Genomic DNA, 66,906 nt, shown 5'->3' with positions numbered 1-66,906 from the left:
AATATTAGTGGCACAAGTGCGATGTTTTATGTCAGCCTCTGGTCTGTTTTTAATTGTTGTGTGTTTTATGTGACGTCTGTTAAGAAGAGCAATTTTTTCATTCTTTGTTCACCACGTTGGACATTTTTTTATTGAAGACCAGGGAAGCTATTAAAAAGAATATTAAATCAATGAATAAACAAGCACTGTATTCAGCTCCGGAGACCATAGGAGCCATATTGGGCCAGATAAACTTGTCCGACTAACTTGGCTGAGATATTCAGTGACATGGCTATACAGCTGAATACTTCCAACTATCTAATGCTTTAGTTAGTGAAATAAGTTTATTTGTTTAACTCTAGACTATCTGGATAGCAGGTCTAATTTATCTAGTTAATTTATCAGATAAAGCTGATTACATCCAGCTATCTAATGCTTTAGTTAGTGAAATAAGTTTATTTGTTTTACTCTAGACTATCTGGATAGCAGGTCTAATTTATGCAGATAATTTATCAGATAAATCTGAATTCATCCAGCTATCTAATGCTTTACTTAATGAAATAAGTTTATTTATTTTACTCTAGACTATCTGGATAGCAGGTCTAATTTATGCAGATAATATATCAGATAAATCTGAATTCATCCAGCTATCTAATGCTTCAGTTAGTGAATAAGTTTATTTGTTTAACTCTAGACTATCTGGATAGCAGGTCTAATTTATGCAGATAATTGATCAGATAAAGCTGAATTCATCCAGCTATCTAATGCTTTAGTTTGTGAAATAAGTGTATTTATTTTACTCCAGACTATCTGGATAGCAGGTCTAATTTATGCAGATAATTTATCACATACAGCTGAATTCATCCAGCTATCTAATGCTTTAGTTAGTGAATAAGTTTATTTGTTTTACTCTAGACTGTCTGGATAGCAGGTCTAATATATGCAGATAATTTATCAGATACAGCTGAATTCATCCAGCTATCTAATGCTTTAGTTAGTGAATAAGTTTATTTGTTTAACTCTAGACTGTCTGGATAGCAGGTCTAATGTATGCAGATAATTTATCAGATAAAGCTGAACTTTGTGTTACAGTTCTGGCCGCGAGCACCGCAGCAAGAACTTTACCTCCAAGCTCCCGTACCTGCTCCCGCTTCCGAAGGCCTGGTTTGCGGCCTGTTTGGCGGCGTCCCCGCTGGAGTTGCGCCGCTGCGAGGTCTCCCAAGAATGCCCTGCTCCTAGGCGCGCGCGAGCGCCGCTTGGGCGCTCTTCTAGGCCATTTCCCGCCAGTGGTGACTCCGCCCAATTCCTGACGTCAGACGCCACGGCCTTGATAAGCCGGCAGCGGCCATCCAGTCTTTGCCTTGCAATGGCTTAGCCTCCTGATGCCTGCTTGCGCTGTGCCCCGGAGTGACTCGCCTTGCTTCGTCGATCCATTCCTGCCTGCCAGAGTACCTGCTTGGTTCCTGCTAGCCTGCCACAGTACCTGCTACAGTTCCTGCCTGGTTCCAGTACCCGAGTTCTGCTACAGTTCCTGCCTGGCTGAAGAACCCGAGCCCAGTTACAGTGTCTCTACTGTTCTAGTATGGTTCCAGTTACCTGTCCTGATCCACAACCCGCCTAAGTCCCAGCGGCCGGGCCCCTACGGGCTCCTCCCGGGTGAGCTCCAGCTTCCAGGGTGAAGAGTATCTACGTCCTGCCCGAACATCTGCGTCACGGCCTGATACTCACTAGAGACATTGTCCATCTTTCCCAGTCTCCAGCAGGTTGGCCCAAGGGTCCACTAAAACTGAGAATCCCATAACACTTTGGGTTTTATCCAGCTAAGGCCTGGATTTTCCATTCTGGCAGAGAATGGTGAATCCCAGCGGTAACGGGGGGAGGGGGGGTGAAAGGGGGGGATAGCATACAAAAGCCTGCAGCGATTGCACCACCGCGGTGTTATCACTGCCGGATTTCGCACCCAATTGCACCACTGTGAAAGGTGATTACGTGGCTTAACATATCACTGCCAGCAAAGATACTGCCATGTCCGCCTCATCCCAACCCCACCCAGACTCCGCCCCCCCCCCCCCCCCCCCCCCGGGCTTGCTATCGCACGCAATACGGATATAAAATAACCCCCTAAGTTAGCCCGATAAGTATCTGTCTCACAACATGCCTGTCCCACCCTTCACTTATGCAGATAGCTTTTATCCAGATCAAAAGTTATCCGTATATGCGGCAGCCACTTAATGCAGCCAAATATTGAAACAGCACCATTTGGTGTTGATTTCTTGGTTTTCCACCTGTGTTGAATTCTTGAGCCCTCCTGTTGTGGTATAATGTGATATGACTTCTTCAAATGATTCCACAATCACAACCAAGTTCCACTGTGTTATGTTTTGGTATGGAAGTGAACTCTGGGCCGAGGTGAGAGATGACTCCACCCAAAGAGAGGAGCCCTGTGGGCCTCAACGTCAGTAGACGCGGTCTCAGAGGCTTAGGACACAACTGTAAAGAGACTTTATTATAGGAGAGAAAAGGCGGAACCCGAGGAGCGGGAACTGCAGTAGAGAGCAGTAGAGAGCAGGGTATGCCAGACAACCTTCTCAGTAGTGGAGCAATTACTTCTGATGTGCAGATCCGGTAGTGGCCTGCAAGCAGGGTATGCCGAGGATGATGATACAGGTGGAGATCAAGAGGTAGTCAGAGATACAGAGACTCAGAAGGCTAAGATGACGTTGAGGCACCAATCTACAGAGCTGAGAGTGGTGAAGTTAATCCGGCTTAGAAGTACGCAGTAGTGGCCTGTGGTACGGGGTACACCGCAGTCAATCCCAGCAAGGCTTGGTAGAGTAGATGTACTGGAAGTACTCATGAGACGTGGTTCCAAGGAAGTCCTGAGAAGTAGAACAAGCAAAAGTTCAAAGGCAGAAAGGCCCTCTGAGGATCGGATAGCTCAGGAACTCAGAAGAGCCTCTGAGATGCGGGTACTCAGAGCGTTTGCCACAGCAAGCCAGGAAGAGGAACCGAAGGTCCGAGTAGGTGGATTCAGCAATGAGGAAAGTCCTTGCTAACTCGTCAATGTATCGGGCTGGTCTACTTAGGTACAAGTAGCGAGACTACGTCATACAGAGGGGACGCCCCTGAGGTTACCGCCATGACTCCAAAAGCAAGATGGCGGCCGGCAGTGCCCACTCCATCCCAGAAACACCAGGGACGTTGGCGGTGACTAGCAGAAGCCGCCACTCGTCCCAGATTACACAGTGAAGCGAAAAAAGAGGTAAGCATGAGATGTCGCAGCCGTTTGCAACCGACAGGCACAACACACTGCTCTTTGAACGCATTCAACCTATTAATTTACAGTAGCTAAGAAGCGGCCTTTGCACTAACAATAGGATATTCTATACCCTTTCAGAAAACTATTTCCAGAAGCACCAGATTCCTCTTTACAAAGATTCCACGGCAAACACTCTCTGCATGAGCTATATACACTAAAGAGGTTTCTGTATTTGTGCATCTATTTACCAGAAACGTTAAATTTTCTGACATAACCAGATCTTTTGAATACACAGCTTCTCCAATATTCCTTAAGCATTTTATTATGTATCTTTTTAGGTTATTTTGGAAACCAGCTGCTAGCGCTAACATTTAAAAAGGAGATACAATAGTTTTCAAACTTGATCTTGGGGGGGCCATCAACAGTCACTTAGAAGTGCATGCTTCAGAGTAGAGGTGCGCATTCATTTACAATGAAATAGGAAATACAGATGACATTAAAAAAGGAGATACAATAGTTTTCTAACTTGATCATGGGGGAGCCGTCTACAGTCACTTAGAAGTGCATGCTTCAGAGTAGAGTGGGCATTCAATTACAATGAAATAGGAAATACCGATAACATTTAAAAAGGAGATACAATAGTTCTCAAACTTGATCATGGAGGGCTGTCCACAGTCACTCGGAAGTGCATGCTTCAGAGTAGAGGTGCGCATTCATTTACAATGAAATAGGAAATACCGATGACATTTAAAAAGGAGATACAATAGTTCTCAAACTTGATCATGGGGAGGGCTGTCCATAGTCACTTAGAAGTGCATGCTTCAGAGTAGAGGTGCGCATTCATTTACAATGAATGCGGAAATACCGATGACATTTAAAAAGGAGATTCAATAGTTCTCAAACTTGATCATGGAGGGCTGTCCACAGTCACTTGGAAGTGCATGCTTCAGAGTAGAAGTGCACATTCATTTACAATGAAATAGGAAATACCGATGACATTTAAAAAGGAGATACAATAGTTTTCAAACTTGATCATGGGGGGGCCATCAACAGTCACTTAGAAGTGCATGCTTCAGAGTAGAGGTGCGCATTCATTTACAATGAAATAGGAAATAGTGATGACATTTAAAAAGGAGATACAATAGTTCTCAAACTTGATCATGGGGAGGGCTGTCCATAGTCACTTAGAAGTGCATGCTTCAGAGTTGAGGTGCGCATTCATTTACAATCAAATAGGAAATACCGATGACATTTAAAAAGGAGATATGATAATAGTTTTCAAACTTGATCATGGAGGGCTGTCCACAGTCACTTAGAAGTGCATGCTTCAGAGTAGAGGTGCGCATTCATTTACAATGAAATAGGAAATACTGATGACATTTAAAAAGGAGATACATTATTTTTCAAACTTGATCATGGGGGGGGCCGTACACAGTCACTTGGAAGTGCATGCTTCAGAGTACAGGTGCACATTCATTTACTATGAAATAGGAAATACCGATGACATTTCCTATTTTGATGCATTTCAGGAATAAAAAAATAGGAAAACATGTAAAAGTTTGTGTGATTTTGCCTACTTTATTTTTTTTTTTGGGGGAAGGGTTTAAAAACAAACACATATAAACACTACCCTAGTTCCCCAGTCAACACCTTTCATCCCCCACCCTCCAATGATCTATACTCAGCTCCTCCTAATCTCCCTGAAATTATCCCCCTTTGATTTGTCTTCCTCAGGCTCTGCTGTTCCCTGCAGGCTGGATTAGGAAGCAGAGGGCTGTTCTCTGCTGAGCTGAAAGGCCAGAAATCTACAGCTACTTTCTCCCCAGATTTCTGCTGGCCTAGTGTGCCTATTGATAAATCCAGGCCATTACCAAGGGTGCCCAATGTATTTATTTATTCTGTGTGGAACCGTGTCAAGTACGCTATGTCTAGTTCTCTCCCTTGATCCACATCTCTGGTCACCCAATCAAAGAAATTGAACAGAATTGTCTGACAAGATTTACCTCTGGTAAAACCAGACTGCCCTTGATCCTGCAACCGATTGGAGTCCAAAAATTACACTCTCCTCTGTTTTAGCAGCAATTCCATTAGTTTGCTCACCACAGAGGTGAGGCTCACTGGCCTGTAGTTCCCAGCCTCCTCCTTAATTCTACTTTTATGTAGAGGAACCACATCTTCCCTTTTCCTGCCCTCCGGAAGTACTCCAGTCTCTAAAGAAGCATTGAAAAGGTCACCAGTGGAGCTGCTAGGACATCTCTAACGTCTCTTAATATCTTCAGATGTATCCCATCTGGACCCATCACCCTATCTCCTTTAAGTTTAGTTAGCTCCTCACCAACGCACTGTTCTGAAAATCGATTGAGGTTTCCTCATTTCAAATCTTATTTGTGCTTCTTTAATGTGGTCCTGCTCCAGGCCCTTCCACAGTGAACACCGAACACAAATATTTGTTAAGCAATTTTGCTTTTTCATCAGCCTCTACACATTCCTCCCCTTCACCTGTGAGTCTCACAGTGCCACTTTCTCACTTCTGTCACTAACATATCTAGCCCCCCATTTTACTGTATTTGCTATTTTTCTTCTATTTGAATTTTCACATTCCTGACTACTTTCCCAGCTTCTCTTAATTTTTCTGGATATTGTCTCCTGTCTTCCTCTTTCTGTGATCTCTTGTAGTTTATGAATGCAAACCTTTTCTGACTTACCTTTTCAGCTACTTCGTTAAAAAACCCCCATAATGGTCTCTTTCCCTCTTCCTTTATTTACATTCCTAACAAAAAGATGAGTTGCCCTTGTGATAGCTCTTTCTGCTCTTCCACTTCCCCTAGATTTTCCCATCCTTGAAATACTCCCTCATTCTAAGAAACTTAGTTTTCCAGAAGTCTAAGACCCTCACCTTAGATTGAAGCTTCGTTTGTTGAGTCCTAATATTGAACTATAGCATCCTGTGTTCACTGTTTCCCAGATGATCATCCACTACAACATCAGAAAAACCGTCTCCATTGGTAAGCGTCAGGTCCAGTAAGATCTCCTCCCATGTTGGTTCTGTTACCATTTGACAGAACAGTTCTCCTTACAGAGTATCCCAGATCTCCCTCCTTCTAGAAGATACTGCACCTAGGATGTCCCAATCAACATCTGGAAGATTAAAATCTTCTAGCAGCAGCATCTACCCTTTCACAGTAATCCTGTGAAAATCCTCAGTTAAATATCCATCTATCTGCTCTGTCTGTGATGGGGGTCTGTATAGTATGCCGAAATAAATAGATTTCCCATTCTCTCTTTCCAGAATAGTGTGAAAAGGAGCAACTGGGCAGTCTACATTGTCCAAATAGTAGATGTCATTACATGTTAAGAACTATGTTACACCCCATTTACCAACATCTCCAAGGTATAGATCATAGGGAGAGCTGTGAAGGATAGGGCGAGAGCTGTAACATCAGTAAAATCTCCTAATCAAGGAGAATGGGGAGAGCTGCACCATATGAGGAGGAGTGGGCAGGAAGGGGTGGTGATGAATTACAATTTAGAGAGTAAGAGCTAATCTCCTGGAGAGAGAAGAAATTCTTCAATATAGAACCAAAGAACAAAATTAAGTTAGGCATTTCTGTGACACACTGTAATCTGAGGACCACAATGTCGCAGTCAGCATTTATTAACATAAGGTTATAATCAAATCTCCGTACAGCTCAGTAATCATATTCACATGTATGATATTTGTATGATATATTAATTCATGATATGCACTTGCTTATAGAGTTAACACAGCTATTTTATAAAAGTGAGGACCTATCATGCCACTCTTTATAAAATAAAATTCAGAAATCTATTTGCATTCTATGTAATTTGCACAAAAACAATACAGAGCTGAGGCTTCCTTCCAGTGAAACTGCTGGACGTGTTTCCTGTATGAAGAAAGTCAATGTTTTCTGCTTATGGTTTGAATTTGCAGATGAAATGATTCGCTGTATTGCAGTTATAGTCATTCCATTTTAGAAATACTGCAAAAGAAATTAAAGATTAATAAATTATCAGAGGCTGATATTAAAAAAAAGCTTATTTTCTAAATACGATACAGGCTCCTAAATATGGGCACACTGGGGCCAATTTTCAAAGAGTTAAGCTACTAACTTTTAGAATTAGGCCCCTAACGTTTTGAGTGAGGCTCCTACATTGACCTTAAATGTGGGTGGCTACGGGAGCAGAATTAGGGCAGAGAAAGAAAGTTAGGAGTTTAGCTGTGATTTTCAGAACTAGGAGGTCACAAAGAGAAGTGGACATAATAATCCACAAACAACTGCCTTTCCAGTTGGAGCATCAGGCATCAGATTAAAAGGGCAGATGTTACAATTTTTGGGAAATTGTTTGGGCAAAAAATCATGTTTTGTGATCTTTATGGTCCCAGCACTTGTTATCATGATGTTTTCACTGTTATAATTTCCAGATTATTGGGTAATGTTAGGTGGGGACTTTAATATAGTGACCAAGAGTCAAATAGATTGCAGAATACCTAGGGAGCATAAATAGGATCAGAAAAAATTGGCAGTCAATTTTGTAGTTGGGATTGTTGGATGCTTGGCAGGTTTTACACCCTTGGGGAACAGGATTTTATTGGCTACTCTAACTCTTAAAAGTATTACTCTAGCCTGTATTATTTGTTGATTGCGGAGAATGTGTTCCCCAGGTTAAGTGATGCTATGATCCGCGGGATTTGTGGAACTTGGGCCAGAGCAGGGTTGACGTAGCAGAGGGGTAGAGCCCTGCAGGTCCCCACCATTGGCAGGCGGAGCTAAAGGAATGAGAAGAGGTCCAGCGTAGCAATGGACGGAGACAGGAGACTGTTGTGGTATGGTCAGGCGAGCAATGGTCGGAGGCAGGAGACAAGCATGGAGTAGTCGGACATAGCAATGGTCGGAGACAGGAGACTGTTGTGGTGTGGTCAGGCGTAGCAATGGTCGGAGGCAGGAGACAAGCGTGGAGTGGTCGGACGTAGCAATGGTCGGAGGCAGGAGACAAGCGTGGAGTGGTCGAACGTAGCAATGGACGGAGACAGGAGACTGTTGTGGTGTGGTCAGGCGTAGCAATGGTCAGAGACAGGAGACTGTTGTGGTGTGGTCAGGCGTAGCAATGGTCGGAGGCAGGAGACAAGCGTGGAGTGGTCGGACGTAGCAATGGTCGGAGGCAGGAGACAAGCGTGGAGTGGTCGGACGTAGCAATGGAGGGAGACAGGAGACTGTTGTGGTGTGGTCAGGCGTAGCAATGGTCAGAGACAGGAGACTGTTGTGGTGTGGTCAGGCATTGCAATGGTCGGAGGCAGGAGACTATTATGGTGTGGTCGGACGAAGCAATGATTGGAGGCAGGAGACAAGCATAGAGTGGTCGGACGTGGCAATGGTCGGAGGCAGGAGACAAGCGTGGAGTGGTCGGACATAGCAATCGACGGAGACAGGAGACTGTTGTGGTGTGGTCAGGGGTAGCAATGGTCGGAGGCAGGAGACTGTTGTGGTGTGGTCAGGCGTAGCAATGGTCGGAGGCAGGAGACAAGCTTGGAGTAGTTGAACATAGCAATAATTGGAGGCAGGAGACAAGCGTGGAATAGTCGGACGTAGCAATGGTCGGAGGCAGGAGACAAGCATGGAGTGGTCGGACATAGCAATGGTCAGAGGCAGGAGACAAGTGTGGAGTGGTTGGATGTAGCAACTAAGTCTCAAGGAGAGAAGACAAGTTGCCAAGGTGAGTTCTGGCAGTCAGGGATCGCCTAATATAGTCCCGAGGAGATGACGTCAGGATGAAGGATCAGGAACTCTGGTGTGCTGCGGGCTCTTTAAGAGAGGTAGAGGATCGCGCGTACCTGGAGGCCCAATAATAGGGAGCCGGCGGTGGTGGCACCTCCGTCACGAGGAGAGACCTCACAATGAGAGGCAGAGCCAAAAAGAAGAGGGCCACACTGGGAGCGCTCCCCCCGCCCTGCCGCCGAGCAGCGTCCCCAGCGGAATGAAGCGGGAGGTGAGAGAGACCGGTCACGAGTCCTGAGGCCAGCCGATGTAATGAGTGAGTCAAAGATAGGTATACTTTCAGTAACTCATCATACTCCAGTATCATTGGGTATGGAGGTAGAAGATCCAGGACAGGGGGCATTAAATAATTTGGAGAATGAGTCCTAGTCTTTACTTTCATACATATGTACAAAGTCAATGGCAAGACTATAAGGTATGTAATGATACGGACCCAATTTCCACAACTTTATTATGGGATGCTTGTAAGGCAGTAATGAGAGGGAATGTGATAGCGTCGTACATGGCAAAACAGAATAAGCTTAGGGATACCGAAATTCTCAGACTCAGTCAAGCAGCTAGGTTAGCCCAGGCTCAACATTGCACTACATTAGATGAGGAAGATAAGAGAAAATAGGAACTGCACTGAATACTATGCTGTTTCAGAGTGCTAGGAAATCGTTAACTTTCTTCAAACATAAACTGTATAAATATGGTAATAGGGCTAGTAAGCTTCTAGTAAATCTGGTCAAAGTTAAGGGGCAAAGGTCTTTTATTAGCAGAGTTCAAGGCAGTACTGGACTGCTTTGTCATGAAGCTAAAGAGAGTGAAAATAGTTTATGAATCCATAAGCAGTCAGCAGGCTGGAAAAAAACGTGGCTAGCCAGGGGTTTCCCCAAGGCATGCCTTAATGCCCATTTCTTAGTGTGGAGCAACTTGACAGGCTGAATATACCCATTAGTGATACAGAAGTGTATGCAGCTATCCAATGACTAAAGCTGGGGAAAGCATCTGCTTTAGATGGATTGGCATCAGAATATTACAAGATATTACTCCATCCTCTGTAAATTTTTATGACTCTGTCTTAGTAATGGCCAATCTTTCATTGGCAATGAAACAGTCTCTGATGTCCGTTCATATCTCTCAATACCATTGATAAATGCGGATCTGAAGCTCCAGGTGTCTGTTTGGCAGACTTTATTAATATAGTGCTTCCTGGCTTAATTGCTGATGATCAAACGAGCTTTGTCCATGGCAGACAACGAGTTAAAAATGTTAGATGCACGATTGCTGCTTTAACTCAAGTAAACCCGAAAGGCCCTTGTCTAGAGTCTGGATCCCAAAAAGGCCTTTGACTCTATATCGTGGGATTATCTTTTTTGAGTAATGAACAATTATGGTTTTCAGGGTCATATTGTACAGTAGTTACATGTTTAAAAAGTAACTGAGTGATAAATTGCTTATAAATGGCTTCCTATCAGAAAGTTTCAGTTTGGGATGAGAGGTGTGGCAAAGTCCACAGATCTTGCATTTTAGGGTTTACACAACAGGGTGAGGGGTACAGATCAACTGAGGGGACGGACGGACTATAGGATAAAAAACCAGAGAGGTCTGGAAAACTTGATATTGACTGGGCCAACTGGTGAACTAAGTGTAAAAAAACTGGGAACGTCCCTTGCATGAGCATGTTTTAGACTCCGCTAACACGTGTTGAAGCCAGCAAAGTCCTACGAGAGATCAGCAAAGTAGGTACTAAAATTAGGAGCAGACTTACATGCGCAAGTGCAGGCATGATTTAAAATTCCAGCACATCTCCGCTCACCGACGTTTGTGTCTCGGGCACCCACACGTGTGTTTTAAATTTACCATCTCATTGTTTGAGTTCGCAGTAGAACCATTGACCATAAAACTATTAGAGGAGCCAGCAGTCACAGGACCAAGTAGCTCAAATCTTGCTTTTTGTAGATGATATTTTACTATTTGTCAGTGATCCTTACCATAGTGTACTAATGACACTGGAACTCTTTTCCAAACTTTACTCTGTTGCAGGGGTAAAAATTAACTGTGACAACTCTGAGGCTTTATTCTTGGATCTTGAGGGAACTGGAACCCTAAAATGTAAGACCTGGCACAGCAATAAGGTAAAATACTTGGGGATGTAGATAGCAAGGGACCTCTTGTTCATTAATGCCCTTAGTATTGCTGACGTTATACCTGGAATTCCTACAGATTTATTGATTCATTCATCATAGGACGCTGTGCATTACTGAAAGTGATGATCCTTCCTAAATTGTTAGGTAGATTACATATGTTTCCTCGTTATCTAACTAGGGAAGACCTTTCTGTGCTTAAATCTGTGTTTCTCCAATTTGTTTGGAAAGGAAAATGTGCTCAAGTGAGATACAGTAAATTGGTTACCAGTATGGAACATGGAGGGCTTGATTTCCCTCATCTTAAGCTACATTTATTTAACACTTTTCTATACCGACCTTCATGGTTAGATAACGACCTTCATGGTTAGATACATGATCCTGCATGTCAACTGCGCTTTGTTGGAGAATGCTACACGAGCAAATTTATGCATTGTGCCAAAGATGGTGGTGGGGATGCTTGCTCCCTGGTCGTCCCTGTTTCTGCTCCACACCCAGGACTCATGACTGATAAAGGTTGTAAAATAAAAAAAGGTTTGGATGTAGACAGCAATATTGGCCTGGTGATGTTCTGACGATGGGCAGTCCAGAACAGTAAGGCTTTCACTTGGAATGCAATATAAACACGTTTTTCACACTTAGATGCAAGCTGATCATCTTTATGATGAGCAGTTACTAATCTGACACTCATTAGGAGCTTGAAAACATAGTATACCCTGTTACAGCAACATTTCTTCAAATTTTTGCAAGCAAGATTGTTTCAAGTGTCTACAGAAGATATTAGTAAGGAATATGCTTTTGCAAGCTTGGTGCAAAGCGTGGGTAAAGCAAAGAATATTATTTCACAGTCCCATGCTGTTACGATGCTGCTCACGGAGCCCCTCCCACGAGCAGCCTCTCACCTTGGCCCGATGTCACAGGATGTTCTCTCATCGCGGCCTAGGCCGGCTGGACCACTGCTGTACTTTCACCTTGCAACCGAGGAGCCACCATTTGACCTTGCTCCCTGCGCGGCCCAGAGTGCTGCGTTTCTGCTGCGTACCCCAGTGGGCCCACCCTGCTGTGGGCTCCTGCTTCTTCCCAGTTGTGAGCCACGGCTGTTGTCCGCTCCTATGCGGCCCAGATGCCCCAGACCTCCGCTGCCTCTCTCGTGCAGCCGACGCTGCTGCTTCCTCCTCTTCGTGGCAGGAACACCGCCAGTATGGCCTCTCTGACTGCCTCCACCTCCTGAGCTCCTCTAGGTGTGGGCACATGCCTCGTCACAATATTTAAAGGGCCAGCAGCAGGAAAAGCCCACATCCCCACAGGATGACCTTATCAGTCTGCACCTCATCCAGACCTATAAAAGGGCTCTCTTCCACTTCCTTGAGGCCTTCGAATCGGACTTCACAGTGGTCTGTGGTCTTCTTCCGGTCAAGGTTCTCCATGGTCTTCTTGTGTCTTGATGGCTCCTTGTTAGATGTTCTAGATGTTCCTGGTCTCCTGGGTCATAAGAACATAAGAACATAAGAAAATGCCATACTGGGTCAGACCAAAGGTCCATCAAGCCCAGCATCCTGTTTCCAACAGTGGCCAATCCAGGCCATAAGAACCTGGCAAGTACCCAAAAACTAAGTCTATTCCATGTAACCATTGCTAATGGCAGTGGCTATTCTCTAAGTGGTCCTGTTCCAGTGGCTATTCTCTAAGTGGTCCTGTTCCTGTTCTTCATTGAAGCTCCTTTGTTGTCTCTTCAGTGTCCTGATGTTCTTTGTCCATAAGTTCTGATGTTCCATGTCTAATGTCCTGAAGTTCCTGATGTTCCGTGTTCCAGTCCTGGTCCTGATATCCTCGTCTCCAGCTCTTCGTCCTGCTTCCAGGTTCCCTGCTTGTCCACCTTTCCTGGCGTGCCACTGTCGTGGTCTGTGACCAGCCCATGGGGGTCTGTTTAGGGCGCTTTGTGGCACAAGGCCTGTCTTCATGTCTGCAGTGCAAGTCTCCGGAAGGCCCCTTGTTTTTATTTCTGAGGTCTGTTCCTGAATCCGAGTTCCGAGTCTTGAATCCTAAATCTTGAATCCTGTTCCTGGTCTTCAGAGTATTTTGTGCCTGCTTCCGTCCATGTCCAAGACTCAAGCCAGAACATGCTCTGCTTCAGCCTAGTCTGCGACCAGCCATGGGTGGCTGTGTAGGGCAAGCCTTAGTGCAGGCCACTCCTGAATCTTTGACATGTTTCTGGTTCCAAACCTTCACTTTATCACCTGGAGTCTGCTTTGCTGTATAGAGCTTGCTGCGGTGCAGTACTCATCCTGTACTAGTGCCTGAACCCTGCATCTTTGCCTGAGTCTTCCAAGTATCCTGGATCCTTGTCCAAGCCTTCCAAGTTCTATGAAACCTTGTCCGAGTCTTCCAAATATACTGAAATCTTGTCTGAGTCTTCCAAGTTCCATGTATCCTTGTTTGAGTCTTCCAAGTTCCACATAACCTCATCTGAGTCTTCCAAGTTCCTGAGTTCCAAGTCTCGTCTTGTTTCTGCCCTCAGCTTCCATCTGGCCTCACGTATTCATTGTTCCCAAGCGGCAGGTCCAGAAGGGGTACCAAGTGGCCGGAGGGCTACTCTTGAGACCAGCTTTGCGTTGCTGGGTCTCACCTGTGAGTGCAGGTCCAGTGGAGGGCTGAGCCTGCCTTGTTCCAGTTCCTGATGTTCCAAGTCTTGATCCTGGTCCAGCCTTGTTCCACTCCAGCCCGTGCCCAAACACTCTCACCTCCCATGGTGGGTGTCTTGAGGCTCCTCTATTGAGACGCACCGTGGCCCAAGAGCTCACAATCTCTCTGAGCAAGCAACCGCACCTCCGCGTTCGCAACACATACAATATGTAAGAAATAGTTAACTTTGGAGGACTTACTTCATTGGCTAATTATTGGAGCAGACAGTTGGATGCTGTTATTTCTTCTGATGATGTGCATAGTTGCAGCAAATCTATGCATAAGGCATTTGTGGTCATGTCCTTATGTGAAACCCAGTTCAAAATATTACACCATGCATATTTTAATGATCATATGTAACTAGCAGAGACCCGTGTAAGCTAGAGAATGGCACTGTGGTTCATAGATTACTGAAATGCTGTAAAATAACACTCTTCTGAGGTCAGGTTATACAGGAGTGTGTGGGGGTGGTGCTTTCCCAACAGGATGAAATATTACTGCTGTGTGCTTTATCAGGACTCTCCAGATTGGGTAAAGGGTAGTCTCTATTATTTCTTTAGCCTTGGCGGCGACATGTAAATGTGTTTTGATTAAGTGAATAGATGAGATGTTACCCGTGCTGGGGCTATGGCAAGCTAGAATGTCTGAATATATACTAATGGAAAGGCTGGATGTGAAATATGCTAGACGAAAGTAGGCAGATAACTATATAGAGGCATTTCCTAAGATTTTCCATCAGGTGGCAAAACGCTGACAGATCATGCTTACTCTACTGATTGGTGATAGGTGTGTATGTGGTGATCTGCTTTCTCCCACAGGAAGGAGGAACGTTAGTAAGTGTGTTAGGTGTGTGTGTGAATGTGTGGGTGGAGAAGAATGTGGAGGGGAGTTTGAATGTTGGGTGGTAATGAATGTCAGAGAGGCTACAAGTATGAAGTTTGTTTGGTAATCACGTGACAAAACACTGACAGATCATGGTTACTCTACTGATTGGTGATAGGTGTGTGTGTGGTGATCTGCTTTCTCCCACAGGAAGGAGGAACGTTAGTAGGTGTGTTAGGTGTGTGTGTGAATGTGTGGGTGGAGAAGAATGTGGTGGGGAGTTTGAATGTTGGGTGGTAATGAATGTCAGAGAGGCTACAAGTATGAAGTTTGTTTGGTATTCACGGGGCAAAACACTGACAGATCATGGTTATTTATTTATTTATTTCACATTTTTCTATACCGAGCTTCATGGTTGAATACCATATCAGATCGGTTTACATCGAACGAGGGATAGAAAACTTGTAACAAAAAACGGAACAATAAGTTATAATCAGAGAGAGAGCAAGAAAGTTACATTGAACAAGGACTATAAACTTGGAGGCTTTACAGCTTGGAAGTAAATAGAGTAAAAAAGGCCCGAGTAGGGCCGTAACTTAAAATCAAAAGTCATAAGATAGTTTAATTGCGGAGGTATTGGATAAGAGGCATCTCACAAAGAAGGCATGTTCCATGGCTCGTGAGTAGGATGGTAGATTATTGTGTGTCTGAAGGATCCAAGAAGGCTAGTAGGAACAGCCAAGTCTTAAGTTTTTTTTTAAAAGTTAGTAGGCATGGTTCCAACCTGAGTTCTGCAGGAAGGCTATTCCAAATGTTTGGACCTGCTAGAGAAAAGGCTCGGACCCTGGTCGAAACTAGGCGAATGGTTTTGGTTGGAGGGGATTGTAACTCTCCTTTGTGGATTTCTCTAATCGGTCTGTTGGATGTATGGAGTATGAGGGGAAATTCAAGGTCAAGATGAAAATAGTTATGGATGGACTTGTGTATCAGGGTGAGAGATTTGTGAAGGACTCTGTAGTAGACTGGTAACCAGTGAAGGTTTCGGAGAATTGGTGTAATATGATCTCTTCGGTTGGTACTGGTTAAAATTCTGGCAGCAGCATTCTGTATCATTTGAAGAGGTTTGGTGGTTGAGCTGGGTAGGCCAGTGAGAAGAGCGCTGCAATAATCTATTTTTGAAAATATTAGGGATTGCAGAACAGTTCTAAAGTCGTGGAGATATAGGAGAGGTTTGAGTCTTCTCAACACCTGTAGTCTGTGGAAACAATCTTTTCAACTCTACTGATTGGTGATAGGTGTGTGTGTGGTGAACTGCTTTCTCGCATGGGAAGGAGGAACGTTAGTAGGTGTGTTAGGTGTGTGTGTGAATGTGTGGGTGGAGAAGAATGTGGTGGGGAGTTTGAATGTTGGGTGGTAATGAATGTCAGAGAGGCTACAAGTATGAAGTTTTTTGGTATTCACGTGGCAAAACACTGACAGATCATGGTTACTCTACTGATTGGTGATAGGTGTGTGTGTGGTGATCTGCTTTCTCGCATGGGAAGGAGGAACGTTAGTAGGTGTGTTAGGTGTGTGAATGTGTGGGTGAAGAAGAATGTGGAGGGGAGTTTGAATGTTGGGTGGTAATGAATGTCAGAGAGGCTACAAGTATAAAGTTTGTTTGGTATTCTAAAAGGGGAGGAGGGGTTTGAGTTTGGTTGAAGCTGTTAGAGGTTGATATATATAAAAAGCAGTAAAGGGCCCATTGTAGGATGAGATACTTGGGTGGCTTTGTTTTGTAGTCTGGTTGATGTTAGCTTATCTTGCTATTTGACTTATTGTATGATTGTTATATATGTGAACTTTGCTGAATAAACATTATGTAAAAAAAAAAAAGAAGTATGTACATAAGTATAAGTTTATGTGAGTGAATGTGTGCTTGTATCTCACCAAGTATCTGAGTATTTTCAAACTTTGCTTTGAAAATACTGGGAAAAGTCAGCATACTATGCAAACTAGTTGAAAATTACCCTGTGAAAGCCATTGCAGTTTGAGCTAATCTAGAGGATAATTCATGGCACTTACCATCGCTGCATGATAACTCCACACAGTATTCATTGTTCTGGGTGTTGTCTGGTTGATTAGCCCGCCAAGATCTATAATTGTACATGGAGCCATCGTTCCACTTCCAGCGACGGTTCTAGAAATGTTAATGCAAGGAATATCAGAATCTTAAAAGCATGTTACCTTCTAAAAGCAATCACTTAAGAACATGTTACCTTAAGAGAGAGAAAACAATCTCTTAATAAAATGTTTTCTGACAAAAGGCTGTAATAAGCGCTTAATAACTTAAGATTGATTAACTTAAAAGCACATTATCCTAAGTGCAAGTTCCCTTGAAAGAGAAAGAGCATCACAATACCTGTTCAGGATCATGGAGCCCAATCCACACGGGCTGGTTTTTTTGATAGGCTAAAATGTGGGAGGCTATGATGGATGCCTCAGCGGAATCCAGAATGGAAGCCAAATGTGCTCCATGCCCATAGGCCTGGCATTCAAACTGTGAGAAAAGAAATCATCAATAAATAAAAGGACAGCCAAGAGGCAATGGGGGAAGTATCATTGCTGTGTACACAGGCAACAAAAATGGCACAGAGATGATGGGGAAAGGGAACTGTTTTATGCAGGCTCCTAAAATTGTTAAGAGATGCTTGGGGAGGGATTGTAGCTCTGTCCATGTATTATGATTCATATATCATTAGGCGTGTAATGCATTCTGTAATTCTGTAATGCATTCTGTAATTCTGCATTCTGTAATTCTGCATTCTGAAATTCTGTAATTCTGTAATTCTGCATTCTGTAATGCATTCTGTAATTCTGTAATGCATTCTGTAATTCTGTAATGCATTCTGTGATTCTGTAATTCTGTAATGCATTCTGTAATTCTGTAATGCATTCTGTGATTCTGTAATTCTGTAATGCATTCTGTAATTCTGTAATGCATTCTGTAATTCTGTAATGCATTCTGTGATTCTGTAATTCTGTAATGCATTCTGTAATTCTGCATTCTGTAATTCTGTAATGCATTCTGTAATTCTGTAATGCATTCTGTGATTCTGTAATTCTGTAATGCATTCTGTAATTCTGTAATGCATTCTGTGATTCTGTAATTCTGTAATGCATTCTGTAATTCTGTAATTCTGTAATGCATTCTGTGATTCTGTAATTCTGTAATGCATTCTGTAATTCTGCATTCTGTAATTCTGTAATGCATTCTGTAATTCTGTAATGCATTCTGTGATTCTGTAATTCTGTAATGCATTCTGTAATTCTGCATTCTGTAATTCTGTAATGCATTCTGTAATTCTGTAATGCATTCTGTGATTCTGTAATTCTGTAATGCATTCTGTAATTCTGCATTCTGTAATTCTGCATTCTGTAAGTCCAGAGCTGCCAAGTTCCCCCGTTCCAGGATGGACACTTTTTGGCAAGTCCTTGTTTTGAACTTGCATTCCACAGCAGTGTGGGATTTGTAGTGCCTGGGATTTACCATTGAAATCAGTGCTGCACATCCCATAATGCATTAGAATGTGGTTGTCAGAAATCCAGGGCTTGCCTATAATCTCCCTCCTGGCAGCTCTGTAAGCCTGTACCTTGCTCTGAGTACTCCAGTAGGATAGTGAACAACAAATCTTTGTAATAATAACAATAATAATCATGATAAAATGGAAGAGATATGATAAGGAAGGTGAACATGTTCTGTGAAGGCTCCTGAAATAACAGAGAAGTTAGGATAATGGGTAAAACTTCATGTACATTTTCTAGCCCTATCTCCTTTTGTAATGTTTAAACAGGTATTGGGACATTCAGAGAGGAAATAATTCTCAAACCCGTAATATAAAGCATAAACAGTTTACTAGATGACACCACAGACTTTCTGAACAGGTTAAAAGGACATTGAGAACCTATTTCCTGACACCATTCCTTGTGACAACGGATGTAGGAATCACTATAGAGCAACAATCCCCATGTAGATAGCATAACTGCATGCAATATATTTCTAAAAACTTCCATGCTGGATCATTAATATAAACCGAAATGTTACACTCACCGCTCGCGGGACCCATCCCGCAAGCAGCTTCTCTCACCTACGGACCCGATGCCGGCCCTGCTGCTCCCGTGCGGCCTGGATGCCACTGCCGTTCTTCCTAAGTGGCTGAGAGCTGCTGCCGAGGCTGCCCATCTTCACGGCTGAGGAGCCTGTCTCCGCTGTCCATAGCAGGAAAGGCTGCCACTGACTCCACCTCCTCGTGGCATGGAGCCGCTACCGGGATGCTCATCTTGTGGCATAGGTGCTGCCGCCACCGCCATGCTCCATGGCAGTGAGGGCCACTGCAACTGTCTCCTGCGTGGCTGGGTGCCACTGTTGACGCCATCTTTCACATGGCAGGGACGCCGTAGATGCTGCCTCTCCTGCCTGTCCAGGCTCCTGCATAGGCATGTGCCTCTTCAGGATATTTAAAGGACCGGTAGCGGGAAAAGCCCCGCAGCCCCAACTGATGATGTCATTGTCTCATCCTGCCTTCAGCCCTATAAAAAGGCTCTTGGTCTCTTTCTTGGGGCTTTTGCATCAGATCTTCATGCTTGTCCATGGTCTCTTCATCCGGCAAGGTCCTACGTGGCCTTCTTCTGTCTAGATGGCTCTATGATCTTCATTAGATGTTCCTGATCCTCCTGTTCCTGTTCCAGTCTTGGTTCCTGGCTTCCTTGTCCCTTCATAGCGCCGTCATTTTGCATGTTCTGTGTTCCTGGTCTCCTGTTGGTCCCTCGTCTAGTCTTCTGAATCTTTGTCTCATCCAATTCTTCTATCAAGCTCCTGGTGTTCCAGACTTCTGGATTTTCCCTTGTCCTTCCTCCAGGTGTGCCAGCGTCATGGTCCATGACCAGCCATGGGCAGCTGTGTAGGGCACTTCCTGGTACAGAGCCTGTTTCCAAGTCTGTCTTTTCTGGATCAAGTCCTTGGAGTACATCCTTGTTACAGTTCCAAGTTTCAAGTTCCAAGTTATAAGTCAAGTCTCAAGTTCCTGTCTGTGTTCCTAGTTCCAGGCTCATGGAGCTTGACCAGCCAGTGGATCATCTTTTCCTTGTTCCAAGTCTTGTTCCCAGTTCCAAGTGATGTCCTGAGCCTGTCCTGCTACCTGCGTGGTCCACGACCAACCTATGGTGGGTTGTATAGGGTGTGCAGTGGGACAGCGTGGACTGTGACCAGCCCATGGGTGGCTGTGTAGGGCGCACTTCCAGGGCACTTCCAGGTGCAATGTCCTGGAAGGCTGAACTACTTCTGTACCTGACTCTCTCCAGTTCCAAGTCCTCCGAGTCTACGTCTCCAGTCCAAGTCTTCGTGACAAGTTCCAGGTCTTCCAAGTCTTCTGAGTCTTCATCCGAGTTCCATGTCATGCTGTGTCCTGTCCTTGGCCTTCGTCTGACCTAATGTACTCCTCGTTCCCAAGCGGCAGATCAGAAAGGGCTAACAAGTGGCCGGAGGGATACCCCTGAGACCAACATTGTGTTGTAGGGTCTCACTCTGTGCATTCAGGTTCAGCAGAGGTTCGAGTTAGAGTCGTTCCAGGCTTCCAGCTGTGTTCCAAGATTCAAGCTATGTTCCAAGTTCCAAGATACATCAAGACTCAGCTATGTTCCAAGACCCAAGCTATGTTTCAAGTTCTGAGTCCAGCTCGTGCCTGAACTGCACGCCTCCCATGGTGCTTTCCTTGGAGCCTCACTCTGGGGTCATGCCGTGGTTCAAGGGCTCACTTTCCCTGAGCAAGCAACCGCATTCCCTGTGTTCACAACAGGATGAGAAGGCCATGAACTCGGTGAGCATGTTCCTGCAATGGGCTTAAGTTTCCTGGACTTTTTAATAACCTGTTCCTAGCCAATAATTTTTCATGTTGATGTGCCTGAATTGTTTTTTTAATGACCCGCAGGAGGCACCTGCGTCAGATCCATTTCAAGTCCAGACTGGTCTCGGAACTCCTCTTGACCTACAGGAGTCACCTGCAATTGTTCCAGGGACTATCTCTGTTCAATCCACAAGAGATGCCTGTATTTCTTCCTGGGCCCCACTCGACCTGCAGGAGGTGCCTGCACCCAGGTTGCTCGATCTTCAGTCATTCCTGTTACCTTCTGTCGACCTGCAGGTGGTGTCTTCAATTGTTCTGGGAACATTTTCAACTTACGAGAGATGCATGCATTCTTTCTGGGCTTCAATGACATGCAGGAGGTGCCTGCACCCAGAGTTTCAACATCTATCAGTTGTTCCAATCTCCTAGTTTTCCCTTCCAAATGCTATTGGCCCACAGGAGTGTGTGCAGCCAACCATAAGTTCCATGGCACTTCCAAGTCTTTTGGGTTCTTTTCTATAACCTGCAGGAGGCACCTGCACCCAAAGCCTGGTTTCTTCTTCACCCGCGCTTCGGCCTCTGCTCCACACTAATCGTGATTCCAACTGCTAGTACTATCACAAGCCTTCTGCCATGTTATCATCTATTCTCCAGCCAGTTTCACCTATTTAATTTGCTTCAGCCTTATGCCTCTTTGTATGTTAGTTGGCATCCTTGCCTTGTTCAATATCCAACTAAGAAACAAGGACCAAAGCCGCCATGTATCAACTAATCTTATATGACACAGATATGCAAGGAATAGTCTCCAACTCTAAAGGAATTTATGCTACTGCTCCTTGAAATTTGTTTGCTTGCCATCCCTTCACTGCTCTTCTTGACAGTGTGTGACTAAGGAGACCCAGATGGGAAACACCTATCGACTCTCTGGTATACTTCAGGTCTGTTATTGATGTCATTGCCTCTGTCAGTACCACAGAGGTAAAGTACTATAATTCTCTCACTCCTCAAAGGCTGACATGGATCCTTCTGCATACCGTACAGTGGAATTGCCTACTGAGATCCCATACTGTCCTTTGGGTCCATTGTCCTTGCGCCGTAGGTTCATTAATTCCAGTCTTACAGTCTTACTACCTAGAATAATTTTGGATTCCACTCATGCTTAAGATATCCTAAGAGTGCCTTGAGATACTCCGTTCCAATCGTTCCAGTCATGGAACTATGCTTCAACAATTCGAAAATGACCACTTCTGTTCTGGCCAGTTGCTATCTGTGTGAATGGGAAGCGCAAAGGAAGTTCTCACCCTTCTACTGGTGTTCCTATAAATTGAACTTCTTGTTAAGTTGTTTAAGGAGCAGGCTACAGAATCCAGGACTAAATTCCATCTGTTCTACTACAATCTTAAACTACAAGACCATGTATCAACTGTTCAAGATAAATGTTCCATTGGATTCACTTTACAGTCAGTAGGATCGCTGTGGTCTGCAAAGGTATTCCTGTTCTTCAGTGATGTCAAGATCTATACCTTACCCTCTAGGTCTTTAGATCACATCATTAATTTGAATTCAATGGCAACATGTTGGGATTTGGTATGCCAGCCAGCTATTGGATGGAGGCCAGACGAAATCTTTCTCTTCTCTGAAGTCAGAATTTTGCTTAGCGCACAATCAATTTTGTAATTGGTTGCGGCTTCACTATTGTATTTTGGCTAGTGGGATGCAGTTGTAGGTGTTGTCATCTAACCTGAAATTGAGTCGGGTTTGTGAATCAGTGTAGGTGTCCTCCAAACCAGCAGCTATGTTTTATAAAGTAATACAGACTAAGATGAATAAGCGGTGCATGATGACTGAGAAAGTTTGAAAATATGATCTGGGTATGTTATTGAACAAACAGCAATGGAAATATTTTTTGGTCAAGTCTACAAGAGTTTCTCTAGATGCTTCTATTACCCAATCTATGTTTTTTGTGGTGTACAGAGCCAGTTGGGAAACTTAAAAATGTAGGCTCTGATATATGTTGGTCCTGCCATTCTGACAAAGGTTTATTTGCACATGTACTTTTTTTTAACGAGAATTTTCAATCTTATTGCTCTTCAATCTGGGAGAGAATTTGTGGTATTTTAAGAATCCGTGAGGGTTTCTCATTTCCTTTTCTTATTGAGAGGAATCAAGCTATCTCTGTTTCTCTCACTATATACGAATGAAAACTGCTTGGTTTTTTGCTTTTGATGGCTGTTCACCTGCTTTTCTTGAATTGGAAAGACACACAAGAATTAAATATTAATATGTGTGTGAACATTTAGTAAATATGAGAGGGTGGCAGCTGAATGTGCCACTTGCTTGTTACCTTATCAGACAGTTTGGGCTCCATTGCTTGGTTTGGACAACTCCAATGACTAAGGATTGCATAACCTTGCTGAGTTGTTGTTTTTTGTCATTGTTTTGTTCTAATAATAAAAAAGTTTAAACTAAATGTGCTAAAAGTGTTCTGTAGGAGGAAGCCAAAGAGTCAGCATCTGTTTTGTTGTGCTCCTAAGTTTTCCTGCTCCTTGGTTCTGGCCACTAGGAGGATTATGCAGAACTTTGTCTGATATATTAATTCCTGCTCTTCTAGAAGGTTTCACCAGACACGCTACAGAAAGTAAGGAGTGAGTCGAAACCTCTTCTAGCAACTGACAGGGACTGAGCTGAGAGGAAGAACTGAGAAGGCTTGCTAATATGCTCAGACACTGCATCCAGGGATCCCAACCCTTTTACCCATGCAAGCGCCAGTTGTATAGGGAAATTGCCCTTTCCATATAGTAATCCAGGGAAAGGTGAAACGATATAACATTTAAAGACCTGCTATTGCACATCTCTCGTTTAAAATGGTACTGTGGCGAAACAGTAGTTTCTTTCACTGTAAAAGTTAGTGTTTGTCATATAAAAGTCTTTCTGCTGGACCTCAGGTGAGAAGCTGGATGATCCTAGTATTTTACACAAGTGGTCTGTGAGCACTGTGGTCAAGGAAAATGTGGGACCTAGGATTGTGCAGACAACAATAGCTTATTGGAGAAAGTAATTGTCTAAAAGCAAGCAGAACCCCATTTGGTGTGTGGGTGGTTACCAGGAGAGGGACCATGTGCAGGTGCAGGCAAGGCTTATGCAGTGCCTGCTGGGACCCTGTGTTAGGGGAAGTACAAAGACGTTACATAACAAGTATTATTATACCCGAGGAAAGCCTGGCGTTAGGGGAAATGCAAGGACGTTACATAATAAGTATTATTATACCTGAGGAAAGCCTGGTGTTAGGGGAAGTGCAAAGACGTTACATAACAAGTATTATTATACCCGAGGAAAGCCTGGTGTTAGGAGAAGTGCAAAGACGTTACATAACAAGTATTATTATACCCGAGGAAAGCCTGGTGTTAGGAGAAGTGCAAAGACGTTACATAACAAGTATTATTATACCCGAGGAAAGCCTGGTGTTAGGGGAAGTGCAAAGACGTCACATAACAAGTATTATTATACCCGAGGAAAGCCTGGTGTTAGGGGAAGTGCAAAGACGTTACATAAGAAGTATTATTATACCCGAGGAAAGCCTGGTGTTAGGGGAAGTGCAAAGACGTCACATAACAAGTATTATTATACCCGAGGAAAGCCCGGTGTTAGGGAAAGTGCAAAGACATTACATAACAAGTATTATTATACCCGTGCAAAGAGGTTACATAACAAGTATTATTATACCCGAGGAAAGCCTGGTGTTAGGAGAAGTGCAAAGACGTCACATAACAAGTATTATTATACCCGAGGAAAGCCTGGTGTTAGGGGAAGTGCAAAGACGTTACATAACAAGTATTATTATACCCGTGCAAAGACGTTACATAACAAGTATTATTATACCCTAGGAAAGCCTGGTGTTGGGGGAAGTACAAAGACGTTACATAACAAGTATTATTACACCCGAGGAAAGCCTGGTGTTAGGGGAAGTGCAAAGACGTTACATAACAAGTATTATTATACCCGAGGAAAGCCTGGTGTTAGGGGAAGTGCAAAGACGTTACATAACAAGTATTATTATACCCGAGGAAAGCCTGGTGTTAGGGGAAGTGCAAAGACCTTACATAACAAGTATTATTATACCCGAGGAAAGCCCGGTGTTAGGGGAAGCGCAAAGACGTTACATAACAAGTATTATTATATCCGAGGAAAGCCTGGTGTTAGGGGAAGTGCAAAGACATTACATAACAAGTATTATTATACCCGAGGAAAGCCTGGTGTTAGGGGAAGCGCAAAGACGTTACATAACAAGTATTATTATACCCGAGGAAAGCCTGGTGTTAGGGGAAGTGCAAGACGTTACATAACAAGTATTATTATACCCGAGGAAAGCCCAGTGTTATATACCCGAGGAAAGCCTGGTGTTAGGGGAAGTGCAAAGACGTGACATAACAAGTTTTATTATACCCGATGAAAGCCTGGTGTTGGGGGAAGTACAAAGACGTTACATAACAAGTATTATTATACCCGAGGAAAGCCTGCTGTTGGGGGAAGTGCAAAGACATTACATAACAAGTATTATTATATCCGAGGAAAGCCTGGTGTTAGGGGAAGCGCAAAGACGTTACATAACAAGTATTATTATACCCGAGGAAAGCCTGGTGTTAGGGGAAGCGCAAAGACGATACATAACAAGTATTATTATACCCGAGGAAAGCCTGGTGTTAGGGGAAGCGCAAAGACGTTACATAACAAGTATTATTATACCCGAGGAAAGCCTGGTGTTAGGGGAAGCGCAAAGACGTTACATAACAAGTATTATTATACCCGAGGAAAGCCTGGTGTTAGGGGAAGCGCAAAGACGTTAAATAACAAGTATTATTATACCCGAGGAAAGCCTGGTGTTAGGGGAAGCGCAAAGACGTGACATAACAAGTATTATTATACCCGAGGAAAGCCTGGTGTTAGGGGAAGTTCAAAGATGTTACATAACAAGTATTATTATACCAGAGGAAAGCCTGGTGTTAGGGGAAGTGCAAAGACGTTACATAACAAGTATTATTATACCCGAGGAAAGCCTGGTGTTAGGGGAAGTTCAAAGACGTTACATAACAAGTATTATTATACCCGAGGAAAGCCTGGTGTTGGGGGAAGTGCAAAGACGTTACATAACAAGTATTATTATACCCGAGGAAAGCCTGGTGTTAGGGGAAGGGCAAAGTCGTTACATAACAAGTATTATTATACCCGAGGAAAGCCTGGTGTTAGGGGAAGCGCAAAGACGTTACATAACAAGTATTATTATACCCGAGGAAAGCCTGGTGTTAGGGGAAGCGCAAAGACGTTACATAACAAGTATTATTATACCCGTGCAAAGATGTTACATAACAAGTATTATTATACCAGAGGAAAGCAGCAGAAAGAGAAGTAGAAAATGATCATTTACCTCAGCATCAAACCAGTTGGTTTTGAACCGAAAGTATCCATAGCAGTTGGATTTATAGTAGAACCATCCTGGTGGGCAGCTGGATCGAGCTGCAGGTCCTTCATGAAAGAAATAAAGAAACAGAGAACATTAGAACATAAGAACATAAGATATACCATAATGGGTCAAATCATGGGTCCTTCAAGCCCAGCATCCTGTCTCCAACAGTAGCCAATTCAGGTCAGAAGTACCTGGCAAGTACCCAAACATTAAATAGATCCCATGCTACTAATGCTGGCAACTAGCAGTGGCTATTCCATATTGATTAGCCATAGTTTATGGACTTCACCTCCATGAACTTATCCAAACCTTGTTTAAACACAGCTACACTAACTGCACTAACCACATCCCCTGGCAACAAATTCCAGAGTTTAATTGTGAGTTGAGTGAAAAAGAATTTTCTCCACTTTGTTTTTAATGTGCTACTTGATAACTTCATGCCATGCCCGCTAGTCCTTGATTAATCCAAAAGAATAACCATTTCACATTTACCCATTCAAGTCCTTTTGTGATTTTAAACACCTCTATCATATCTCCCCTCAGCCGTCTCTTCTCCAAGCTGAACAGCCCTAACCTCTTCAGTCTTTCCTCATAGGGGAGCTGTTCCATCCCCTTTATCATTTTGGTTGCCCTTCTCTGTACTTTCTCCATCGCAATTATATCTTTTTTGAGATGCGGCGACCAGAATTGTACACAGTATTCAAGGTGCGGTCTCACCATGGAGTGATACAGAGGCATTATGACATTTTCTGTTTTATTCACCATTCCCTTTCTAATAATTCTCAACATTCTGTTTGCTTTTTTGACTGCCGCAGCACACTGAGCCGACGATTTAAATATGTTAAGAACTATGACGCCGAGATCTGTTTCCTGGGCGGTAGCTCCTAAAATGGAACCTAACATCGTGTAACTACAGCAAGGGTTATTTTTCCCATATGCATCACCTTGCACTTTTCCACATTAAATTTCAACTGCCATTAGAACACAAATCTTCAAGTCTCGCAAGTTCCTCCTGCAATTTATCACAATTTGCTAGTGATGTAAATACTCTGAATAATTTTGTGTCATTTACAAATTTCATCACCTCATTCCTTGTACTTCTTTCCAGATCATTTATAAATATATGAAAAAGCACCGGTCCAAGTACAGATCCCTGAGGCACTCCACTGTTTACTTTTTCCGCTGTGAAAACAGATAATGTAATTCTCTCTCTGTTACCTGTCTTTTAACCAGTTTGCTATCCACAAAATGACATCACCACCTATCCCATGTGCTGTGTTTGTGGCATAGTGGACCCTTGGTCGCAATGGAGATGACTCCGCCCACGGGGAGGGGCCCTGTGGGGAACCACTGCAATAGGCTGAACTCTGATAGCAGACACAGTATGGATAGAGGCTTTATTGTACTGCTATACATAGATAGTGAAAGTAGGAAAGTAAGACACTGATCCCAGAGGTGCCAGAACGTTCAACAGCTCAGAAGTGAAGTCTCACCCAGATGTTCACAATAGGCGGAAGCCCGCAATGTGGGAATCTCACTGCTGGTGGGTAGAGCTGGCGCACTGGATCATAGAGGTACTCACAGGAATGATGGCTTCTTCCTGATGGTGGAAAGTTGGAACCGAAGGTCCGTGGCGCAGAATATAATGGCTGGTAGGCCCTCGAGGAGCAAGTACCCGATGGTCCGATATCTTGAAATGCAGAACAGAGAGAAAGACCCCCGAGGAGCGGTTGTCTTAGTTAGAGAGGAATCCCGAAGGGTAGTGGGAAGCGAGAGACCCCTGAAGAGCGGGTGTCTAGAGCTTCTACAGGAGCAAGGCCCTTGGAGTGAAGCAGCATCTAAGCATACAGCTTAGAGTGGTCAGAGTAGCTAAAACCGAAGTCCTTGCTAACTCAAGGTGGTAGCGGAAGTGGAAGCTAGATATACCCCGAGGTTCTCGCCATGACGTGTATTTGAGCGTAGGAGTGAGCATGGCAGATGGGGACGCCCATGCTGGTTTGGAAACGCCGAGACCCTCGGCACCAGAGGCAGCCATCTTGCCCAAAGAGAGTGAAAGAGGAGAAAAAGAGGTCAGGCAGAGCGGTCGCAGCCGTCTGCGACCGATGACGCAACAGTACCCCCCTTCAAAGGGCCCTCTCTAAAACCTCTTCCAGGTGGTCTGGGCTTGCGTGGGTGTGCCAGGTGGAATTGACGTACCATCTCCTTGTCTGTAATATTGGCCTGTGGTTCCCAGGAGTTTTCCTCTGGGCCGTAGTTCTCCCATGAGATGAGATACTCCCATGTCTTGCCTCTTTTACTTCCATCAAGGATGTCATCTAAGGCATATTCAATGTCATCTTCTGTATCCAGGCTGGTGGGCTCTGAGTCTTTCCTGGAGAACTTGGAGATATCACTGGGTTCAGTAGAGATATATGAAATGCACTGTGTATCTTCATTGATGGTGGCAGTTTTAAACTGTATGTTAGATTTCCTAGTCGCCGATGGATGGCGAAAGGTCCCACAAAGCAAGGCGCAAATCTTGCAGAAGGGAGCTTAAGTCGAAGGTACTTGGTGCATAACCAAACCTTACCTCCAGGCTGGAACTGGGGTGTCTTTTGATGAAGAGATTCATAGCTTCTCTTTGCCTTCTGTCCTGCCTTGAGAAGAAGCTCCTTTGTCTGTCTCCAAAGTTGGGATAATTCTGCTGCGGTAGCATGGGCAGCAGGAGAGGCTACTGACAATGGAATGGGCAGTGGCGGTAATGGTTGCTCCCGTAAACAAGCCAGAAAGGGGAAGACCCCCTTGAAGAAGCAGGATGTGAATTAATGGCAAATTCTGCCCAAGGCAGTAGCTCAGCGCAGTCATTCTGTCTAGAGTTGACATAAGTTCGCAGAAATTGTTTCAGTCTCAGTCTGACCATTAGACTGAGGATGGTATGCAGAAGTTAAGTCCAAGGCGATGTCAAATTTTTGGTATAATGCTCTCCAAACCTTTGCAGTAAATTGAACTCTTCTGTCAGATAGGATATGTTTAGGCATCCCATGAAGGCGGAAGATGTGTTTAATGAAGAGTTTTGTTAACTCAGTAGCAGAGGGTAATCCTGATAATGCTACAAAGTGTGCCATTTTAGAGAAACAGTCGACCGTAACCCATATGGTGTTATTGCCGTTGGATGAGGGCAGGTCCACTACAAAATTGGTAGCGATATGGGTCCATTGTTCATCTGGTGATGGTAGAGGCTGTAGTAGGCCTCAAGGACGCCCGGGTGATGGTTTTTGCTTGGCACAGACAGCGCAGGAACCTGTCCCTCATGGTCAGCCACACTCACCTCCAGAGCTGGCCCAGGCCCTCCACGTGGCTCCCTGGGCTGCTGCTGTCGCCCTCTTCCAACGCGGTGGGGAGACGATCCTGCCGCCGCCACGCCGCCAGCCCTAGCTTCTGCTAGGCGTGCACAGCTCTCCCACCGACTTAAAGGGACCACGGCGGGAACACCACCCGAGGCCTCAGATGCTGTCGTCAGCCCCCAGTACTACTTAAGGCAGCTCCTGATGCCCAACCTTTGCCTCAGCAACAGGTCCCACTCGCTAGAATCGCTGGTTGCTCCATGTACTCCTGCCTCCGTGCGTTCCAGCTCCTGCCTCCGTGCGTTCCAGCTCCTGCCTCTGTGCGTTCCAGCTCCTGCCTTTGTGCGTTCCAGCTCCTGCCTCCGTGCGTTCCAGCTCCTGCCTCTGTGCGTTCCAGCTCCTGCCTCTGTGCGTTCCAGCTCCTGCCTCCGTGCGTTCCAGCTCCTGCCTTTGTGCGTTCCAGCTCCTGCCTCTGTGCGTTCCAGCTCCTGCCTCCGTGCGTTCCAGCTCCTGCCTCTGTGCGTTCCAGCTCCTGCCTCCGTGCGTTCCAGCTCCTGCCTCTGTGTGTTCCAGGTTCCTCGGCCCTTCGGCTTGCTCTTCTGGTTTTGACTCAGCTCGTCCCTGGATTCTGCCTCGCCTGCTGCCTGACCTGACCTCTGGCCCATCTTTGGATCCTCCTGCCTGCCGCCGGCCCTGACCTCTGGCACGCTCGACTCTGCTTTCGCCTCCTATCTTCAGACTTGTCTTTGTCTGTAGACCTGCCCCTAAGTCCTGCCGGCCCCAGCACCCAAGGGCTCAACCTGCGTGGAAAGCAGGCTGGTATAGGTGAAGGTCCGGTTGGGTCTCCATCACCTGCGTCTGCCTCCCGACGACGAGGACCTATGGGAAGCCCCCCTACAGAAAGCATCGACCTCATCTCGTCCAAAGAGTCCACCCACTGTGCAACACTGTTCAGTATGTAACACCCAGTGGCCTGGTGGAAAGATTCTTGACTTTTTTGCCAATTATTATTGCCCAGCATACAGGTCAAGAAATGGCAAACATGTTATTTACTTTTTAAAATGAATGCCAGATTGATATTCGCAATTGCCAAGGACAGTCCTATGACAATGCAGCGAATATGAGTGGGAAGTATTCTGGCGTGCAGACTGTGCGTGAAAAGTGTGAGTATGCCCACTATATACCGCACACTGCACATTCACTGAATCTCATGGGCAAGCGTGCAGCTGAGAGCTATTCTGCGACTGTCAGTTTCTTTGATTTTCTCAGACAACTTCATGTATTTTTCAGTGGGTCGAAAGCTAGGTGGCATGTTCTAAAGGATCATTGTGACGAGGTTGTGAAGAAATTGTCTGGAACCAGGTGGTCTGAGTATGCAGATGCTGTTGGGACCCTTGTAAAGGGCAAAGTCTATGAACAAGTTCAGGAAGCTCTGGATATTATAGCAGGCGATGATAGCCAGCCCCCAGAAACTCGAGGTGATGCAAGGGGCTTGGCAGCACGCATTGATGAACTGGACACAGGAATCATGGCAGAACTCCTTCGCCACCTTAATAAAGTCAGCCTGTTCTCTACAAGATCCTAGTGTTGCACTGAATACTGCTGTTGACCTTCTGAAATCTCTGGTGTTCATCCTGGTGTTCATCTCTGGTGTTCATCCTGTTCGATGAGTTTGAAAAGAGAGGGATTGAATGAGCTGGACAAAGCAGCGACCCACTGTATCCACAAGTGAAACCAGGCATATGACGATGGTACCAATCCTGAAACCATGCTTGATTCTAGGCAGCGTTTAAAGATGGCGGTTTTCCTTATAATTGTTGATTGCTTGATCACAGCACTAAAAGAATGACTGAGCGCATATCAGGTGACATGTTCAGTTTCCTGGGAAGACTGCAAGAGATACCTGCAAGAGGTAGTGACAGCTGCTGAGGGGTCTCGTAAAGAAATATCCAGAGGACTTGGAAAGTGAGCTCTCTGCTGAACTGACACACTTTGCCAAGTTTCTCAATACCAGCCGCGCACAGAAAGCACAGAAACTGCAGGATGGCCAAGGTGGAAACACTGGTGTAAAATCAAGTGATGAACTTTACATATATCTACTCCTGCAAGAACTGCAGCTGACGCCGACATTCCTTAATATTGAGATCATGCTGCGTATCTATCTATTGATGATGACGAGCAACTGTACTGGGGAACAAACATTCTCCAAGATGGGTATCATTAAGCGTGTGCTTTGCTCAACAATGGGACAGGGACGCTTGAGTATGTGGTTGTTGATGAACATTGAACATGAAATCCTGCGTGCAATCGACTTTGACGACATCGTCAACAACTTTGCTCATATGAAGTCTTTCAAGGCTTTGCTGCAGATGCAACCTGCAACCTAGCCTGTGACTGAAGTGAATTGTATAACAGTAGTTAACAACCTCAGATTTGAGAAGACCTATGCTCTTATTTTGACTACACTGATTTGATTTATTGATTTCAACCTGTTTTTTTTTATCATTCATGTCATCATTTTTATGTCATTCATAGTGTCACTATGCGTAGTTATAAACAAATCTCAGAAAGCATGGTTAAGCAGTTAACAGGTGATGCATTTTTATGTCATTCATAGTGTCACTGTGCGTAGTTATAAAGGAATCTCAGAAAGCATGGTTAAGCAGTTAGCAGGTGATGCATTTTTACGTCATTCATAGTGTCACTGTGCGTAGTTATAAAGGAATCTCAGAAAGCATGGTTAAGCAGTTAACAGGTGATGCATTTGCTAGGGGCCTGCTTTTTGGCCACAGCACCTGGACCCACACTAGCCATAATGCAGCCCTAGAAGAGGCAGGTCATGGTATACTGGGCAAATGATTGTTCTGGATGAGCAGACCCTGCAAGGGCCTGATTTATTAAGGCTTTTCTCCCATTCTGTGTCTATGGGATAAATGCTTAGTAAATGAGACCCTACATTTGTACCTCAGGCCATGGAGGATGAAGTGACTTACTCAAGGTTATAAGGAACAAGAAGTTGGATTTGAACCTTGGTTTCTCTAGATTTCAGCCTGCTGCTTTAACCTCTAGGCTATTCCGAAAATAAAAGATCTCAGCCCTACCACAGAGGTATCTATGTATAAAAGGAATCATTTCAAGAATTCCCTATTGTGCAACATTGGTTCTTCACAGGATCCAGAATGCTTTTTTGTATCCCTTTGTCCAAACCATGCCTTAATCAGATTTATCAGTGGAGCGTGATAATTGCAAACTCAGGGATGAATTTTCAATACCACCCCTCAACCCCATAAATGCTCACAGTTTGTGGATGGGGTCAGAAAGGTGCCATTGTCTGCAGCTAGCTCATTAACTGTCATATTCAGCCATGACAAATTCAGTACCTTAAGTATTTGAATTAATTCTCAGCCAGGTCACACTTTGGGGGTTCGCCAGCAGGTTAGCCTGCCATAGAGATTACAGGTCTACTTTCAGACACTTTAGGTGAGTTGCTCAGCCAATACTATGAATTGAGAAATTACTACTTACCCGATAATTTCCTTTTCTTTAGGACACAGTCAAATGAATCCAGAACAAGTGAGTTATGCACCTCTATCAGCAGATGGAGACGCAGCAAATGGACGTCACACTATATATAAATATATATATATATACACCCCTGCAGTGACATCAGCCTGCCAGTATTCTCTTCAAAAGCAACAGTGGACAGACTAGCAAAAACCTGATTAATAACAGGTAACCACTGCAATACCCAACCAACAGGCAACATTGCTCTCAGACAAGAATGTAATAAAACTAGTCTAGGGACTGGAATAACACTTACCAGTAATCCCTGTAACACGTAGGCACACAGGAGGATCATTATGCAATAATTTGGCAGCCAAGGGAGGGAAGCTGGATTCATCTAACTATCCTAAAGAAAAGGAAATTATCAGCTAAGTAGTAATTTCTCATATCTTAGCATCCAGTCAGATGAATCCAGAACAAGTGGGATGTACCCAAGCTACTCCCGAATAGGGCGGGAGGCTACCCGTGATCCAGTCAAAACCACACGTGCAAAGGCTGTGTCCTCCTGGGCCTGAACATCCGGATGATAATACCTGGGAAAGGAGTGTAAAGAGGACCACGTCACAGCTCGGCAAATGTCGACGGGAGACACTGCCTGAGCCCTAGTGGAAAGAGCCCTAACCTATCTAGATAACAGCTTCCAAGCATCCATGTATGCTGCCATGACTATCTCCTTAATCCATCGAGCTATTGTAGCCCATAAGGTTGGCTCTCTCTGTCTAGTACCGCCATGAAGGACAAACAGGCAATCCGACTTCCACAAAGGCTCAGTAGCCTCCAGATACCTGACAATATCTCTCTTGACATCCAAGGGTCGCAACAGATGATACTCCTCTACATCTCTCTTTCTGTCCAGGGAGATGGACTGATTCAAGTGAAACTCAATGACCACCTTCGGCAAAAAGGAAGGAACAGTTCACAGCTGTAGCACCTCTGGGGTCACCTGGAGAAATGGCTCCCGGCAAGACAAGGCCTGCAGTTCGGAATACTGTTTTCAGTGTCAGGAACCACAAGGACAGAGTACGTAGTGGTCTAAACGTAGGGCCTGCCAAAAAATCCAAAACCAAATTAAGACTCCATAGGGGCACCAGAAATTGCAAAAGAGGACGAAGATGTTTCACTCCTTTCAGAAAACGGGCCACATCGGGATGAGCCAACAAGGATCCATCTGATCCCTGAAACAGGCGAGAGCAGCTACTTGCACCTTTAAGGAATTGAGAACCAAGCCTTTATTCAAGCCATCCTGCACACTTCCAAAATGTCCAAGGAAAGAAGAGTACCGCAATCCTCACACCAGGCCTCAAACACTAGAGATGTGCATTCGTTTTCAAATTTCAAAGAAATTGTCCAAATCGGCATGGGTCGGGGGGCCCGAATTCCAAGACGGATTTTCCCCAAACTTCCGGGAAAATTCGTTGTTCGGGTTAGCGTGGGGGGGCGGGGCATATTTATTTAAAAAAAAACCCCCAAACCCACCCCAACCCTTCAAATTTACTTAATTACAAACTCCCACCTCCCACCCCCCCCAAAACTTGCCTAAAGTCCCTGGTGGTCCAGCAAGGGTCCCGGGAGCGATCTGCTCTCGGGCCATCGGCTGCCAGTAAACATAATGGCACCAGTGGCTCTTTGCCCTTACCATGTGACAGGGCTACTGGCACCGGCCGTCCATTGCTCCTACCATGTGACAGGGGCCAACCAATGGCACCGGTAGCCCCTGTCACATGGTAAGGGCAAAGGGCCACCGGTGCCATTTTATATACTGGCAGCTGATGGCCTGAGAGGGGAAAATTGCTCCTGGGACCCTGCTGGACCACCACGGCTTTTAGTAAGTCTTGGGTGGGGATTGAGATGGTGGGAGGGTTGTATTTAAGTAAATTTGAAGGGTTGGGGTGGGGTTTTTTTTCCGTTTTCTTTCGGCAAAAATTTCCAGAAAAAAAAAAATGACCCATTGGAAAATGAAGTTTTCCACGGGTCGCCTGACCCGAAGCCCAACCTGGCAGATAAAAACTAAGCACATCTCTATCAAACAGTCTCCAAACTGCACATAGGCCAAGAAAGTGGAGAACTTTCTAGTTCTTACAAGCTGGAAATTACTGCCGCAGCGTATCTACGTTTCCGCAAGCGAGCCCTTTCAAGGGCCATATTGAAAGACAAAATCAAGTTGGATCTTCGTGAAGAAAAGGTCCCTGCTGCAACAAGCTCCTGTGCACTGGAAGTTGAAGAGGTAAATCCACCTGGAGCCTCCGCAGATCTGCATACCATGGTCTCCTGGGCTAATCTGGAGTGATCAAGAGCACCATCCTCCTTTGAATCAGTCTGCCCACTATGGGCCATGGAGGAAAGGCATATAGCCACTTGCCTTCCAGCCACTCCTGCACTAGGGCATCGATCCCCAATGACTTCCTCCTGTGGCTGAAGAAACATGGAACTTTTGCATTGCAGAAAGTCGCCAACAGGTCTAGGAACGGGAGACCCCAGTGATCCAGAGTCAGCTGAAATGCCTTGTCTGACAACGCCCACTCTCCTGGGTCCAGTCTCCTCCTGCTGAGAAAGTCTGCTCTTATTTTGTCTTTCTATTTCCTGTGACACTTGTTGGCTCTTAGTACCTCCCTGATGATTGATATCAGACAATGCAACAACAATGGCTTACATTATTTGGACCGATCGAGTCTGCAGCCTGTCATCGAACTATAAACATGCCAACCGGACTGCCCCAGCTTCCAGCCAATTGATGTTCCAGAGAGACTTTTCTGCACTCCAGCACCCTTGCACTGTGAGCTCCTGACAGTAAGCTCCCAAAGCAAGGAAATTTGCATCCATTGTAAGTACTAGCCAGTCCATTGGAGTTAGGGAAACTCCCTTCCATAGATGATCCGCTTGAAGCCACCGCTGTAGTTGGGAGGGACCTCCATCGGTAGGTGGAGCCAAATCGAATAGTCCTGAGACTGCAGATTCCACAGAGACAGTAGGGAGTGCTGAAGAGGATGTATATGTGCCCTCGCCCATGGTAACATTTCCAGGGTCGCTACCATTAAGTCAAGTACATGCAGGTAAGACCATATGGTCGTGTGCAGAGTATTCAACAACAGACAGAGTTGAGCTAGCAACTTCTTAATTTGAGTTTCCAGAAGGAACACCTTGTCCTGCTTCGTGTTGAACCGAACCCCGAGGTATTCCAGTGACTGAGTAGGCTGAAGACTGCTCTTGGCTAGGTTCACCACCCAGCCAAGCTCCTGCAACATGGAAAACACCTTGTGAGTCACCAGGTGGCTCTCTTCCAGCAACTTGGCTCAAATCAGCCAGTCGTCCAATTATGGGTGTATCAGGATTCCATCCTTTCTCAACTCTGCCGCAACTACTACCATTACTTTGGAAAAGGTTCTGGGAGTGGTGGCCAGACCAAAGGGCAGTACCTGAAACCGAAGTGATGCCCCAGAACTGCAAACCACAGAAAGCATTAATGTTCTAGTTGGATGGGAATGTGAAGATACGCTTCGGACAGATCCAGGGAGGTCAGAAATTCCCCTGACTGCACGGCCATTATAATGGAATGTAAGGTTTCCATTTGAAAATGTTTCACCTGCAGATGACGGTTGACATATTTGAGGTCTAGAATGGGATGAAAGGAGCCCTCCGTCTTCGGCATGATGAAATAAATGGAATATTACCCCATATTTTCTTGAGATGTGGGTACAAGGGAGATGTGGGTACAAGGGAGATGTGGGTACAAGGGAGAAAGGATGGAATCCTGATACACCCATAATTGGACGACTGGCTGATTTGAGCCAAGTTGCTGGAAGAGAGCCACCTGCTGAACCGGTATGATGTCCCCACTAATACCGGTATATAAAAGTTTCTAAATAAATAAATAAATAAATATCCCTCAGACTGAAGAGCCTTGCCATTGCACTCTCCACTGCCTGCTTCTTCTGCGGGGAGTGGCAGGGAGACTCCCTGAACATGTCCTGAGGAACACTGCAAAATTCCATTGCATATCCATCTCGTATCACTTCCAAGACCCAATGATTCAATGTGATTTCGATCCACCTCTGATAAAAGAAAGAGAGGCAACCCCCTATGTCCTGGATCAGCAAGCCTTCATTGGGAGTCTCGGGAGGTGTCACTATTCGAGCCTGCACCCCTTCTGGGCTGACTGGGATGAAAGGACTGAGACCTACCAAAAGGCTAAGTCCTCCAAAACCTCTATAGGGTTGAAAACACCTGGATCCTCAAGCATGACCTCTCATGTTAAGGGAGCGCTACATCTGCTTTTTATCCTCTGGCAAATGAGGAACCAGACAGTCACCCTACTTGCTGGCCATTTCCTCCAACTCATTCCCAAATAAAAGTGAGCTGTAAAAGTGCAGTTTGGTGAGGTTAGCCTTAGAGGTCACATCGGCTGATTAATTTATCAACCATAACTGAAGCCTGGCCGCTACTTTAGAAGCCACCCCTCTGGCTGAACTATGGACCAAATCACAGCCCACATCTGCCAAAGTGGTGGTGGCTGGTTTCATAACTTCCCTAGAGCTTACCCCAGAGTCATCAACCTTCTGGAAGAGAAGCAAGCAAGAGTGAGCCACCTAGGAACAACAAGAAGCGATCTGCAAAGTCATTGTCACTGCTTCAAATACTTGTTTAAGGATAGACTCAATCTTCTTATTATGCGTATCCTTCAAGGCTGCTCCTCCTTCTACAGGAATAGTGGTCCACTCAGAGACTGCACACAGAAGTGCATCTACCTTCGGAAAACGTAAGCGCTCTCTTACCACTGGATACAGAGGGTACAAGCTTTCCAAAACCCTACCCCCTTTGATATTAGCCACTGGGGTACCCCACTCAAGATTAATCAATTCTTGAATGGCCTCCATGAAGAGGAAAAAACAAGAAACTTTATGCAAGGAAACCAAAATGGGATTCCCTTCGGCTCAGACCAGGAATCTGGCCCAGGAACTCCGAGCATTTCCAAGGTCTGAGAGATCAGAGTTGGCAATTCATCTCTATGAAAGAACCATAGCATAGTTCTATATGGTTCTAATCCTGGAGGAATTTCTCCATCCTCAAGAGAGTCAGGATAGGCACCATCATCAGTGCCATACGGATCTCTATCAGGAAGTCCCACTGACACTCTAGGAGTACTCCGGCACTTAACAAAATCTCCAGGTAAGGTTCCTACCTGCACCTCTGCTCTGGAAGCATTGGACAGGTTGAAGACTGCACCTCAGGAGAAGATTGTAATCCCTAGAAATATTCTACCCATGAAAAAGTAGAAGTATCCAAACCAGAAGGCACCTGAGGCTACCATTCCCTGCTGAGAAACTAGTTAGGGGAGGTCCAAATTTAGGTGCCCCACCTGAGTCGTCTTAACCCAAATCTACATCGGGCTGGGAAGAACCAGGTTTAGTATAGAGACAGTTTCTGGCTGCAGGGGGGAGAGGGCATGTGCCATTATCACCGTGCTTGGCTTCCTGTACCTGCTGCCTTTCAGCTGCTTAAGCAGCTGAGTCCATGGGTTGTGTCCGTTGGTTCCCGACGCCCTCTCTCCGCCCTCCTTACCTCTTTGGCACTTCCCTCTTTGTCCGTGGGAAGATTGGCTGCTGCGGCATCCTTCTGCCGAGGCCCTCCGGCATCCCTGGACTGGCTAGACGCTGCAAACCACCATGTTTCCTGGAGGCCTAGGGGCGCACGTGCGGCGTGGCCCCGACTGAAGTACCGGCGATGGCGCGAACGTCGGGGGGGTCCCCCGAAGATGATGTCACCCGCGATGGATATATAAGGTCTTGGAATTTGCTAACACATCAAGTTAGCAAGGAATGATACGGACTCGCTTCGTCCTTCCAAGCTACTCTGCCTCCTCGGACTTACTAAGGGTTACTCTACCTAAGCTACTCTGCTTCCTCAGACTTACTAGAGTTACCCGCTCCTCGGGGGCTTCGCTCTCTCCTTTGTTTTACTGGTGACAGTCTGGAACCAGTACACGCTCCTCGAGGGCCCTCGCTCCCAGACTTACTCAGTACTCTCTTCTGCCTGGAAGTCTTCACTGCCTACTACATCAATGAGTTACCATCGCTCTCTCAGAGCTTTCCCTAGAACCAGGTACTCACTCCTCGAGGGCCTATTCATTCCAACTCCTGGGCTTCTATGAGACTATTGTGTGAGTGTTACCATTGGGTTCGGTACATGAACTCTGCATACCCTGCCTACTCACTATATTTCAGTTTCTCTACAGCTCAGCCTCCAGAGATCGCTGTTCCAGTATCTGAGGGACTACAGCACAGCCGGGCATTTCAGCTCACTACTGCCACCTCTGGTGGTTCAGTATAGTGTCTAATAAAAGAACCAGTGTGTGTCTCTCTCCATACTCTGAGCCTGACGGGTGGTCCCTCTCGGGATCTTCCCCCCCAGGGGCGTGGTCATCTGCCACTGGTCCAAGGATCCACCCACAACTCTCCTAAATAACATCAGATTGCTAACTCCTTGCAACAAATAATAACACCATGCTGGCTGAAAACCAGCAACTGGACCTAGGTACTCATCTGAGGGACCATGGAAATCACTTCAGGAATTCTCAACTGGGGGAGGGACCATTTGGTATCACCGCAGGAGAGTGAGCCAAAGTTCTTTAATTCTCCTTTCTTAAAATGTAGCAATCCCCAGAAAGGAGATGCAGGTCCACCATCTGCTGGAGACGGAGAATACTGGCAAGCTGATGTCACTGCAGGAGTATATGTACTGTGACATCAGTTTGTTCCAACTCCATTTGCTGGTAGAGGTGCATAACCCACTTGTTCTGGATTCATCTGACTGGACGTGGTGTACTCTGGATGACACCTTAGAACCGAATTCATAAGGTGCTGGAAGGCAGCAGCTACTCCATGAAAATTAAACAGCAATTCTCGGATCTGATATAACTCCTGAGAGTATTGAAAACAAACACTGGGGGTACTACTCAACCATTGACCGGCTTGCAAATTTAGCCGGATACTGTATACATATCCAGCTAACTTTGACAGGATATTCAGTTGTGCACTGTGATTGATCCACTGTGCGAATGCACCTTGATTGCTGCATGCAGTTCTGGTCGCCCCATTTAAAAAAATCATAGCAGAACTTGAAAAGATTCAGAGAAGAGCAACAAAAATGATGAAGAGGATAGAAGAGCTCCCCATGAGGAAAGACTAACAAGTTAGCGCTTTTCATCTTGGAGAAGAGACAGCGGAGGAGAAAGATGATAGAGGTATATACCTATGTACCTATGTACCGTTTCATAGTCTTATTTTTTCACTTGCTATTCTAATGTATCAATAGGCTGAAATGTAAATATTGTGCTGTTCAATTTCTCCCCTTCCATCCCAAGTTTATTTTCCTTGTTTTTTGTAACTTTCCCTCTCCCTTTTTCTGATTCACTGTATTTAAAGTTCAAGGTTCTTATTGAAAATATTGTTTTTTACGTTACGTTATGCTTTACACTCCTTGTTATTTGTAAACCGGGTTGATGTGATGCCTATCATGAAACTCGGTATAACAAAAACAATAAATAAATAAATAAATAAATATAAAATCATGAGGGGGGTGGAACATGTAAATAGGCAGTGGTTATTTACCCTTTCAGAGTCATGAAATTAAGAAGCAGTAGATTTAAAAGAAATTGGAGAAAGTAACTTTTCACTCAATGAACAATCAAACTGTGGAATTTGTTGCCAGAGAATGAGATAAAGACATCTAGCATAGTGTGGTTTAAAAGGTTTGGTCAAGTCCTGGAGGAAAATTCATAAACAATCATTAGCCAGGTAGACTTGGAAAACCTCCCACTTATTCCTGACAGTCAGCAACATGAAATGGATTCACTCTTTGGGATCTGCTGGGTATTTCCTAGTGACCCAATTGGCCACTGCTAGAGACAGAATGCTGGGCTTGATGGACCTTGGCCAGACCCAACATGGCAATTTCTTATGTTCTTATGTAATTTAGGAATACTGTTGGGTACCTGTGACCTGGATTGGCCACTGTTGGAATCAGGATGCTGGGCTTGATGGACCTTTGGTCTGACCCAGCATTGCAATTTCTTATGTTCTTATGTAATTTAAGGATCCTGCCGGGTACCTGTTACCTGGATTGGCCACTGTTGGAAACAGGATGCTGGGCTTAATGGACCCTTGATCTGACCCAGTATGGCAATTTCTTATGTTCTTATGTAATTTAGGAATCCTGCTGGGTACCTGTGACCTGGATTGGCCACTGTTGGAATCAGGATGCTGGGCTTGATGGACCCTTGATCTGACCCAGTATGGCAATTTCTTATGTTCTTATGTAATTTAGGGATCCTGCTGGGTACCTGTAACCTGGATTGGCCACTGTTGGAAAAAGGATGCTGGGCTTGATGGACCCTTGATCTGACCCAGCATGGCAATTTCTTATGTTCTTATGTAATTTAGCAATCCTGCCGGGTACCTGTGACCTGGATTGGCCACTGTTGGAATCAGGATGCTGGGCTTGATGGACCCTTGTTGTGACCCAGCATGGCAATTTCTTATGTTCTTATGTAATTTAGGAGTCCTGCCGGGTACCTGTGACCTGGATTGGCCACTGTTGGAATCAGGATGCTGGGCTTGATGGACCCTTGATCTGACCCAGTATGGCAATTTCTTATGTTCTTATGTAATTTAGCAATCCTGCCGGGTACCTGTGACCTGGATTGGCCACTGTTGGAATCAGGATGCTGGGCTTGATGGACCCTTGATCTGACCCAGTATGGCAATTTCTTATGTTCTTATGTAATTTAGGAATCCTGCCGGGTACCTGTGACCTGGATTGGCCACTGTTGGAATCAGGATGCTGGGCTTGATGGACCTTTGATCTGACCCAGCATGGCAATTTCTTATGTTCTTATGTAATTTAGGAATCCTGCCGGGTACCTGTGACCTGGATTGGCCACTGTTGGAATCAGGATGCTGGGCTTTATGGACCCTTGGTCTGACCCAGTATGGCAATTTCTTATGTTCTTATGCAATTTAGGAATCCTGCCGGGTACCTGTGACCTGGATTGGCCACTGTTGGAATCAGGATGCTGGGCTTGATGGACCTTGGCCAGACCCAGCATGGCAATTTCTTATGTTCTTATGTAATTTAGGAATCCTGCCGGGTACCTGTGACCTGGATTGGCCACTGTTGGAATCAGGATGCTGGGCTTGATGGACCCTTGGTCTGACCCAGCATGGCAATTTCTTATGTTCTTATGTAATTTAGGAATCCTGCCGGGTACCTGTGACCTGGATTGGCCACTGTTGGAATCAGGATGCTGGGCTTGATGGACCTTGGCCAGACCCAGCATGGCAATTTCTTATGTTCTTATGTAATTTAGGAATCCTGCCGGGTACCTGTGACCTGGATTGGCCACTGTTGGAATCAGGATGCTGGGCTTGATGGACCCTTGGTCTGACCCAGCATGGCAATTTCTTATGTTCTTATGTAATTTAGGAATCCTGCCGGGTACCTGTGACCTGGATTGGCCACTGTTGGAATCAGGATGCTGGGCTTGATGGACCTTGGCCAGACCCAGCATGGCAATTTCTTATGTTCTTATGTAATTTAGGAATCCTGCCGGGTACCTGTGACCTGGATTGGCCACTGTTGGAATCAGGATGCTGGGCTTGATGGACCTTGGCCAGACCCAGCATGGCACGTCTTATTTGTGGTCACAGCCTTGCAGATACCTTTCCTTCCATGCCTTCTCTCTGATTCCCCTGGTGCTTGTTTTTCCTGTTCTTTGCAGGTAGTTCTGCAATATTCACACCTTGGTGTGTGATTTCATATGATTGCAATATGCCTCGCTAAAAAACTTTCATTTGCAAGTCAGTGACGTGGAGTAAAGAGTTCACAAGTTAAAATGCACGGCATAAAGAATGGATGTGTGAACAGTACAATATATCCGTTCACGGTTTCACATACTCATAGGGTGACCACAGTTAAATGTTCAAAACAGGTTTATTTCATAATCTTCTTAGTAAATGTAGTCCCCCAACATAACCGTATTTCACCAAAAAGGTGGCATTGGGAGGGACCAACAAGACACAATCTGTGTAAGAAGGGAGAATAAAATACTGTAAACTACAAGCATAGAGGCTGTGAACAGCAATGGAGATTAAGGCCATAGGATACATATCAATGCTGAATGTACAATACATTCAGGTGAGCAGTGTCAAGCACAGCTGTAAGTCCATCAATACGATGTTTGCAAAAAGCAGCGCACAGCAGGATAAAATGTAAATAGATAAACTGACTGCAGCTATTGAAACGGCAAATGCAAACGGCGAATATTAAAGGTGATAGCGGGTGTGATAAGTCCTGGGTACACTGAGAATATGTGAAGGTCCCCCAGGAAATATGAGGGGCCCCGAAGGCTGGGGTATGTACCTAGTTCTTTAGAAAAGTATCACAGAAAGTCACACTCAGCAGCGCTGCAGAGCACAGGAAAGCTTTACACTTTCAGCAAATAAACCTGTTTTGAACATTTAACTGTGGTCACCGTATCAGTCTTTTAAACAGAGAACGGATATATTGTACTGTTCACACAACCGTAAAATACTCTCATTACATGTTTATTTTTTGACCAATTTCTTACTGCTTTTGGACTTCTGGCTATATCAGAACCTAACTCTACTGGGGCTACAGCACCATTGACTTTATTCATATCTACTTGGAGATTTTTCCTGATTTGTACCTCCTATCCCCTCTAGGGTTATAAATCATGCATCGCGCCACTAACCCAGTCAGTTTAGCAATGGCTAGGATTACCTCTCCCTGGAGAATTGTGGAGGTTGTCTCAAAAGCATCCCCAGTGCTAAAATCAGAAGTCTTGGGACTCAAACCCAGATTCCCTGCATGGCAAGGCACTGGGAGGTTAATTGGCTTTAATAAGGTCATAGAGTGAGTGACGGATGGAAAACAGAAATTGGGTCTCACTCTCTAGGGATCGCAGTTCTCACCATTGTGCTTCATAAACAGCCTGCACTTTATTGCTAGCATAGGCCAGGACTCACCAGCCAGGACTTCAGACAGAGTAACACAGCCCAGCAGCAGCAGCACAGAAAATATGCCAGGTGCCATTATCTGCAAAGTCTTCGCCCTGAAAAATCAAACAGAAATTCTCAACACTTGAAAATAGGTTCAGATCTATTTATACAATTCATGGAAAAGTAATACATTAATACATCATGAAATTCAAGAAGATGAAATCATAAGAACATAAGAACATAAGAAAATGCCATACTGGGTCAGACCAAGGGTCCATCAAGCCCAGCATCCTGTTTCCAACAGTGGAGAATCCAGGCCATAAGAACCTGGCAAGTACCCAAAAACTAAGTCTATTCCATGTAACCATTGCTAATGGCAGTGGCTATTCTCTAAGTGAACTTAATAGCCGTTAATGGACTTCTCCTCCAGGAACTTATCCAATCCTTTTTTAAACACAGCTATACTAACTGCACGAACCACATCCTCTGGCAACAAATTCCAGAGTTTAATTGTGCGTTGAGTAAAAAAGAACTTTCTCCGATTAGTTTTAAATGTGCCCCATGCTAACTTCATGGAGTGCCCCCTAGTCTTTCTACTATCCGAAAGAGTAAATAACCAATTCACATCTACCCGTTCTAGACCTCTCATGATTTTAAACACCTCTATCATATCCCCCCTCAGTCGTCTCTTCTCCAAGCTGAAAAGTCCTAACCTCTTTAGTCTTTCTTCATAGGGGAGTTGTTCCATTCCCCTTATCATTTTGGTAGCCCTTCTCTGTACCTTCTCCGTACCTTCTCCATCACAATTATATCTTTTTTGAGATGCGGCGACCAGAATTGTACACAGTATTCAAGGTGCGGTCTCACCATGGAGCGATACAGAGGCATTATGACATTTTCCGTTCTATTCACCATTCCCTTTCTAATAATTCCCAACATTCTGTTTGCTTTTTTGACTGCCGCAGCACACTGTACCGACGATTTCAATGTGTTATCCACTATGACACTTAGATCTCTTTCTTGGGTTGTAGCACCTAATATGGAACCCAACGTTGTGTAATTATAGCATGGGTTGTTTTTCCCTATATGCATCACCTTGCACGTATCCACATTAAATTTTATCTGCCATTTGGATGCCCAATTTTCCAGTCTCACAAGGTCTTCCTGCAATTTATCACAATCTGCTTGTGATTTAACTACTCTGAACAATTTTGTGTCATCTGCAAATTTGATTATTTCACTCGTTGTATTTCTTTACAGATCATTTATAAATATATTGAAAAGTAAGGGTCCCAATACAGATCCCTGAGGCACTCCACTGTCCACTCCCTTCCATTGAGAAAATTGCCCATTTAATCCTACTCTCTGTTTCCTGTCTTTTAGCCAGTTTGCAATCCACGAAAGGACATCGCCACCTATCCCATGACTTTTTACTTTTCCTAGAAGCCTCTCATGAGGAACTTTGTCAAACGCCTTCTGAAAATCCAAGCATAATACATCTACCAGTTCACCTTTATCCACATGTTTATTAACTCCTTCAAAAAAGTGAAGCAGATTTGTGAGGCAAGACTTGCCCTGGGTAAAGCCATGCTGACTTTGTTCCATTAAACCATGTCTTTCTATATGTTCTGTGATTTTGATGTTTAGAACACTTTCCACTATTTTTCCTGACACTGAAGTCAGGCTAACTAGTCTGTAGCTTCCCGGATCGCCCCTGGAGCCCTTTTTAAATATTGGGGTTACATTTGCTATCCTCCAGTCTTCAGGTACAATGGATGATTTCAATGATAAGTTACAAATTTTTACTAATAGGTCTGAAATTTCATTTTTTAGTTCCTTCAGAACTCTGGGGTGTATACCATCCGGTCCAGGTGATTTACTACTCTTCACTTTGTCAATCAGGCCTACCACATCTTCTAGGTTCACCGTGATTTGATTCAGTCCATCTGAATCATTGCCCATGAAAACCTTCTCCATTACGGGTACCTCCCCAACATCCTCTTCAGTAAACACCGAAGCAAAGAAATCATTTATTTATTTATTATTTATTTAACAGTTTTATATACCGACCTTCATAGTAAATAACCATATCGGATCGGTTTACAATTAACAAGAATAAAACTGGGGTAACTATTCAAGTAAACGAAAGATAAACAGTAGGTAGGAATGAGTCAAAGTTACAATCAACAGGGAAGAGAACTTGGAAGCTTGCAACAAGCTGGAAAGAAGATAAGGCAGGAAATAAATATGAAGTGATACCATAGGACGTACAGGTTAAAGCTTAATGGTGCTTTAACCTGGGAGAGTCAGAGTCCATTCGTGAGTATAATCACCATAACGGGTAAGCGTGAAGGACAACTAGTGATTCCACGATGGCCTTATCTTCTCTAAGAAACCCAACCTTAACCCAATAGACCCGGCAAATTTTCGCCCAATTGCTAACTTACCATTTGTGGCCAAAATCATGGAGAAAGTAGTGAACAAACAACTTTCGGAATACCGAGAAGAAAATAAGATTCTAGCCCCAGCACAATTTGGCTTCCGTAAATCCCTCAACACGGAATCCCTTCTGATTTCACTGACAGACAGAATCTACACAGGCCTTGATAAAAAGACCCCCTACTTGCTGGCCCTACTTGACATATCAGCGGCCTTTGACATGGTGAAGCATTCCATACTTATCAACCGTCTATCAGATATCGGTATATCAGGAACGGCTCTGGAATGGTTCAAGTCATTCCTCAACAACAGAATATTCAAGGTTAGAATAAATAATAAAGAGTCGCACCCAGTCAAAGCCACACTCGGAGTCCCTCAAGGCTGCTCCTTATCCCCTACTCTATTTAACATCTATCTTCTACCCCTCTGTCAACTTCTCACTAATCTAAACGTTATGCATTTTATCTACGCCGATGACGTCCAAATTCTGCTACCAGTCTCAGAATCAATAACAAAAACTTTGAATTTTTGGAACAACTGCCTACAATCCATAAACACACTTCTCACCAGTCTGAATCTAGTGCTCAACACTTCAAAAACTGAACTTTTGCTCATCACTCAGGATGAAAACTCCCCTTCAACTCAAATGACCTTAACCACACATGTAAGAGATCTTGGAGTAACCATAGACAACCGGCTGAACTTAAAAAAATTTGTCAATTATGTTGCGGTCCCGGTCGCTAAGTTAGTGACCGGGTCCTTACCTTGTCTCCGGGCTTCCCGACCGCACCGCGAGCCGCGTGGTAAAAGGCCTCCCTGGCCGCGTGGCAGCGGCGTCTCCCTCGTGGAGACGCCATCGAGGCCCGAACTTGGCTCCTCCCCCCGCCGGGGAACGCGCGCGCGCGAAGAGCCAGCTCTTGTAGGTCCAGCACCCGGAAGTGCTGAACCGCCCCTCTCCTGACATCAGACGCCGGCAGACTATTTAAACCGGCGCCTGTCTCCTCAGCCTTGCCTTGCAACGAGGTCGCTCTCTGAGTGTTAGTTGCAGTTCCTGCTTGATCCTTGCTCCGGTTCCTGCCTGATCCTTGCTCCGGTCCTTGCTGTACCTTGTTCCAGTTCCAGCCTTTCCTGTTACGGTTCCTTGGTTCCTGCCAGCCACGACCTTCGGACTCCACCTCGACTCCTTTCGTCTTCAGCCAGTCTCGACCACTGCATCTCTCCTAAGTCCCAGCGACCCGGACCTCTACGGGCTCCTCCTGGGGGAGTCTCGGGTTTCCAGGGCGAAGACTCCTCTTCTATACCAGCTGTGCTCTGCCTCCCGGCCTTTCTCCACCCTCGGCCGGCCCAAGGGTCCACTATCATACTCAATCCGTAACAGTTTGCAAGGCCATGGACCCGGCGGACACAGCCGGTTTGCAAGCCATTCCCGGAATGGCCCAGAGAATCCAGCAGCAGCAGCACTGCCTAGAAACTAGACTTAGTTTTTGGGTACTTGCCAGGTTCTTATGGCCTGGATTGGCCACTGTTGGAAACAGGATGCTGGGCTTGATGGACCCTTGGTTTGACCCAGTATGGCATTTTCTTATGTTCTTATGTTCTGCCACAGTTGATCGTCTCGCAACTCGTTTGGACGCTAGTCCTCCAGAAGTGGTTCAACCTCCACTCCCGGTTCCCGCACCGCAGCCTCCAGCACAGACTCAGCTTCCAGCGCCTACTCGTTATACTGGGGACGCCAAGATGTGTAGAGCCTTCCTGAACCAGTGTTTTATCCGGTTCTCCTTGCTTCCGGGGCAGTTTCCCTCAGACGCTGTCAAAGTGGCCTATATCCTCTCCCTGCTTGATGGGAAGGCCATGCTGTGGGCGTCACCCATGTGGGAGCATCAAGATCCTATGCTGCAGGACTTGCCCCGGTTTGTAGCCCATTTCAAACAAACCTTTGATGAACCCGCTCGTGAAACTACTGCCACCACTGAGATCCTACAGTTGAGACAAGGGTCCCATACTCTGGCGGACTACGCCATCGAATTCCGCACTTTGGCCATGGAACTGGGGTGGCAAGATGATTGTCTGCGAGGTATTTTCCTTGAGGGCCTCGCAGGTCGCATTAAGGACGAACTCATGGCTCGGGACATTCCCAGCTCTTTGAATGAAGTTATAGACCTTGCCGGGAGAATCGACCGTCGCCTTCAACAACGAGCCAAGGAGGGCCTTGTACTTTGCCGTCCTGTCTCTTTGGCACCCACCTTCTCTAGGCCTCTGACTACCGCTTCCAGGACGCAGTCTTCTCCCAGCAATCCTTCTACGGAGGAACCTATGCAGATAGGGCGCACGCCCCTCTCCGAGGAAGAGAGAAGATTACGCCGTACTCAAGGGCTGTGCCTCTACTGCGGGGGCAAGGGCCACCTCTTGGCTCAGTGCCCACAGAGGCCGGAAAACGCCCGAGCCTAGGAAGGTGGGAGGAGCTCCCCCTAGGCTGTGTTAACGCTGCTCCTCAATGTACGGTCCCTATTACACTGGAGTATCCTGGTGGTTCCTTCCAGACTCTAGCTTTTTTGGATTCTGGAACTGGCGGGAACTTCATTCTAAAAGAGTTGGCACACCAACTTGGACTCTCCACAGTACCCAGAGAACCTCTTCTACGAGTCACCTCCATTCAAGGAACTCCTCTTCCTGGTGATATTACCGAGCTCACGAAACCTCTGACTCTACGAACTGGCACTCTTCACACCGAGGAAATCTCCTTTCTATTGCTCGAAAAGACTGTGCATCCAGTAGTCTTAGGACTACCCTGGCTACAGCTGCACGCCCCTGTGATACATTGGGACTCTCTCCAGATTGCTCAATGGAGTCCTTATTGCTTCTAAAACTGCCTTGAATTGCCTTGAGGACCAAGGTCCCTCTCTGCCAGACTGCCATCGGAATCCCTTCATCGTATCAGGATTATTCCGATGTGTTCTCTAAGCAAAAGGCGGAGATCCTCCCATGTCACCGACCATTTGACTGTGCCATTGAACTTCTTCCAGGCACCACTCCCCCGCACGGCCGAGTCTACCCGCTGTCACTACCAGAGACTCGAGCTATGTCCGACTATATTACGGAAAACCTCGCTAAAGGTTTCATTCGCCCTTCACACTCCCCTGCTGGGGCAGGGTTCTTTTTTGTAGCTAAGAAGGATGGCACCCTAAGACCCTGCATTGACTACAGAGGGTTGAATACCATCACCAAAAAGGACCGATACCCGCTTCCCTTGATACCTGAGTTACTTGACAGACTACAAGGAGCGAAGGTTTTTACTAAACTTGACCTTCGTGGAGCTTACAATCTGGTCCGTATACGCCCGGGAGATGAATGGAAGACGGCGTTCAACACCCGTGACGGACATTATGAGTATTTGGTAATGCCGTTTGGTTTGTGCAACGCTCCAGCCGTCTTCCAAAACCTCATGAACGAGGTACTCCGGGAAATGCTCCACTCTTTCGTCATTGTATACCTGGACGATGTCTTGATTTATTCCCAAGACCTAGCCACCCATCGACAACATGTCAGACTCCTTCTACAAGCTTTAAGGGAAAATCATCTATACGCCAAACTTGAGAAGTGCCAGTTCGACTGCGAATCCCTTCCCTTCTTGGGATACATTGTCTCCTCCTCGGGGTTCCAAATGGATCCTGAGAAGGTTTTGGCTATCACTAATTGGCCACGTCCCTCGGGCTTGAAGGCTCTCCAGCGATTCCTCGGATTCGCTAATTTCTACAGGCACTTCATTCCTCATTACTCTCTGAAAGTAGCCCCACTCACCGCTCTCACTCGTAAGGGGGCCAACACTCAAGACTGGCCTGCAGACGCGTGCCTGGCTTTTGAAAACTTGAAGCAAGCATTCTTAGAGGCTTCCTGCTTGCGCCATCCGAACCCACTGCACCCATTCATTGTGGAGGTCGATGCTTCCAGCTTAGCCATCGGGGCTGTCCTCAGTCAACACGATGCGTCTGGCAAGTTGATGCCATGTTCTCACTTCTCTAAGAAGTTCTCTCCAGCTGAATACAACTACGGCATTGGTGACAAGGAACTCCTGGCAATTAAACTTGCCTTCGAAGAATGGAGACAGTGGCTTGAAGAGGCCAATCATCCCATCACAGTGTATACGGATCACAAGAACTTGGAGTTCTTAGCCCATGCTCAGCGCCTGAACCCTCGCCAAGCCAGATGGTCCCTTTTCTTCAGTCGCTTTGATTTCATTCTCAAATATCGGCCCGCAGAGAAAAACGTCCAAGCTGACGCTCTGTCCCGTACCGCTCAACCTGAGGAGGACGAGGAACTACAACATATTCTAGATCCCACATGTGTCCACCTCGCCCTTACCCCGCTAAATTCAACAACAAGAACTATTGTACCCAAGAAACTTCGGAAGAAAGTACTGTCTTGGGGGCATGACTCCTTGTCTGGAGGGCATGCTGGTAGGGAGAGAACGCTGGACCTCATAAGTCGCTTCTACTGGTGGTCCGGCCTTCGTAGGGATGTCTCTTTCTACATTAACTCCTGTCCCACGTGCGCCAAGCAAAAACCTCTAGTTGGTTCACCGAGAGGGCTGTTACAACCGTTGCCCGTGCCTACGGAACCGTGGACTCACATCACCACGGATTTTGTGGTAGATTTACCTTCTTCTCAAGGCAAGACTGTCATATAGGTCACCGTGGACCGTTTCTCTAAAATGGCCCATTTCGTGCCACTAACCAAATTACCCTCTGCAACCGAACTAGCCTTGTTATTCACTCATCATATATTCCGAATCCATGGCTTACCTCAAGACATTGTCTCGGACCGAGGTCCACAATTTACAGCCAGGTATTGGAGGGCTCTTTGCAAAAAGTTCGAAATACAACTCAGCTTCTCCACCGCCTTTCACCCACAAAGTAACGGGCAAACTGAACGGATGAATCGCTCTCTAAAACTGTTCTTACGAGCTTTCACCAATCACAAGCAAGACAATTGGGTAGAGTTGCTCCCGTGGGCAGAGTTCGCCTACAACAATCAAGTACACGCAGCAACGGGTAGGTCACCCTTCCAACTCGTATATGGAAAACAACTCAAACCACCATTGCCGGTACCTGTACCGGTCTCAGCACCAGCAGCACAGCTTACCGCCCAACAGTTGGGTAAACTCTGGATGACTACCCAACGGAGGCTTCGTAGGACCGCACTTACCTCTAAACGCTACAGTGATCAACATCGAAAACCCGCACCCGTCTTCTTACCTGGAGATAGGGTGTGGCTCAGTACCAAGAACATCCATTTGAGACAACCCTCGAAGAAGCTGGCACCAAAGTTCTGTGGTCCTTTTCGGGTAGCGGAGCGAGTAGGGCTGGTGTCTTACCGTCTGCGTTTGCCTACCACTTTACGCATTCATAACGTCTTTCACGTCTCTCTCCTAAAACCAGTAGTCCTTTCCAGGTTTCACCAGAGACCACCTGACTCTACCTCTGCTCCCACGGCCGAGGACTCTACCTTCCAAGTATGGGAGGTTCTGGATTCTCGCTTCACCAACAGGCGTTGGGAATACTTGCTAGCTTGGGAAGGATGCGGGGATGAGGACAATACTTGGGAACCTGCTCGTAACATTTTGGACAAGTCCCTGTTACAACAGTTTCACGCTGATCATCCTTGAAGAGGGGGCGTAAAGGAGGGGGTACTGTTGCGGTCCCGGTCGCTAAGTTAGCGACCGGGTCCTTACCTTGTCTCCGGGCTTCCTGACCGCACCGCGAGCCGCGTGGTAAAAGGCCTCCCTGGCCGCATGGCAGCGGCGTCTCCCTCGTGGAGACGCCATCGAGGCCCGAACTCGGCTCCTCCCCCCGCCGGGGAACGCGCGCGCGCGAAGAGCCAGCTCTTGTAGGTCCAGCACCCGGAAGTGCTGAACCGCCCCTCTCCTGATGTCAGACGCCGGCAGACTATTTAAACCGGTGCCTGTCTCCTCAGCCTTGCCTTGCAACGAGGTCGCTCTCTGAGTGTTAGTTGCAGTTCCTGCTTGATCCTTGCTCCGGTTCCTGCCTGATCCTTGCTCCGGTCCTTGCTGTACCTTGTTCCAGTTCCAGCCTTTCCTGTTCCGGTTCCTTGGTTCCTGCCAGCCACGACCTTCGGACTTCACCTCGACTCTGCCTTGTCTTCTGCCCGCCACAACCTTCGGACTTCACCTCGACTCTGCCTTAAGAACATAAGAACATAAGAAGCTGCCATACTGGGTCAGACCAAGGGTCCATCAAGCCCAGCATCCTGTTTCCAACAGTGGCCAATCCAGGCCATAAGAACCTGGCAAGTACTCAGACTTTAAATAGATCTCAAGCTATTCCTTACTGATGAATAGCAGTTTATGATTTTTCCTCTAGGAACTTATCCAAACCTTTTTTGAACCCAGTTACACTAACTGCCATAATCACATCTTCTGGCAATGAATTCCATAGCTTAACTATGCGCTGAGTGAAAAGAATTTTCTTCAATTTGTTTTAAATGAGCTACTTGCTAAAGTCATTTTATTTTCTGATTAAATAATCAGATAATAAATAATCGATTTCATTAACCTATTCAAATCCTTTCATGATTTTGTAGACCTCTATCATATCCCCCCTCAGCCGTCTTCTGCCAGCCACGACATTCGGACTCCACCTCGACTCCTTTCGTCTTCAGCCAGTCTCGACCACTGCATCTCTCCTAAGTCCCAGCGACCCGGATCTCTACGGGCTCCTCCTGGGGGGGGTCTCGGGTTTCCAGGGCGAAGACTCCTCTTCTATACCAGCTGTGCTCTGCCTCCCGGCCTTTCTCCACCCTCGGCCGGCCCAAGGGTCCACTATCAGACTCAATCCGTAACAAATAATACAACAAAAGAATGCTTTCACAAACTACATATATTAAAAAACTTGAAACCTCTTCTCCATCTCCATGACTTCCGCACAGTGCTCCAAACTGTATTATTTTCCAAAATTGATTACTGCAATTCCATGCTAATCGGTCTTCCAGCGGTCACCACAAAGCCTTTACAAATGCTACAGAATTCAGTAGCCAGGATCCTAACCAAGACCAGTAGAAGTGAACACATCACTCCTATACTTAAGAGCCTACACTGGCTCCCCATCAAGTCTAGAATTCTAAACAAAGTGTTAACCATAATACACAAAACCATCCACTCACAAACTACACTCGAATTAAACTGCTCTCTCCAATTTCACTCAGCATCCAGACCTATTAGAACAACGTACCAAAATACCCTTTATGTACCCCCGACCAAGGCCCCAATGAAAAAACGCGTCTTCTCAATAGCTGGACCTACTCACTGGAACAATCTACCATCGGACCTTCGCCTTGAACCTTGCTTACGGACTTTCAAGAAAAAGTTGAAGACTTGGCTATTCACGGAGGCCTTCACCTAAAGTTTCCCAAGCTAAAAATAAAGTTATACGCTACCTTAACTGTAACATACATTTAATGTTCTCCATGCATAATTCTACAATGCACCACATACTCAATATCTACCCTGTTTGTTGCATACTCACAGTTTATGGATTTTTATTTTATTTTATTATTATTATTATTATTATTATTACTAACATTATTACTATTTCTATTATTATATAATTTATATTTGTATTATTTGTTTTAATGTTTATTGTTCCATGTACACCATGCCCATGGTATTTCTAATTCTGGTTTTCTGTAAACCGAAGCGATATGTACTTGTACATGATCTTCGGTATATAAAAGCTTTTAAATAAATAAATAAATAAGTGCCCCTGTTGCAACCCCGGGACCGACCCGGGGCCGGCACTCACCCGTGGCGTGGTCCGAACGCGTTCCCAGGCCGGTCCCAGGGTCGGCGCCCGCCCATGGCGCTGCCCGGGTCCGTTCCTCCTCGCTCGGCCCTGCACGGGCCTCCGGCACCGCGCTCCTGCCTCGGAGGAGCGGACGGCGTCTCGAGGCAGCTGGCTCCGCCCCCTAGACGCGCGCGCGCGGCTGAGCTCCCTTCTTAAAGGGGCCAGCGCGGGAGAAGCAGGGGACGGCCTCCGATGACGTCAGACGCTGCAGGGCTATTTAAGCCCTGCAGTTGCTCCTCTTCTCTGCCTTGCAACGAGGTTCCCAGGGTTTTTCCTGTCTCCAGTTGCTGCGTTCTTCTGTCGACTCGGTCTCCATTGGTTCCTGACTCCGGACTGGCTTACGACGATTCCCTGGCTTCTGACCCCGGTTCGGCTTACGGTGATCCCTTGGTTCCTGATTCTGGACTGGCTTACGACGATTCTCTGGCTTCTGACCCCGGTTCGGCTTACGGTGATTCCTTGGTTTCTGATTCTGGACTGGCAAGCGACGATTCTCTGGTACACGACTCTGGACTGGTGAGCGACGACCCTCTGGCACTCGACCTTGGACTCCGTCTGATTCGGCCCCCGCGGGCCCTCCTAAGTCCCAGCGGCCGGGTTCCTACGGGCTCCTCCTGGGGGGACTCCGGCTTCCAGGGTGAATCTCCTAAATCCCAGCGGCCGAACTCCTACGAGCTCCTCTCGGGGGAGGATCGGCTTCCAGGGCGAAGACCTTCTCACCACTGTGCCAGTTCCACCGTTGCATTCTTCCTTGCCAAAGCCCTTGGTCGCATAGGGCTTCCTAGGGTCTTCCTCAGGCCATCCACAACTCCGTCCTTGCCGCCTCCCGGTCGGGACCTCCGCCGCCACCTCACTCAGCGGTTCACTTTCTGGTTCCGACCGGTCCAAGGGTCCACGAATCCAACAGCCCCTTTAACCCCTCGATCATCTAACGGTCCAATTGACTCCCTCACAGGCTTTCTGCTTCGGATATATTTTAAAAAGTTTTTACTGTGAGTTTTTGCCTCTACAGCCAACCTCTTTTCAAATTCTCTCTTAGCCTGTCTTATCAATGTCTTACATTTAACTTGCCAACGTTTATGCTTTATCCTATTTTCTTCTATTGGATCCTTCTTCCAATTTTTGAATGAAGATCTTTTGGCTAAAATAGATTCTTTCACCTCCCCTTTTAACCATGCCAGTAATCATTTTGCCTTCTTTCCACCTTTCTTAATGTGTGGAATACATCTGGACTGTGCTTCTAGAATGCTATTTTTTAACAATGACCACGCCTCTTGGACATTTTTTACTTTTGTAGCTGCTCCTTTCAGTTTTTTTCTAACAATTTTTCTCATTTTATCAAAGTTTCCCTTTTGAAAGTTTAGCACGAGAGCCTTGGATTTGCACACTGTTCCTTTTCCAGTCATTACATCAAATTTGATCATATTATGATCACTATTGCCAAGCGGCCCCACCACCATTACCTCTCTCACCAAGTCCTGTGCTCCACTGAGAATTAGATCTAAAAATGCTCCCTCTCTCGTCAGTTCCTGAACCAATTGCTCCATAAAGCTATCATTTATTCCATCCAGGAACGTTATCTCTCTAGCGTGTCCCGATGATACATTTACCCAGTCAATATTGGGGTAATTGAAGTCTAAATTCCAAAAAATCTCTTAATGAATAACCCCACGAGGGCAGTAAATTATATTGAGATACGTGGTGTTTTTAAATTATTAGAAAAAAATTTTACGCTGTGCATATCAAAATTTACTTTGAAAATTTAAGGACCATCATACCACCCAGTGCTCACAAGTCAGACTTGCATTTCATGCACTTCATATGGGTCACTTTTAATCAACTGGTCCATGTAGCTCCACTCAATTTTTATGAATTTTTTAAATATTTTTCAAGTAATGAATTTTAAAAGAAGAAGAACTTCCCTTATTCATCCGTTGTCGGGGTCATTTTTCCATAGCTGTCGGAGGTACTCGTCCGACGCGCGCATTTCGCCAAAGTAGCTGCTTCAGAGACGTATATTCAGACTCTCCTGATCCAGCACTCCCCTTGTTTCAACGGGGGATATAAAGAGATCTTTAAGCATTAGTAAATTCTTGCAAAAAAGAACTTCAGTGGTGTTAAGGGTCCATCAAATTTTTCTAAAAAACATTAAAAGCCTAAATCAAATTCAGCGATATTACTTTTTTGCAACAGAATGTCTTGACGATGTATACATTACAGAGGGAAATAAAAGGTAAACTTACCGAACCCAACGCCGTCTCTCCGCTCAGAGTTCTTGGCGGTAGAGCGGCTTGGGTTGGTCTGAATTTAAATACCATTGCGTCTGATATCCACCTGACAGTCAGATGATTCCTAATTCTGGCGGGCAATCACCAGAAATGGAACCATTCGATGTCCTTATTCAAGCCACCAGGGGTTACTGATTTTAATTGAAAGATCCACTTCTGTTCGCATTGTCTCAAAGTCTGTACACGATTACCACCTCTCCAGTGCTGATTGATGATTTCTAGCACGGTCCATTTGATATCATCAAACTCATGATTGAATTCTTTGAAATGAGCAACTAAGGGTTCCTCAACTCGATTGGTATTGATGCAGCATTTGTGTTCAGTAAGACGAATCTTAACCTTCCTTTTTGTCATGCCTACATAAGTTAATGGGCACGGACAAAAGATGGCATAAACTGCATGGGTTGAGTGACAAGAAAATTTGGGCAGAAGAATAGTTTTCCCCGATGCCGTGACAATTTGAGTCTGGGGGGACTTTAAAGGGCAGAATTTGCATTTATCACATGTTTGAACAAGTTCCTTGTTCTGTATAGGTTTAGAACAATTTGAACGTACAACATGGTCCCGAATGTTTTTACCACGGGAGTATGCAATCCTCAAAGGTTGATTCAATGAAGGATGAATTTGTTGAACAATCTTCCAGTGTTCCCTCATAGCTCTACTAATTGAGGCCCACAGAAGGGTATGTTTCAGCACCACAGTATGCGGGTTCGAACCTGGCTCAGGATTTTTTGGCAAAAATAAGTAGTCTCTGTTCGAATAAAGCGCTCGTCGGTAGGCTTTTTTAACACAGTGTGTCGGATAGCCGCGTTGTAAAAAGCGGTTAGCCATATCTTTTGCCTGAGTTTTGAAGTCCTCTTGGTCTGCACATCATCTCCTCAATCTGAGGAACTGGCCCACAGGATTCCTTCATTGAATCAACCTTTGAGGATTGCATACTCCCGTGGTAAAAACATTCGGGACCATGTTGTAATCGTGTAATCGTGTACAGACTTTGAGACAATGCGAACAGAAGTGGATCTTTCAATTAAAATCAGTAACCCCTGGTGGCTTGAATAAGGACATCGAATGGTTCCATTTCTGGTGATTGCCCGCCAGAATTAGGAATCATCTGACTGTCAGGTGGATATCAGACGCAATGGTATTTAAATTCAGACCGACCCAAGCCGCTCTACCGCCAAGAACTCTGAGCGGAGAGACGGCGTTGGGTTCGGTAAGTTTACCTTTTATTTCCCTCTGTAATGTATACATCGTCAAGACATTCTGTTGCAAAAAAGTAATATCGCTGAATTTGATTTAGGCTTTTAATGTTTTTTAGAAAAATTTGATGGACCCTTAACACCACTGAAGTTCTTTTTTGCAAGAATTTACTAATGCTTAAAGATCTGTTTATATCCCCCGTTGAAACAAGGGGAGTGCTGGATCAGGAGAGTCTGAATATACGTCTCTGAAGCAGCTACTTTGGCGAAACGCGCGCGTCGGACGAGTACCTCCGACAGCTATGGAAAAATGACCCCGACAACGGATGAATAAGGGAAGTTCTTCTTCTTTTAAAATTCATTACTTGAAAAATATTTTAAAAATTCATAAAAATTGAGTGGAGCTACATGGACCAGTTGATTAAAAGTGACCCATATGAAGTGCATGAAATGCAAGTCTGACTTGTGAGCACTGGGTGGTATGATGGTCCTTAAATTTTCAAAGTAAATTTTGATATGCCCAGCGTAAAAATTTTTTCTAATAATTTAAAAACACCACGTATCTCAATTTAATTTAAGGTAATTGAAGTCTCCCATTATTACTGCACTACCAATTTGGTTAGCTTCCCTAATTTCTCTTAGCATTTCACTGTCCATCTCACCATCTTGACCAGGTGGACGGTAGTATACCCCTATCACTATAGTCTTCCCCGACACACAAGGGATTTCTACCCATAAAGATTCAATTTTGCATTTAGTCTCATGCAGGATGTTTATCCTGTTGGACTCTATGCCATCCCGGACATAAAGCGCCACACCTCCTCCCAACTGCTCCTCTCTGTCATTGCGATATAATTTGTACCCCGGTATAGCACTGTCCCATTGGTTATCCTCCTTCCACCATGTCTCTGAGATGCCAATTAAGTCTATGTCATCATTCACTGCTATACATTCTAATTCTCCCATCTTACTTCTTAGACTTCTGGCATTAGCATACAAACATTTCAAAGTTTGTTTTTTGTTTGTATTTTCATTCTGCTTTTTAATTGATAGGGATAAGTTAGAATTTTTTAGCTCAGGTGAGTTTTTAGTTACAGGCACTTGGACTATTTTTCTAATTATTGGAACCTCACTGTCGGGATGCCTTAATTCTAATGCATCATTAGTATCCTTTAAAGATACCTCTCTCCGAACCATGCGCTGCTGAGCGACTGTCGGCTTTCCCCTTTCTTCTAGTTTAAAAGCTGCTCTATCTCCTTTTTAAAGGTTAGCGCCAGCAGTCTGGTTCCACCTTGGTTAAGGTGCAGCCCATCTCTTCGGAAGAGACTCCCCCTTCCCCAAAATGTTCCCCAGTTCCTAACACAACTGAATCCCTCTTCCTTGCACCATCGTCTCATCCACGCATTGAGACTCCGGAGCTCTGCCTGCCTCTGGTGACCTGCGCGTGGAACAGGGAGCATTTCAGAGAATGCTACCCTGGAGGTTCTGGATTTAAGCTTTCTATCTAAGAGCCTAAATTTGGCTTCCAGAACCTCCCTCCCACATTTTCCTATGTCGTTGGTGCCCACATGTACCAGGACAGCCGGCTCCTCCCCAGCACTGTCTAAAATCCTATCTAGGTGACGTGTGAGGTCCGCCACCTTCGACCAGGTAGGCATGTTACCAGGCGGTCCTCACGCCCACCAGCCACCCAGCTATCTACATTCCTAATAATCGAATCACCAACTATGACTGCCGACCTAACCCTTCCCTCCTGGGCAGTAGGCCTTGGGGAGATATCCTCAGTGCGAAAGGATAATGCATCACCTGGAGAGCAGGTCCTTGCTACAGGATCCTTTCCTGCTACACCTGGTTGGTGCTCTCCCATCATGAGACCTTCTTCCTCCAAGGCAGCACCAGGGCTGCCAGTCTGAAGTTGGGACTTGACTACTATGTCCCTGAAGGTCTCATCTATATACCTCTCTGTCTGCCTCAGCTCCTCCAGGTCTGCCACTCTAGCCTCCAGAGATCGGACTCGTTCTCTGAGAGCCAGGAGCTCTTTGCATCGCATGCACATGTACAACTTCTCACCGGTGGGTAAAAAATCATACATGTGACACTCGATGCAAAAGACTGGGAAGCCCGCCTCTTGCTGCTGGACTGCTGCCTTCATCTCAATTTTGATCAGTTCCTAGTTAAGTTTTAGGTTGCTATGGGAGTAGGAATGTGTCTAACTTCCTTTAAATTTATTAGTGAATTCACTATGTGTCTGGTAGTGGCCTACCGGGGTCTGATCGAATTCTCAAAGTTTTTGTTGATGGGTTTTTGTTTTTTTTTTTGTGAAAGTGGCACCTGCCTATAAATTAAGGGATGAGCTAGGAGTGGGTGGGCGAGGGGTGGGATGGTTGGGAAATACAAACAGTCTAACTTCAGTTAGTCAGCCTGAGTGACTCACTGCTCCCTTGATTAACAAATGTTGGCCCCTATTGAAACCCAATCACACTACCTCAACACCTTTCCAAGGTGAGTAACTGAGCTGAACTATTCAACTTTTTTACTTAGGTATACACTGCTCCTAGCTTATTTCTAGCTTCTGGCTACTTTTTGTGGTTTTTATTTTTTGTTTTTTGTGTTTTTTTTTCAATACAAGCACTCAGTTAGTATTAAATACAAACAGTCAGCTCTTTAAAAGTCTGGAGAACACTCAGTTCTGCAGACTTTTAAAAATAAACACACTACCTACTGCTACCTTATTGACTGACTAAAAATACAAACAGTCTAACTTGTTTATTCACTGCCTACCTACTGCTACTTTATTGACTGACTATTTAAAAATGCAAACAGTCTACATAAGAACATAAAAACATAAGAAAATGCCATACTGGGTCAGACCAAGGGTCCATCAAGCCCAGCATCCTGTTTCCAACAGTGGCCAATCCAGGCCATAAGAACCTGGCAAGTACCCAAAAACTAAGTCTATTCCATGTAACCATTGCTAATGGCAGTGGCTATTCTCTAAGTGAACTTAATAGCAGGTAATGGACTTCTCCTCCAAGAACTTATCCAATCCTTTTTTAAACACAGCTATACTAACTGCACTAACTACATCCTCTGGCAACAAATTCCAGAGTTTAATTGTGCGTTGAGTAAAAAAGAACTTTCTCTGATTAGTTTTAAATGTGCCCCATGCTAACTTCATGGAGTGTTGTTTATTCACTGCTTTTCTGACTATTAAAGGCACAAACACACTAAATAATATTCCCAAATAGTTAACTTTGCCCCAATACTTTTAAAAAAGACAATGTCCCAAGCAAAAACTTACTGATTCCTTTCAGCCACCAGCAAGGTGATCCTCTCCTCTCAGTGTTTCCACTGGAATGTGGGTTACTGAGCTCTTTCCTTCTAATTTATAATGTGCTTCTAAGGTAAATTAGTGCAAAACAATCCCTTAGGAGATGTACACTTCAGTTAGATTTCCTGAGTGACTCTTCAGTTAGATTTCCTGTGTGACCTTTCAGTTAGATTTCCTGAGTGACTCACTGCTGTGCTGATTAACAAAGAATAGCACCTATTCACAAACACACAATCTTCACACTTAGTTAGTCAGCCTGAGTGACTCACTGCTCCCTTGATTAACAAATGTTGGTCCCTATTCAAACCCAATCACACTACCTCAACACCTTTCCAAGGTGAGGAACTGAGCTGAACTATTCAACTGTTTTACTTAGGTATACACTGCTCCTAGCTTATTTCTAGCTTCTGGCTACTTTTTTGTGGGGGGGGGGGGGGGGTTTGTGGGGTTTTTTTTTCAATACAATGCACTCAGTTAGTATTAAAAACAAACACTCAGCTCTTTAAAAGTCTGGAGAACACTCAGTTCTGCAGACTTTTAAAAATAAACACACTATCTACTGCTACCTTATTGACTGACTAAAAATACAAACAGTCTAACTTGTTTATTCACTGCCTTTCTGACTGTTAAAGGCACAAACACTCTAAATAATATTCCCAAATAGTTAACTTTGCCCCAATACTTTTTAAAAAGTCAATGTCCCAAGCAAAAACTTACTGATTCCTTTCAGCCACCAGCAAGGTGATCCTCTCCTCTCAGTGTTTCCACTGGAATGTCAAAGCTGACTAGCACTGACTTTTTGCCTACCTTCCCAGGAGAAGCAAGTGAGCAGTGTGCTGGGACTCAAACCTGCAGCCTCTCCATAACAGAGGAAGCACTCTAGGTGCTGTGCTACACATGCTGCTTAGCAAAGGTTGTAGTACATTGATACCCTTCCTGTATTCCCTTATTCTCTCCGTCAGTGTTACGATCCCCCCTGTTGCTGTGCTACAGGAGGTATCTCACCTTCTCCTCCGGAGGCCGCTCCGAAGCCAGGGCCTCGCCTATGTACCATCCAGGATTTGCTCCAGGGCCTGGAAGGCCTAGCTGTTCCTGAGGCCTGCCTGTGGCTTGCTGGCTGGGTTTGGACTTCCTGGTTCGGCCACGCCCTTCTCCCTAGGGGCCGGCCCGCAGCTCTCCACCTCAGTTATAGGGCCAGCGAGGGGCGGTCCAAGTGAACTCCTCCCAGGGAGTAGCCTGCATACTGCAGTATAAAAGGACTTTCATTCCACTTCCTGTTGCCTTTGGATTAGCTTTGCACATTGCTGTGATCTGTCTGCTGATCCAGGTCTTTTGTGGTCTCACCTGTCTTGATGGCTCACTGTTGCCTTGATGTCTGTTCCTGATGTTGCCTTGTTGTTTGTACCTGTTCCAGTTCCAGTTCTGGATGTTCTGCCCTATGTCTTTGTCTGGCTCCTGAGCCTTCTGTCCTGTTGGACCCTGGAGTGGCCAACAGGAGGGATTTGTCCCTGTGCTCTGGAGCTTCCCTTCCTGCCAGCCGATGGGGCTTCGGATGTCATTGTTCCTGGCATCGGAGTTCCTTCTCGCCTGGATCTTCCCTGCACCCTCCCGCTCTCAGCGTGGTCCGTGACCAGCCTTCCTGGGCTGTGTAGGGTATGTATGGGACGGGGTGGTCTGTGACTCAGTCCCGCAGGTGGGCTGAGTAGGGCGCCCTGAGGGACAGTGCCCATGTCTTCCTTCCAGCCCTCGCCTCTGATGTGTCTGCACCAGAGCCCTCGCCTCTGATGTGTCTGCACCAGAGCCCTCGCCTCTGATGTGTCTGCACCAGACCCCTCATCTATGATGTCTCCACACCAGCCTTTGCCTATGATGTCTGCACCAGCCCTCGTCTAAGATGTCTTCCGTGTACTAAGGACTCTGTCTGCCCTCGTCCTCTGTCCGGCCTGCTGCCCTATGCCGTTATCCAGCGGCAGGTCTGAAAGGGCTTGGAACAGTCGGAGGACCGTTCATCAATCAACATTGCGTTGTTGGTTGCCATGGGCGTGCAGGTCCGGCTGAGGGTCAGACTCTGTTCCTTATCCCTGCTTCAGTACCTGCCCAGCTCCCCATGCCTGCATCGGCTCACCTCCCACGGTGCGGCTTGGGGCTCCTCCCTGGGTCTCACCGTGGCCCAAGGGCTCACAACACCTGCTCTAGAGGCAGCCGCGCTCCCCGCGCCTACAATAGTATCCGAGGGCCTCCGAACCCTCGGCCCTTCGGCGTGGTGGATGCGCCCGTAACAGTCAGATTGTAGTACATTGATAACTTTCCTGTATTCCCTTATTCTCTCCGTCAGGTTGTAGTACATTGATAACTTTCCTGTAGTCCCTTATTCTCTCTGTCAGGTTGTAGTACATTGATAACTTTCCTGTATTCCCTTATTCTCTCTGTCAGATTGTAGTACATTGATAACTTTCCTGTATTCCCTTATTCTCTCCGTCAGGTTGTAGTACATTGATAACTTTCCTGTATTCCCTTATTCTCTCTGTCAGGTTGTAGTACATTGATAACTTTCCTGTATTCCCTTATTCTCTCTGTCAGGTTGTAGTACATTGATAACTTTCCTGTATTCCCTTATTCTCTCTGTCAGGTTGTAGTACATTGATAACTTTCCTGTATTCCCTTATTCTCTCTGTCAGGTTGTAGTACATTGATAACTTTCCTGTATTCCCTTATTCTCTCCATCAGGTTGTAGTACATTGATAACTTTCCTGTATTCCCTTATTCTCTCCGTCAGGTTGTAGTACATTGATAACTTTCCTGTATTCCCTTATTCTCTCTGTCAGGTTGTAGTACATTGATAACTTTCCTGTATTCCCTTATTCTCTCAATCAGGTTGTAGTACAGAGAGACCCTTCCTGGATTCCTTTATTCTCTCCATCAGGTTGTAGTACATTGATAACTTTCCTGTATTCCCTTATTCTCTCTGTCAGGTTGTAGTACAGAGAGACCCTTCCTGGATTCCTTTATTCTCTCTGTCAGGTTGTAGTACAGAGAGACCCTTCCTGGATTCCTTTATTCTCTCCATCAGGTTGTAGTACATTGAGAGCCTACCTGTTGTATGTAGTATTATGCATTGACTTTCTGAGGCATCTTATTTCTGCTGTATTCCTGAATACCAGTTTCTAGACAAAGAAAGAAGAGTACCCTGAATACGTGCTGGAATGCAATGAGCCGACACCGCAGATTTAGCTGATTGGTCTAATACATACTCAAATCAAATGTACCGTACTTATCTAAAACCAACACCCTGAATATGCTCTGAGTAGCTGGGTGATAACACGATTGATGTAAAACCTGTGCTATTCCAGGAACAAATTACTCCCTCATTCTTTGTTCCTTCCCCTTTGTCTATGTCTCTCTCTAATAAACGTTTGGTTTCAGATTACAAGCTGCTTGAAGTTTCATTAATCAAATCAACACTGTAATCCCTTATTTTGTCAGGTTGTAGTAAATTGATACCCTTCCTGTATTCCCTTATTCTCTCCATCAGCTTGTAGTACATTGAGACCCTTCCTGCATTCCCTTATTCTCTCCGTCAGGTTGTAGTACATTGAGACCCTTCCTGTATTCCCTTATTCTCTCTGTCAGGTTGTAGTACATTGAGACCCTTCCTGTATTCCCTTATTCTCTCCGTCAGGTTGTAGTACATTGAGACCCTTCCTGTATTCCCTTATTCTCTCTGTCAGGTTGTAGTACATTGAGACCCTTCCTGTATTCCCTTATTATGTCAGGTTGTATTACATTGAGACCCTTCCTGCATTCCCTTATTCTCTCCGTCAGGTTGTAGTACATTGAGACCCTTCCTGTATTCCCTTATTCTCTCTGTCAGGTTGTAGTACATTGAGACCCTTCCTGTATTCCCTTATTATGTCAGGTTGTATTACATTGAGACCCTTCCTGCATTCCCTTATTCTCTCCGTCAGGTTGTAGTACATTGAGACCCTTCCTGTATTCCCTTATTCTCTCTGTCAGGTTGTAGTACATTGAGACCCTTCCTGTATTCCCTTATTATGTCAGGTTGTATTACATTGAGACCCTTCCTGCATTCCCTTATTCACTCAGGTTGTATTACATTGAGACCCTTCCTGTATTCCCTTATTCTCTCCATCAAGTTGTAGTACATTGATAACCTTCTTGTACTCCCTTATTCTCTCTCTCAGATCATAGTACAGTGAGACCCTTTGTGCAATCCCTTATTCTGTCAGGTGTAGTACATTGAGACCCTACCTGTATTCCCGTATTCTCTACGTCAGGATGTAGTACATTGAGACCCTTCCTGCATTCCCTTATTTTCTCTGTCAGGTTGTAGTACAGTGAGACCCTTCCTGCATTCCTGTATTCTCACTGTCAGGTTGTAGTACATTGATAACCTTCCTGTACTTCCTTATTCTCTGTCAGGTTGTAGTACATTGATACGCTTTCTGTATTCCCTTATTCTCTCTGTCGGCTTGTAGTACAGTGATCCCCCTTCCTGTATTCCCTTATTCTCTCTGTCAGCTTGTAGTACAGTGATCCCCCTTCCTGTATTCCCTTATTCTCTCTGTCAGCTTGTAGTACAGTGATCCCCCTTCCTGCATTCCTGTATTCTCTCTGTCAGCTTGTAGTACAGTGATCCCCCTTCCTGCATTCCCGTATTCTTTCTGTCAGCTTGTAGTACATTGAGACCCTTCCTGCATTCCCGTATTCTCTCTGTCAGGTTGTAGTACACTGAGACCCTTCCTGCACTTCCTTATTCTCTCTGTCAGCTTGTAGTACATTGAGACCCTTCCTGCAATTCCTTATATCAGGTTGTATTATTTTGAGACCCTTCCTGCAATCCCTTATGTCAGGTGTAGTACATTGAGACCCTTCCTGCATTCCCTTATTCTTTCCATTAGGTTGTAATACATTGATAACCTTCCTGTACTCCCTTACTCTCTCTCTCAGATTATATACAGTGAGACCCTTCCTGCAATCCCTTATGTCAGGTGTAGTACATTGAGACCCTTCCTGCATTCCCTTATTCTTTCCATTAGGTTGTAATACATTGATAACCTTCCTGTACTCCCTTACTCTCTCTCAGATTATATACAGTGTGACCCTTCCTGCAATCCTTTGTCAGGTGTAGTACAGTGAGACCCTTCCTGCATTCCCTTATTCTCTCTGTCAGGTTGTAGTACAGTGAGACCCTTCCTGCATTCCCGTATTCTCTCTGTCAGGTTGTAGTACATTGAGACCCTTCCTGTATTCCCTTATTCTCTCCGTCAGGTTGTAGTACATTGAGACCCTTCCTGTATTCCCTTATTCTCTCCATAAGGTTGTAGTACATTGATAACCTTCCTGAATTCCCTTATTCTTTCTGTCAGGTTGTAGTACAGTGAGACCCTTCCTGCATTCCCGTATTCTCTCTGTCAGGTTGTAGTACAGTGAGACCCTTCCTGCATTCCCTTATTCTCTCTGTCAGGTTGTAGTACAGTGAGACCCTTCCTGCATTCCCGTATTCTCTCTGTCAGGTTGTAGTACATTGAGACCCTTCCTGCATTCCCGTATTCTCTCTGTCAGGTTGTAGTACATTGAGACCCTTCCTGCATTCCCGTATTCTCTCTGTCAGGTTGTAGTACATTGAGACCCTTCCTGAATTCCCTTATTCTTTCTGTCAGGTTGTAGTACAGTGAGACCCTTCCTGCATTCCCGTATTCTCTCTGTCAGGTTGTAGTACAGTGAGACCCTTCCTGCATTCCCTTATTCTCTCTGTCAGGTTGTAGTACAGTGAGACCCTTCCTGCATTCCCGTATTCTCTCTGTCAGGTTGTAGTACAGTGAGACCCTTCCTGCATTCCCGTATTCTCTCTGTCAGGTTGTAGT

At 45.4% G+C, this 66,906-nt stretch overlaps 1 protein-coding gene across 1 annotated transcript; it reads right to left on the bottom strand.

The window, feature by feature from the left end:
- Window positions 1-6,744: 6,744 nt before the first annotated feature.
- Window positions 6,745-61,773, bottom strand: LOC115086007 (regenerating islet-derived protein 4-like). Its single transcript, XM_029592588.1, has 6 exons — window positions 61,739-61,773; window positions 43,936-44,021; window positions 25,971-26,068; window positions 17,068-17,205; window positions 16,731-16,845; window positions 6,745-7,239 (listed from the first exon to the last, which is right to left on the bottom strand). Exons 2-6 carry the CDS (start codon window positions 44,000-44,002, stop codon window positions 7,172-7,174), a joined length of 486 nt encoding a protein of 161 aa, XP_029448448.1. The 5' UTR covers window positions 44,003-44,021; window positions 61,739-61,773; the 3' UTR covers window positions 6,745-7,171.
- Between the last annotated feature and the right edge of the window lie 5,133 nt (window positions 61,774-66,906).

The sequence above is a fragment of the Rhinatrema bivittatum genome, chromosome 2 (genome assembly GCF_901001135.1).
Source record: "Rhinatrema bivittatum chromosome 2, aRhiBiv1.1, whole genome shotgun sequence".
Classification (NCBI taxonomy): Eukaryota; Metazoa; Chordata; class Amphibia; order Gymnophiona; family Rhinatrematidae; genus Rhinatrema; species Rhinatrema bivittatum.
This window is presented reverse-complemented; position numbering and strand designations above follow the sequence as displayed.

Excerpts from the sequence above, each read along its gene's own strand:
- LOC115086007 (XM_029592588.1), bottom strand. The coding sequence starts at position 44,002 with ATGGCACCTGGCATATTTTCTGTGCTGCTGCTGCTGGGCTGTGTTACT. Across the intron at positions 16,846-17,067 it reads GGCTCCATGATCCTGAACAG|AACCGTCGCTGGAAGTGGAA; the intron begins GTATTGTGATGC and ends TAACATTTCTAG. Across the intron at positions 7,240-16,730 it reads GGAGTTATCATGCAGCGATG|TATTTCTAAAATGGAATGAC; the intron begins GTAAGTGCCATG and ends TTTCTTTTGCAG.